We start from the raw sequence: 72,089 nt of genomic DNA, 5'->3' as shown, positions 1-72,089 counted from the left end.
GGATTCTAAGAGATTCTGTGAATTCCACGACAACCCGGGCCACAACACGGACGAGTGCCTGAACCTCAAGGATAAGGTGGAGGAACTGATCAGAGCAGGCAGGCTGTCCAGGTATGTGGCTCTGTCGTCGGGTGCTCTCCTGCGCCCGCGCACACCACCCCCGAGGCGGACACCAACCCCTCCAAGGCATCGTGCTCCGACCCCTCCAAGGCACCGTGCCCGAACTCCTCCCAGGCGCCGATCGCCTGATCGTCAAGACAGGACACCGCCCCGTCGCCGGAGCCCCGAGCGCCGCGGACGAAGCCGAGAACGTAGAAGAAGCCCCGACCGACACAGCCAGGATGAAGTTCGAAGACATCATGGGAGCAACCTAGTCAGCGTTGGTTCGATAGCCGGAGGATGGGCCGCAGGCGGGCCCACTAATAACAGTCGGAAAAGGAGTACCCGCGTCATCATGTCCGCTGCCGGAAGGCCCCGCCCAGGGTCCCTCCACCCCCCAAGGCAGAAGGTAGCCATCACCTTCACGGAAGGCGACTACAGCGAGGACACCGGCGAAGAAGATGATCACATCGTCATTGAAGCCCTGATCGGCAATGGTAAGATTTGAAGGACACTCATCGATACAGGTAGTTCCGCTGACATTATGTTTTATGACGCTTATAAAAGCTTAGGGCTATCGGTGAAGGACCTGCTCCCCTACGACCATGATTTGATCAGGTTCACAGGGGACAGGGTCCTACCCTTAGGATATTTTGATACTTGCCTTTCCCTGGGAGATCATAGGATTTGCAGGACCATAAAAGCTCGCTTTCTGGTGGTGGAATGTCCAACGGCGTACAACGCCATCCTTGGCAGGCCAAGCCTCAACACCTTCAAGGCGATCATATCCACCCACCACCTGATGCTTAAGTACCCCTGGGGGGGAAGGGCAGTACCAGTACGCGGCAATCTCGAAATGGCAAGGAGCTGCTACAACTCCAGCTGCAGGCTGGCCAGAGAAGAAAGAAAGAGAAAGAAGTCCAAAGCCCACGACCAGCACGACACCTTCCACGTTCAGCACGCCAGTTTCATGACCGACCTCGACCCCCGAGTGGACCAGTCCAGGGACGATCAGCGCCTCAAACCCGACGGGGAGTCCCGCCCTATCCAGGTCGGTCCCCTTCCGGAGAATACCACCAACATAGCGCGTGGCCTCCCCCGAGATCTCTCCAAACGGTTGGAAAATTTACTGCTTTCCAATGGGAAGCTGTTTGCTTGGTCGTCGGCAGATATGCCCGGCATCGACCCCGCATTCTGCAGCCACAAGCTATCTGTCGACCGGAAGTTTAAACCAGTTGCTCAGAAGAAAAGGCAAATGAGCGCCGAGAAGGAGCAGGTTATCCAGCAACAGACCTCAGAGTTGCTTCAGACCGGGATCATTCGGGAGGTCAAGTACACTACTTGGCTCTCCAATGTGGTCTTGGTCAAGAAAGCAAACGGGAAGTGGCGCATGTGCGTCGACTACACCGATCTCAACAAGGCATGCCCTAAGGACCCTTTCCCTCTACCGAGCATTGATGCACTTGTAGACAACTCCTCCGGGTACGAATACCTCTCACTTATGGATGCCTATTCAGGCTACAACCAAATCCCCATGCATAGGGACGACGAGGAGAAAACTGCTTTCATCATTGATCGGGGCACTTACTGCTACACCATGCTGCCTTTCGGCCTCAAGAACGCAATGGAAACCTACCAAAGGATGATGACTCGGATCTTCGGGGACTTGATGGGAAAATCGGTAGAGGTCTATATAGATGATATCATAGTCAAGACCCTGAAGGGAGGAGATCACGCAGCCGACCTTGCGGTCGTCTTCGAGCAGTTAAAGAAGCACAACATGGGCCTCAACCCCGACAAGTGTACTTTTGGCGTTCGAAGCGGGAAATTTCTGGGATATATGCTGACCAACCGTGGAATTGAATTGAACCCCGACAAATGTCAAGCGATCATGAATATGAAGAGCCCACACACCGTCAAAGAAGTCCAACAGCTAGCTGGTCGAATGGCCGCGATCGGCCGCTTTTTGCCAAAGGCCGCTCTCCGGGCACTACCTCTTTACACACTCCTAAAGAAGGGAGCCACCTTTGAATGGTCGGAGGAGGCCGACACGGCATTCACCCAGCTGAAGGAGATCCTTTCATCCCCCCTATTCTGACCAGCCCTAGATCAGGGGAGACGCTGTACCTATACTTGGCAGTACGGGAAAAGGCAGTAAGTTCAGTTCTGATCAGAGAAGAGGAGGGAGTCCAACTACCAGTCTATTTTGTCAGCCGCTCATTGAAAGGTGCAGAGCTCAGGTATAAGATGCTGGAGAAAGTAGCACTGACCTTACTAACCACGGCTCGGCGGCTGCAGAGGTACTTTCAGGCCCATCGCATCGTCGTACGCACAGATCAGCCGATCCGACAGGTCCTTCATAAACCCGACCTGGCTAGCCGAATGGTTAGCTGGTCCATCGAGCTCTCCGAGCACGACATCCGCTACGAACCCAGGAGAGCCATTAAAGCACAGGTCCTAGCCGACTTCTTGGTCGAACTCACAAATGAAGAAGAGCCCCCTGCCGAGACTACATGGGTGGTCAACGTAGACGGCTCGAGTAACAAAGAAGGTGGTGGGGCTGGAATTGTCTTGCAAAGCAGCACCGGGATGGTGGTCGAGCAGTCCCTCCGCTTTAACTTCCCAACCACAAACAACCAGGCCGAGTATGAGGCCTGCATTGCGGGACTGGTCACAGCTCGAGACCTGGGAGCGAAGGAGATCCTTGTCTGCTGCGACTCACTTCTGGTCGTCTCACAAGCAAATGGAGAAGCTCAAGCTAAGGATCCCATCCTAGAGTAGTACTTGACCCATTTGAAGCGACTGACTTCAACCTTCACCAAAGTAGAATTCCGCCACATCCCTAGAGCCCAGAATGATCGCGCGGACACTCTGGCCAAACTGGCCAGCACAGGAAAACCTGGCCTGAATGGAACGGTCATTCAAGGGACCCTAGCCCTCCCCTATGTCGCTGACCCCAATCGTCCATTGGGACAAGTGATGATGCCGGTCAGTACGGAGGAAGACTGGAGGTCCCCGATCCTCAAGTACCTCAGATCTGGATGGTTTTCAGAAGATAAGGTGAAGCCAAGAAGTTGGCAAGGTGCGCCTCCTGGTACACCATAGTTAACGACGACCTCTTCAAGCGGGGATTCTCCACCCCCCTTCTCAAGTGCTTGCCCAAGGACAGAGCAGCTAATGTCTTAGCGGAAATCCACGAAGGCAGCTGTGGTCACCATCGGGGTGGACGCTCCCTTGCCCGGAAAGTACTCCGAGCCGGCTACTACTGGCCCACCATGGAGAAAGATGTCGTAGATCATGTTAAGCAGTGTGACCCGTGCCAGAGGCACGCTGACCTGCACAACGCTCCCCCTGCACGTCTTTCCTCCCTAGTCAGTCCTTGGCCTTTCCACCAGTGGGGCATGGATCTATTGGGCCCGTTCGACACAGCCCCTGGTCAGCTCAAGTACTTGGTGGTAGCAGTGGATTACTTCACCAAGTGGATTGAGGCCGAGCCGCTAGCGACAATTACCTCAGCTCGAGTACAACGCTTCTTCTACAAGAACGTCATCAGTAGGTTCGGAGTCCCCAGGGTCCTGGTCACTGACAATGGGACCTAGTTTACCTCTAAAGGGTTTAAGGATTTCTTGGACGGGCTACACATCAAGCAGCGGTTTACCTCCGACGAGCACCCCCAGACAAACGGGCAGGCAGAGTCAGCCAACAGGGTCATCCTCCGAGGCCTCCGGAAGAGGTTAGGGAAGGCCAAAGGCGATTGGGCCGAGCAACTCGACCACGTCCTGTGGGCATACCGCACTACTCCGCACTCGACTACGGGGGAGAGCCCGTACCGCCTCACCTTTAGCACAGAAGCAGTGATTCCGGCCGAAATAGGGGAACCAAGCGCTCGAACGGCTGGGTTCGACCCCGACCAAAACGACCAACTCATAGAGGAGGACCTTGATCTCCTGGCTCAAAGGAGAGCAGTTGCCAACTGCAGAGAGCTGATCGCAAAGAAACATGCGGCTGTTCGCTACAAGAAGAAAGTAGTTCTCCGCTCCTTTGCCTCGGGGGACTTGGTCCTCCGGAACGCCAGCATTGGAGCACGATCAACCGAACGCGGAAAGCTAGCAGCCAACTGGGAAGGCCCTTATAGGGTGACAGAAGCAACCGGCACGGGAGCATACAAGCTGGAAACTCTAGCAGGAAAAGAGATCCCCCGTACCTAGAATGCAACCAATTTGAGAAGATACTACAGCTAAGGCACTACCGACCCGACACCCACTATCTGTCTTTACGTTTTCCTTTAACTTAGTCTTTTTTAATCAAGGGTACACACCCATCTCGTCCAAGTTTGTACACGGCTAGAACCGCGAACTCTAAGCGCAGAAATGAAGTAGTTTTTTTATGTTGAATTTGAATTATTTGAACCGACAAGACACGCGATCGTATTGACAAGCGACTAAGGAATTAAGACCCATAGGGCACCAAGACCCGCCGGGCACGAAGTAATTAAAGACCCTCCGGGCATTAAGACCCATAGGGCACCAAGACCCGCCGGGCACGAAATTATTAAAGACCCTCCAGGCACTGAATAATTAAGGCCCCCCGTTCGGGTAAACCGAGTAAAGAAGTAAGAACGCGACACTAAATTAAAAAACAATAAGTTCTTACAAACACAGGACGAGAAACAAGAACAACAAGTCTTTACAAACACGAAGCGGTAATTGGAAACAACAAGTTTATACAAGCACTAGAAAACGACTAAATAAGTTCAAACTACAATTAAAAGCAGAATCTCAAGGGGCTTGCTCGTCCGGGAAAGTTGGAGTGAACCTCTTCTGATCGTCCAGTGTGCCGATATTTCCCCTAGTACAACCTTCCTATAATGGAGAGGGCCCACGTCCAGCCCCGGATGGACCACCTCAAGCTGGGCCAGAGCATTGTGAAGGAGGCCTTGTGTATCTCCTTAAGATTTGCCCTCATCTTTTTTCTCTCAGCCCCCAGATCGGCAACCTTCTTCTTGAGCTCAGCGTTCTTCGCTTTCAAGTCCTCCATCTCCTTAAGTTCTCCCTCACGAGCAGCCTTCAAGTCTTTCAGCTCCTGCTCAGCTTTCTCGGCCCGGGCACGCAGCCAGTCATTGTCCTTCTCGCTCAACTCCAGCTTTTCCACAAACTGCCTGGCCTTGGCCGTCACATCATGCACTTCCCCTTGTAGTTTCACCTTGGCAGAAGTCAGCTCTTGAACCTCCTTCTTGGAACCGGCCAGCTCCTTCTCCACCTTAGCGGTCTTGCTCTCGGCTTCGCTCGCCCGCTCCTTGGCCTCTTCCACGTCGAGCACCACCCCCTGCTGCACATGACGAATGACAGAGGCAGTCTGAAGCACTGATTTCAGGGCATAGTTCATGAGGTTGAAAGGTTCCTTCTGGCCCAAGAACGACTGGTCTAGCTCGTTGTACACCAACGCGTCAACCTGGTCGTTATGCTCCGGAGTGTCCACTGCCTCACGGCTCCACATAGAAATCAGCCTCGGCGGGGGAACTTGAGCGATTGGAGTCGCCTGTTCGGGGGAACGACCCTCTCCGCCCGATGAGTGACGCCTTTTCTTACCCTGGCGCTCTGAGCGGCCTTCATCCCTCTCGGGGGAACCCTCCTGCTGACGGTTGGGACTCACCCGGCCACCCTGGGGCCCCAACCCCTTGTCAATCGTTTCTTCTTCACCGGCTGGAACACTCTGACCGTCCCCAACGGCATTGGTCCCAGTTACCTGCTGCCCCTGGTCGGCGAGCTCTTCTTCCTCACCACAAGGAACCCCGCTCTCATGTTCCCCCTCGCTGTCGGTCTCATTCTCGTCAACTGGCACCTGTAGGGAAGCGATCAAAGCAGCGTTAAGCTCCAACTTAGCACCTACATCAGAATGACAATAAAAACGGTTAGTCAAGCAAAGATTACGAGAGGGACGCACCTCACCTTGGACATAATAATAATAATAACAATTTACCTCTCGCGCGCAATAGGCACGCGTTCTTCCGAACACTAAAAGTGCAAAGCTCGTAACAACGCAACGACCGAATACAAAACTCTTTGGGTGGATTTCCCCTCACTTCCTTTCGTATGGCGGCCACCAAGAGATTCTTGAACGCCAAGTCTACCTCCGACAAGGCCCCGACCTCAAAACCGAAGGCACTAAGCTTCACGTCATAGTGCTTAGCATTCCAAGTCAGCAGGAACCGGGAACGGCTGGCTCCACTCGGGGCTCTCTCAAACCACCAGTAAGGAGGCTGAGTTGTAGGCGCCACCCGAAAGAATTGGTCTTTGAAATCCCGGGGTCCATCTTTGCCCTAGACAGGACAGCGCAACCGTGCGGCGGCGAAGACCCTCTGAAAGAATCTTCCCCGCCACAAAAGGGGGCCACAAGGGGAGTGGAAACTCCCCCAGGGGCAAGCCACCCGTTTTACTTGAAAAGGAAAAATAAAGAAAAAACTTAAAAGGAAAAGCAAGAGAGACAAGGACTTACGAGGAAAGACTGAAAGAGCTGTCAGACGACCACCGCGTGAAAAGGAGGACCACCGTGAAACGCCGGCAACTGGTAGAAAGGAAGGGGGACAGCTTTCGGGGGATTTAGGGACGCAAAAGTGCAAATGAATCCTCCACCTCCCTCTTTTATAGAAAACTAGGAGGAAGACGTGACGTTTCGTCAACCCTGGTTTTCCTAATCATGACGCTTGGGGAAACCCAGGGGAATCGTCCAATCAGGCCCTGCCACGTTAGAAGGGAGGCAGCGACGGCGAAGCGACGCACGCTTCCAAAAGCACGTGGGAGAGAGGTCACGAAGCGACGCGACTCGCCCGGAAACGACACGTACCCTCTCAAGCGTCAGGTGCATTAAATGCAGTGGACCCCAAAGTCTTACACCGTTCCCTATCCCCACGTCTTTTCAGCTATTCAAATTCAAACCGCGGAACCGTTACCCCCCCGGAGCGACCGGCTCGGTAAGAAACCTGGTCGCCCTAACACCAGACCACCACGGTCGGGATCGCCCCCGGTCGGTAGTGTCTGTAGATACAACCAAGGGAAGGCGGGCGTTGACCACCGGCCACCACATTTAATACCCTCTTCATTTTCCTAGAGAAACTCCTGGGAAAAGACTAATGGGCGTTACCTTCCAGGAACGTTTCGAATATAAATAATAACCACTCCCCCTTCGCATACTCCACACTCCCCTCAAACCAAAATGACCCCCACGGAAGCTTGCCTGAAGGCACTCAGGGCTGAGGCTCTAGACTGCAACCTGTACTACTCTTACCAGACGCAGGCCACCACCTCCGATAGGATCAGATCCCTGGTCAGCAGGCTTCTGGCAGAGAGTCCCCACCCCCAACTGAAGGCGGGACTGCTAACCTTCTTGGAGCTAGCGAAGGAAATGTGGGAGTTACACCGGCGCCGCTTGGAGATTAACATGCTAATTTGGGGACTGGAAGTCTCCGCCGCGGAACGCGAAGGGGAAGAAAAGGGAGCGGCGGACGAAATCAAAGCCGAGCTGGCCCCCCTCCTAGCCGCGAGAAGAAATCTCGACAGAGATCTAGGAACCGCTCACCTCCGCTACAACGCCATGCGAGTAACGCCCCCCTTCTAAGGATACTAAATGTAACGGCCGAACGACCCCCCACACTTAATGAATAAAGGTTTAAACTTTTGATCCTTAAGTTGCTATCCTGGGAACCTCCATAACGCCACGAGCATAGGACAAGTTAGCCCTCACTCCGCTGGAACAGCGGACCAGGGCTAGGGGGCTACTGTTCCGGGAACCCTGGCCAAGGACGGACAGGGCACCCGGGACGGGCCTGGACCCCACAGAACGTCCCTGTCGAGGGACGGTTTAGGGAGCCTGGGAGCACCCTGCTTATGGGCCCTACCACCAAGGGTAAGGACGAAACCCCGGGGCCCACTAAATAGGGGTTGACCTAGGCCAACCACCCTAGGGGGTAGGTTGGCTGGGTCAGATCCGTAGAGGCCCCCAAACCGTTGGATCACTGTTCCTTTGCAGGCACCGCAGGTAATCCAACGGCGGGCTGTGCCCCGCGTACGAGCCATGCATGACGTTGCATGGCTCCAACCCTAATTCTACCTCCCATATATAAAGGGAACACCTCTTCCATTGAAAGGTAACGTATTCTCTCCATACTCACCATTCTCACTACCTCCCTTACTGACTTTAGCATCGGAGTGTCTTGCAGGAGCCCCCTCCCCGGACTTAACCAGCTCAGGAATCCTTCAGCACGTCCAGATCCCCCTTCTCCTACCCCTTGTCAACGGGTAACTTGATCACTCCCTGATCACATACCTAACCACAATGAAAAAATTCATTCATTGCCAACCTACCTATAGACTTCAAGGAAAAGGTAGGCTTTGTATTGCCCGTTCCCAGCGGCTTTCCTTTGGGCTTATATTGTATTTTGGCTTTACAATTGTTTTTTTAGATTGGACTCTCAATATGTTCTTATCATTTCCTTTACTAATGTTGTGCTCAACAATTCTGAACATACTAAGCAATTTAGACAATGCATTCTCAATTTCATTCATGTTATAATTCATGACAAATTTATCCAAAATGGTTGGAGGAGAAGATCAATGGACAACTCTTGACCTAATGGGAATCCAAGTCTCTGTAACTACTCAATTTACCCAATCATCTTAAGTCATGAGCTCCAATAAGACTTCCCTCTATTAGTCTACATTTATAAAAAAATTTGGACACCTCAAACCTGTCATGTCTAACTGCCATTGATAGAGCTTCTTTAAGTGCTCGATCATATTGTGCACTTCCAATTTACATGTTCTTATGTTACATTTAGAGCTTAGAGTTCAAGAAAGCCAACATGAGACAACTAACATCTAGAACATTTTCACGCTTCTCACAAAAGTTATTGTTAACCCTTAAGGCATCCTCAGGTAGGGCTTATCATTTCATGTGTTGAGATTTGAGATAATTGTCTTCTGATTGCGTTGATGTCAACTCGAAAGCAAACATGCATTTGAAGGTGTGAAAAACGACTAGAAGGGGGGTTGAATAGCGTTTTCAATATAAAAACTTTCCCCTTAAAGATTTTAACAAATCTTTCGAGAATAAAGTGCTTAAGATAAGAGATAGAAAGAAGAGAGAAGCACACAAGTATTTTATCCTGGTTCACTTGATAAATCCCTCAAGCTAATCCAGTCCACCCGTTAAGGTGATTTCTTCCTTCTTAGAATGAAGACAATCCACTATTCAAAGTTTGTTACAACTGCACTAGCAACCTGCTCAGTGACTAACAATACAATGAACTAGTAAACACTAAGATTCACTCTCTTAGTCTTCTCAAGGATACTGACCTAACTGGTCCCTTAAGAAATCACCACTAAGATACACAGATCCTAGTCTTCTTAAGGATACTAACCTACCCGGTCCCTTAAGGAAAATCAAACAACTGTTTGAGGTTGGTGTTTACAAAGGTTTGCTTCTGAATAAGCTGAGTGTAAACTAAATAAGAACAGATGAAGAAAGTGGAGGCTTGAAATTTCTTGTATTGCAGCTCTTGGTTTCTCTCTCACGTCTTTCTTCTTTTCTTCAGCCTTAAATAGTCCATGGTGCAAAGGATATTTCTGTTGAGAGAATATGACCGTTGGAGGGCATTTCTGGAACTTCCAGAACCTGCTGTGGCTGAACCTTGGTAGGTAGGCTTGTCATAATAGTACACTGCTCTTGTACTTCTTGATAGTGACATTTGCCTTTAACCATTGACTTCTGATCTGACGACGCTTCAGAGCTTCTGGACCTTCAGAGCCTCTGGTCCTTCAGAGCTTCTGGTCTTCAGATCTTCAGATCTTCAGAACTTCTGATCTTCAGATCTTCTGGTCTTCAGATCTTCTGATCTTCAGAACTTCTGATCTTCAGATCTTCTGATCCTCAGATCTTCTGATCTTCTGATGAATATATCTTCTGGTGTCAGAATCAGAACCTGTTTATCAAAACACTCAAGACAAACGTTAGAGTATCATAATTGTTCATCCACAAATAAATACTTGTTATCATCAAAACATAGAGTTGTACCACATGACCAAATCTTGATCTTACAGCATTAGCAATGTAGTAAACAAAAAATCTCTTTGTTCCTATTTATAAAATACTTTTATGAATTTTTTTTTCCCGAATTATAAGCCATTTTACAATATTAATGAAACATTTAATATTTTTTCATAAATATAATCATATTTAATATGAAAAAGATAATGATATTTTGAAATATTGACCTAAAGAATTTTTTTTAAGAAAATAAAGAAGAGTAGGGTAGTAAAGTTCATTTTTTTTTATAAGCATGTAGTAAAGTTCGTAAATCATTTTATAAATATATTTTTGGTCCTTTGGCCACCAGTCTCCACGGGAAAGGGGTTTTACGTGACTAATCTGGCTTGAGATACGGTAGTGATGTCCACAAATGTTTTATTTTTGATCTCAGAGGGAATAGAACCGGGTTAGAAGTCTAGGCGAAATCCCTTCAGGAAACACACATTCACCCCTTGTGTCACCCATTTTGGTTCATTTTATAAATATATTTCTTTAACTACTCCTCATATTCTAAGAGAATTATAAATAGGAACTAGATGGAAATGGGAAATATCCAATTAATGAAGAAAAAAGAAATGAAGAATGAAACAAGTGTGGTTTTGATTATTACATAAAAAAACATTAGCATCAATAATGCCATGTTGAGCAGCCAGCACACTAGTTGACCAGACAAGAGCACAGCTAGGCCTTTCAGAACCTCAGGAAATCACAATCTGAACCACTTTCCTTCCTCTTTCAAAAGTCAAATCTCTCTGTGTTTGGGTTTTCACTCATTTCATCTTCTTCTTCTTCTTCTTCTTCTTCTTCCTTCCTCTGAGAAACGACGAAGATGGCAGTGATATTGTCGATGCATCGTTTGTGGCTTGTTCTTTGGTGATTCGGTATTACTGTTGATTCGTAAACATGGTTTGGAGAAATGGGTGCGAGGAAGTGGCTCATTCCAAACCCCTGTTTCTCACGATCTACACTGTTGTCATCATTGGCATCGTGGTTTCCTTCTTCTACGTCTTCTCTGCCATATATTCAACCAACACTCCTGCTTCTCAACCTTCTCAATGGCTCTCTTCTTCCATCTCGCTGCGTACACTCTCTTTTGCTATGCACTTGTTGTTGTTATTATAGCTAAATTTTGACATGCCAATTTGAATTTGAGGACTTTGCCATGGTTCTCATTCATAATCTTGTTATAGAAGATTAAGTTTGAAATGCCCTTTTGTTATTATAGCTTAATCTTGTTATTTTGAAATGTTCAAAGATGTTGTTGAGTTCTGGACTATGGAGTATTAGTTAAATCCTTGAACTGTGCTTCTAGTTCTAGGTCTGTTGGTTATCTAGTTCATCTGGTAGTGCTTGCTCAATTCTTGTTAGAAAAGGAAAGTTGGATTTTTTTTTCCTTATAACTATGTTAACTGTCTAATGGTACCTGCTCAAAACAGTTCATATTGCGGGGTTTCTATCTGTATCGGTATAAAAAAAAGAGTATACATGTTACAAAATACAATTAGCTAGGAATATCTGAGTGTCCTGAAATTCGGGCACATGTACACATCCAAAACTGGCTCGGCTACTGTTCTGGCTCATTCATAATCTTGTTATTGTTCATTATTTAGTGTCATGTTCCTTATGTAATGGCATCGGTGTTTTTGTTACAGAGAAGGGTTGGGGTTGTGGGAATGTTCAAAGATGTTGTTGCATTGTTGAGCATTAGTTTAAATCCTTAGTGCTTCTAGGTCTGTTGATTATCTAGTTCTTCTGGTAGAGCTTACTCTGTTTCTCAATACTTGTTAGAAAAGGAAAGTTGGAATTTTTTTTCTTTTACTTGAGATTTGAATTATGTCAACTGTCTAATGGTGTGCCTGTTCTAAACACATAATCTGTACTGGTATAAAAATTTAAAAAGAGTAAAAGTACTGCAAAATTCATCTACGAATATCCGAAGTGTCCATGAAATGCCATATCCATCAATCACTTGTTTTGAAGGATCCATGCTTCCTTGCTTTATATTCTTTAAGCTTTGGCCTTTTTCCATTATGTATGAGATTTTGAACCTTTATTGGACTTGCTTTTCCAGATGAGGATCCTCAGATTACAAATCAAACACTCAACATTTCTCAGTCAGTAACGGTGCCCAATCCTTCTCCAGGTCAGCAAAATGTAGGGGGGCCAAGTCCTATTTGGGATGTTCCACCATCCAATAAACAAATGCCACCCCTGAAGACTTTCCAACTTACCAAGGAACTGGTTCAGCAAAGGGTGAAAGATAACGTTGTAATAGTGACCTTTGGCAACTTTGCATTCATGGATTTTATTCTGAATTGGGTTAAACAATTAACAGATCTGGGAATGTCTAATCTTCTTGTTGGTGAGTGTCATCATTTCAGTATTCTATCTTGTTCTATCACGCATTTTGTGCCGTTGATTGGACTTTGTAAAATGTGTTTGAAATCTACGTTTTAGGAGCAATGGACACCAAATTATTGGAGGCATTGTATTGGAAAGGGGTGCCAGTTTTTGACATGGGTAGCCATATGAGTGCGGTAGATGTTGGCTGGGGGTCTCCAACATTTCATAAAATGGGGAGAGAAAAAGTTATTCTGATAGATTCAATACTTCCTTTTGGATACGAGCTGTTGATGTGTGATACTGACATGGTTTGGTTGAAGGTGATCTTCAATTTTACATATTTCTTTTCTTACATCAATCAGTTCTAATTATAAGGGTGAATCACACGTTTCCTTAGCTCTTGATGAATGTTCTTAAGAAGCAGTCAAATTCTTATTGACCAAGATGTTTTCTTTTTCTCAACCCTGGAAGCAATAAAGCTATCAGATTTTGTTCAGTTTCTAGTCCATCTTGCTGTAACATTTAAATTCACTAATCCTCTCTGGTCTCATATGTCTTTGTCATTTTCCTCTATGTTTTCCTGTGTAACATATGGTTTCTTATTTGTTACATTCATTGTGCACAATCATCACCTGGGATGTCTCCTATCCATCCAATAAGATGACCAATAATATGACCGATAATATGATTATTGTTAGATATTTGTTATTCCTAATACATATGTTCAATCATGTAATTGTAAAACAGAACCCACTTCCATATCTTGCTCGTTATCCAGGAGCAGATATTTTAACTTCAAGTGATCAGGTTATACCAACAGTTGTCGATGATAGTTTGGAAATTTGGCAAGAAGGTAAATATTATACAATGATGAGAACTTAATGTCATTGTTTTTATTGTGCTTATGTTGGTTCTTGTAGCCTATTTATTTTCATTATGGACTATTTGTAAGAATTTTATAGAACTTTTAACCCATCATTTGCAAGTCAAATGACATCTATGGACATGAAAATGATGTTTTTTTTAATGCAAGTCATCTTTTATGTCAATTAATAATTTTGAGGCATTACTTTAGACTGTCTTTTTACCCATCTAGCTTGGCCTTATAGATTTGAATCTGTTAGATATAAAACCAGTGATGTGCTTTTACCTACAAGTATAAGCTTTTGGTGTAATTAGTTCATGACATAATAATAGAGTCTCTATGAATGTTTGGTATAAAATTCAACTCTTAAATGTACGTTAAAATTCAACGTGAATTGTCCACGCATCAAGTCCAAATTGCTCTTGCATTAGGCGTTATGTTCGACATGTAAACATTCATGTGCTTTTACTTAATAATTTACGTTTTTGGGGTTGTTGGTTTTTTTTTATCGAAGCTAGCAAATATATTTTCATCATGCAACCTTTGACAACTTTGCATTTTTTTCCTACTATTGGTCCTTTCTGCACATTAAAGAAAAATTGATCTTACAGAAGTTCATATCCTGTAGCACATTCTTTGGCATAACAAACTCGTGAAAATAAATGGCCCAATCTGAAAGAAGTTTTTCTCTCCCTGGTTATATTGTTTTCAAATCCCAGCAACCAATTCATCATTCTTACTTATTACTTCATCACCTTTCATTTTATTGTGCATATTGTTTAATTTATTCAGGGGTTTCTTCATATTGTATATTAATGGTATTGTCTGTCACCTTGAATAGTTAGTGGTGCCCTCAACATTGGAATTTTCCATTGGAGACCTACAGAGGCTGCAAAAAAGTTGGCAAAGCAATGGAAAGAAATGCTTCTAGCTGATGATAAGATATGGGATCAGAATGGGTTTAATGATATTGTTCACAGACAGTTAGGACCATCTGTTGATGATGACCGTGGACTTGTTTTTGCTTTTGATGGAAATCTGAAGATGGGAATTTTGCCTGCAAGTATCTTCTGTAGTGGACATACATATTTTGTCCAGGTAGGACCTTTACAAATTTGAAATCACTTTTTTTTTGTAATATACATTTGCTTACTTTTCATGTAATTAACTGCCTGGAGGAATCTTGATTGGAAATGATTTTTATACCTGGTTGACGTAAGAATATTTTTATATTATGATTGCAGGCTATGTACCAGCAGCTAAGGTTGGAGCCATATGCAGTGCACACAACATTCCAATATGGAGGTACTGAAGGAAAGCGCCACCGACTACGAGAAGCCATACTCTTCCATGATCCACCAGAATACTATAATCCTCCTGGTAATTAGCTGTTGTTTCTCCCTTAATTTGAATGTGCAGATTATCCACTTAATTTTATTTTTAAGCACACTCATTTCACTGTTAACTTTACTTGTAAGATGTCCACTATATCCACACTGAAGCTAGCATCACACGATGATGCCAAAATCTTTAAGTTACACATCAATATGTCAATGGTTTGGTTACAGTTTTTCTTGTGGTTGATTAGTCAACACTGCTGCATGAAATTACTACAACCTAACTTGTAGATGAACTTTTGCAGGGGGTTTCTTGTCATTTAAGCCATATATTCCAAAAAGCTTGATGTTAAATGGGGAGCATTCAGTTGAATCACATTTTACTCTTGTTAATCACCAAGTATGTACGTGCCGACCTGATCCTGTTCATGTCTGCATTATTAGGAAAATTATGATGTTGCATTTTGTAATATTTGTGGCACATGGGTTTTCTTCAGATTAAACAGATTAGGACAGCACTTGCAATTGCTTCCCTCCTGAACAGAACTCTGGTAAGAACTATATTGCATGTTGAATTGCAGAGTGTGTCGTCATCAATTGCTATACTTGTGTCTGTGTGGTAAATGTCCAGTTTTAATCAAAATTTCTTATGAATATTATTAAGTGATGAAGTGATGGCAGTTATATGAAAGATTGACTGAACTTTTAGTTTATTTTATCTTTGGGTCAATACTACTTAAATATGTTCAAAAGTCTAATAGAATCCTTTATATTAGAATTTAGAAATAGTTAGTCACTCTAATTTTCGGTGCACTTGTGCAATGCCACCACACTGTTTACTTTTTTTTTTGAAATAGACCAATAGAATGTCTATATAAATATTTATTACTATTATTATTATCATTATTTTTTTTATCCACTTACACTCATAGTGACTACTCATAGTGACTCATGTTAAAATTACTTCGCTTAATAACTCTTTATGGAATAAGAATTTGACAAATCGAACCGTTGAATTAAAAGTTCTAGTTGAATCGAACCGTACAAAATTTCATAAAATTTTGAAATTGATTGATACTTTATCATCAGATCTTCAATTTAAGATATGATATACATTTGAAAACATAAGTAAAATTATAAGATCACATACCTGTGAACGCCTAATTTAACTGAAATTTGGCCTACAAGATCAACAGGTTAATAACACATAATTCAATGGTTGGATATGTTAATTCATATTGTATAAAAAGTTATTAATCTGAGTAACTAACCACAATAATTCTTCGAGTCTGTGGATTCCCCGCCTATTATTATTATGATTATAATTATTATTATTTTGAAACATTGACAGAAGTGAATTGGTTGTATGCTTCCATAAATTTATGTAGGGTTACATATTGAAGCCGCATAATCATGTCACGTATAATCATTATTGTCATAAGCACGGCTTTTTACTTAATTTTCCTACTTAACCAATGGAATCCTGAAATAAGTTTTATTTGTCATTATTTTTTTGGATTCAGATACATTATCAATTCAACTGATGTTCATAAATCTTCTACCATTTGTGATACACTGATCTTTGAATTCGTTGGTATTAGGGTTCTAAAACATGATTGTTTTACTGCATAATCTTTAGCTACAGTTTAGTTCAAGATCCACATTCTTTTTTCATCATAATCAGTAAATATTTATTATGAACTATATAGTAGTCATCAATTCTGCTTTAATAACTGGGATTTATTTTTCACTTTTCAGTTTTAGTTGAAATGTTTTTGCTGACACAGTTTCAATTAAAAATTACACCCCGGGCAAGTGATTTGGCTAGTGTGGTAGTGCTTAGTTATTGAATTTGATTCTTTTTGTAAGGTATTTTAACTTTCAAAATTCGATAAATTTATTTTTGGCCTTTATTTTTCCCTTAAAGTGGTTCTTTGTGTGTTTAGGTCATGCCTCCACTATGGTGCAGAATTGACCGGCTGTGGTACGGCCATCCTGGTATTTTGGAAGGGTCTATGACTAGACAACCTTTTCTCTGTCCTTTGGACCATGTATTTGAGGTATTTACTGTTTTAGTTGTTTTTTTACTGATTATTCATCATTTAGATTACCTGGAAGATTCAATATTTGTCTAGATACTTTGACGTCCAAATACTAAATACACAGCATAAGTTTCGAGCGCCAGTTTTATGCATCTCATTCACATAACGTCATAAACCAAACTAGAAAGGTCAATGGAAGGTGATGGTGCTTGCTCCAGCTGTATTCACTGTATACTTTAGCAATATGTTTCTTAATAATTGAGGCCTCCAACCATGGGGGATGGGGACAATTGGTCCTGTCATGAATCAACTATCCCAAAGGCTTAAGCTGTTGGGTGATGATACATAAATGGTTATATATTATACTTCTAACATGCCCCTCACGCAAGAGCCTATTGGGCTTGAAGCGTGGGCACACCTAGCATGTGCTGAAATTCAACATTTTTTATTAGAATAATTGGGGCTACAACTAGATCACTTGGTCTGATATCAAGTCAAGAACCAACTATCCCAAAAGCTTAAGCCGTTGGATGAAGACTCTTAATGTTCTAAAGCGTGAGTGTAAGTCTCTTAATGTTCTAAAGTACTCCTGTACTCCTCAAGACACACAAGTAACTTTTGCGAAGAATGGTTATACACTTTAATTATATTGTATCAGTTCATTGTGATATGGTAATAATTGTCCGTGTCTGCTGTGTGATGTTGAGTAAAAGTATAAAACTAGATAATGCTGAAGTTTATCCATGAGTTTTCATTTGAACTATATATCTCATCTTACCACTAGATAATGCTGTTACTTCAACAGTGTACTTTAAGTTAAGGTAATGCTGAGTTTTTCTCAAAACACTTCAATGCAGGTGAATGTCATGTTGAAAAAACTCCCAGAAGAAGATTTTGGCCCTGAAATAGATATTAGAGAGTACTCAATACTTGATAATCCCTCTGTGCCGTCAGAGGTGAATAAATGTCAATTATATCCAATTTTAAATCATGATTCTCATTTCTTGGTTTTTTTACTTTGTCTATAAATGTCTTATTTCTTGAGTTCAGGTGAAAAAGTCATGGCTTAATGTTCAGCTCTGCAAAGAAGGAACTCAAGATTGTGATGCATCAAATGATACAACTTTGGGGGGATTACTTAAATTTCCAAAGCATAGCAATGAAGAAACGGTATTTGATAAAAAAAATTCAAGCTTATATCTGTCTCTTCTTTTATTGTGAATTCAAGCTTTTATATATGTGCAGCATGTTTAATGCTTATTTCTGTTCACAGTTTCCTAAATTAACCCTATAAACTGCATCGGATAATCTGTTGATATCCCACAACCTTCTTGATCTCAGGTCTCAAACCATTCACAAACTTGTTACACTTAGATCTCTCAGCTTCGGCAGTATTGTAGTGGGGACAAAACTTAATCAATTCCACAAACTTTGTAGCATACTCCGCCACGGTTCCATTACCCTGCTTCAGTTCAAGAAACTCAATTTCCTTCTTTCCACACACATCTTCTGGATAGTACTTCTCCAGAAATGCACCCTTGAAAAGATCCCAAGTAATCTCCATCCCATCACCTTCAAACCTCTGAACAGTGTTGTCCCACCAATCTTCAGCTTCTTTCTCAAGCATATGGGTGCCAAACTGCACCTTCTGCGCGTCAGTACAATTCATGACTCGAAAGATCTTCTCAATTGCTTTCAGCCATGCCTGTGCTTTGTCAGGGTCGTATGCTCCTTCAAAGGTTGGCGGATTGTTCCTCTGAAACTTTCCCAAAGCACAAAATTCATCCTGATTATGGTTCCCAAGGTTCGCTTGCTGACCTTGCCCAATGGCGCTAGCCATCATTGCCAATGCCTCAGCGATAGCTTCATCATTCCTTCCGGCAACCATTTTCCTGAATCTCCAAACAACCAACAACTCTTATCAAACAACAGCTCGATAATGCTACTTACACATATCGAGTATCAGTAAGTATTAGAATATATATTATACTAAAAACTTGGTCACTGACCAACCATTGCTCTGATACCACTTATGTAACACCCCAATTCTAAACGGCATATGTATTGCAAATATCAGAGTGATAAAAATTTTAACACTCATGAGGCATTACATAATCACATAAAACATTAACATAATGCTCTTGTAACAGATACATAGCACATAAACTTTGAGATGAACTCATAAATAAACTTAAATGCTCTTGTGACAGTTAATTAGTCTTTGAACTAGTTCACTTTGACAAATAGTTATGCAGCGAATCCAATGTCTTTAAAACTTAAAGAAAACATAGTATCTTGCCCACAACTTAAAACAGAAACAACTTCTCAAATAACAACTTAATTCAAATTATAACAGAAGGAAAACAAGCGTCCATTTCCCCCCCGAGTGCTACGTATCAGAGCAAAGACTCCAACTCGAAATAAAGGCTATAGACTACTCCTCCTGATTACCTTTGGATTGAGTGCAGCTCCCCGTTCCCGATCGAATTCTCCGAAGCCGATCCCCTCTCCCTCTCTTCCTGCTATTTCACGCACAGCCTTCTTCTTCTTTTTTTCTCCTTCTTTCACGCGTCCTCTTCTTTCTTATTTTTTTTTCTTTAGCTGCTTCCCCATCCTTATTAAACCATCTAAACCTAATTCCTCAAGGGCTAAACTAAAAATCCTAAAATCTCTCCTAGTCCTTGTCTCTATTTTTAATCCTAACTTTCACCCCTAGCTCTCTTCCATTTCATAAAACACACCCAGCATCACAAAAAAAATATTTTATTTCATTAAAGTATTATTATATCACCTATTAAACCACCATACAATAGAATCTTAATTAAATTAAAATACCAACATTATTTTAATTAAAAACGGGGTGTTACACAAGGCCTTATAAACCCCACATTAGAATCCCATACTTCCATTGTGGGACTCAAGTCCCATACCTTGCAATGGGGTCCTAACCAGGGTTGTTAATGGCGGATAGCGTAGTGTAGCGGCAAGCCCAAAAAACGCTATTTCGAGCGCTATTGCGGCGCTATAGCGGAAAATAGCGCAAATAGCGGTGAATAGTGGAGTAGCGGTGAACCCCCAGGCCGCTACGCTATAGGCTATTGCGCCGCTATAGCGCGCTATTAACAAGCCTGGTCCTAACACTCAACTACACAACATAATGTATCATATATAATAGGTACAATAAATACTTATTGTCATGGTTTTCCTATTTACAATGATTACGTTACCTAATTATATTTGATGCAAGATATCCTACCTATTTACAATATCTAACACTCCTCATCAAGCAGAATCATATATGTCATATGCACCAAGCTTGTTAGAAATGTAATTAACTTGAGAACCTCTCATAGAATAGTAAAAACATCAGCCATCTGATCATTTGGATTGATGAATCTAGTGCGAATATCTTTAGATAAAATCTTCTCTCTAATAAAATGGTTATAGTTCTCAATTTGCTTGGTCCTCTCATGTAAACATTGAATTTGAGGCAATGTGTAAGGCTCCATGATTGTCACAAATAAGTGTCATCTATGAAACATCCCCAAATCACTAGTCTTGAAGCAACTGTTTGAGCCAATTCAGCTTCTTCACTTGATCTTGCCACTACACTTTATTTCGTACTCTTCCAGGAGATTAAGTTATCACCAAGGAAACACAATACCCAAAGGTGGATTTCCTATCAGAGGGAGAACCTGCCCAATCTGCATTTGAGTATCCTACAACTCGTGTGTGGCCCTTATCTTCTAATAATAAACCTTTTCCTGGAGTTTCTTTAGTATAGTTTAGTATGTGAATCACAACATAATGCCTTTCACAAGAAGAGTTGATGAATTGACTTACCGCACTAATAGAAAATGAAATATATGGGTGGGTGACCGTAAGGTACTAGTCTCCTATATTCAACAGGCTTGAAATGTGTTGATTTAATATGGTTGTTTATACATGTATTTGCAGTTCATGAAAGTATTCTCATCATTCAAGGATGTAAAAGTCATTAAGTTCTCTTCAGTGCTAGATGCTTTCACAGGTTTCGCTGACAAGGCAAGGCCATTTTGCTTTCTCCATTCGAAGTTTTACTTTTCGAAATTCGTATCAAATATACAAAGCAATTAATGTTCATTATCATGTGTTGATGCCTTGCAATTTTTATTTTTATCTTTTCTAAAGGAAAGGGAAGAGAGATTCAGAAATCGTGTTAAGCGGTATGTGGGCATATGGTGCTGTGTGCCAGATCAAGATCCTGGCCACATTTATTATGATATGTACTGGGATGAGAAACCTGGATGGAAAGCAATTCCGCCTCAATCTCCCGAGGAAGATCGTCCACCTTGGTGAGATCAAGCTCAGGTTTTTGTTTAAACACTAATAGCATGTTTGGATAAGCTTCTCTTTCCTCATAAATCAATTTTGAAAATCCAGAACCTATTTACAAAAACTTCTTCCCAAATTAATTATGGCTTTAGAATATTTCCAAACATGCACTAAGATGGATAGGGGAATAAGAGAGAAACCCAAAGGTGGATGAGTTTCCAACTCATTGTCAAGACCAAGATTGTATACTCACAGAAATGAAGAATCTGTATCCATATTGAGGATGTAAGATATTTATAGAGATGAGACAATTGATTATTGTGAAGCAATTAAGAAAAAAATTGTGTATTTTTTGTCCACTTTGTATTTGAAGTTACCAATATTGCAAACTAGAGAAATGAAAGTCCACAATTTCTTAGAGGAGGGGGCACTTTTTGGTCTTTTTGATATTTTAGTTGATTTTGGATCGCCTGAAATAACAATACTAGAAACATTCAATTGTATCACTCTTCCATAGTGATGTTTGCTATTCTAATATGGTTCAAGTTATCTAATTGGCTGCTGGAAATATAGCCTATGAAGCAGTTAGTACTTTTTTTCTTATCACCAGTTATTTATATTTTATTATTAATTTGTACTCTTCTAGTCAAGTTGTCATTAACTTCTTATTAAAGAAAACAGAGCAGAATATTTGAATCCACTATTGTCCGGGATTCAAGTTAACATTTAGCTACTACATATTTTTAAGATTCAAATACATTGACAAAGATATCTGTTATTCAATTACTTTCATTGATCAGTATGTCGATTTAGTTTTATTTGTTTGATTGTAGTGAACTCAATAAGCAACAAAGAAAGAGAAATGATTCATTTGAATAGTGGAAAGAAAGCTGTACTTAAAAGAGTTGTCGTCAGATTTGAGTTAACACTAGATTATTCAATAAGCTCTTACTACTTGATTATTGCATAGATTTGATATTGTGAGCTTTTTAATTTCAAAATTATTTAAACAATATTATTAAATTATTTTTCATTCTTTTTGAAACATCCATCACTAGTATCTGGGTAAGCAAAACATACAATAAATCTTTACTGACTGTGGTTAAAAGGATGGACATGGATAGATAGTTTGTTTTAATAGAAGGGGAGGGAAAATAAAAATAAATTACCAATATACCTAAACTAGAAAATATTTTTAAACTCTCAGTTATACATGATGTAGATCCATGCCTACTCCATGAATCTAGAGCTCTTCTACTTGGATCTAGCTTGCTTGATGAAGAGACCAAAAAGATGAAGAAACTTCAAGCATGGAAGGGAAAGGAATGGAGGATTATGTGCCACTTTCTTCTTGAGATTGAAGGAGAAGCATGGCGAGAAAAATCCACAAGTGAAGTGTTCACTTGATAATTTCCTAAGAGGTTCATAGAGAAAAATGAGGTAGGGAGAAAACTAAGCTCTCAAAAGATTTAATCTCATCAAAGGATCAAACGTTTAGTAAAACTTAAAGACATGACTCCATATATAGTGAGGACCCTCATATGGGGCGCCGAAGTGAAGATGGGCCAAGCCCAACTTGGTCCAAACCCTCTAAGTCTGTTATAACTCATTAATGGACCATTATACAAGTCCAAACCCCATTGGGCCGGAATACATGCCCTAAGTTCAATCTTAACTCTATGCAGGCCCAATATAAAAGTTCAATTACAAACAAAAAGACCCAACAAGTTAAATCCTACATGAGCCTAAATAAAGTAATACAAAAAAATCAGGAAAGTACAATATTAGCAATACAAGCTAAATTTCAAGTCAAGTATCTAACGATGATTCCAACAAGCTCTTAGTGAAAGACTTCATCCTGGGTCCTCCCTCTATATGCAAGCATGTATCATTCACAAACAACAACTAAATTAGTCTAGATATAGCTTGAAATTCAAATCTCATGAACATGAAAAATTGGCACCAAGATTAGAAAGACATGTATTCAATTTTTTAAGCCTTAAATACTCTTTTAGTCCTTTAAATTGTAAAGGGAATCAAACTTGACCCCTGTAAAATTTTCACATCAAATTGAGTCCCTAAATTTGTTTTTTTAATCTAATTAAGTCATTTCGCTCAATTTTGACCGGTCAACGGTCCAATGGCAATCCTAGTCAGCTGATGATGACTACGTAGACATTTTCACATCAATTTTAGTCCCTCGAAAAATATTTTAATTAATTTTAGTCCCTGTTTTTTCACATTCATCTTCTTCCTCTTCCACCTTCTTCCCCTTCCATCATAACTCGAATCCTTAAACCCAGAAATTCAAAACCCTAAAAAAACGGTATGTTCATCATATTCACCTTATTCTTCCAAAACCTAGAAAATCAGAGGCAACAAAAAAATATTTTTCAAGGTGGAAGAACAGGGACCAAAATTGATTATAATATTTTTAAGGGACTAAAATTGATGTCCACGTGGTCATCCTCAGCTGATTAGGCTTGCCACTAGACCGTTGACCGGTCAAAATTGAGTAAAATGACTTAATTTGATTAAAAAAATATTCTAGGGATCCAATTTGATGCGAAATTTTTTTAGGGACTCAATTTGATTCCCTTTACAATTTTAAGGACCAAAAGGTTATTTAAGCCATTTTTTAATCAATTAAACTTATATCTAACCATTTTTGACCGATTAAAATGCCTACAGATGAAGGATATAGGGCTGGAATGAGTAGATCATGAAGAATTCAACATAGAATGCATCAAAAATTGATTCTAGAAACTAAGAACAACTAGCTCCAAAAGTATAAGTTTAGACAGCAACGAATTCCAGCACTTTTTATAGATTTTGAGACATTTTCCCCGATTAAATTTTAGTATAATATAAGATCTATGAGGTTCTAGAATATATCGGCTACAAAGAAGCAAGAATTGAGCAAAAAAAATGAAGTGCACGTAGAGTGTTACTTAGGAGCATGAAGCTCTCAACCACGTCTAGACCACGGCCAAAGGAGGATGAACACACCTCAAATCTTCACTCCATAAGCAAGGATGAGGCTCAATGATAGAACATGGTTTAGATCCATGTGATCCAACTCCATGAATCTAGCTTTTCTACTTAGATCTAGCTTGCTTGATGAAGAAGACACCGAAAGGAATAAGAATCTAAAAAAATGGAAGAGGAAGAGAGGATGTTATGCACGACATACTGCATGAGGATGAAGAATGATATACATGGTGAGGGAAAACCACAAGTGAAGTATTTACTTGATAATTTTCTAAAGGGTTGCTACATAGATACTAGGTAGAGAGAAAACTATGCTCTAAAATGATATGCATCTCATAAAATGATCAAAGTTCCAACAAAATACAAAGTGAGGACTTCTTATCTAGTGAGAAGCCGCATATGGGGTGACCAAGTCCAACTTGGTCAAAGCCCTCTAAGTATGCTATAACTTCTAATGGACTACTATACAAGTACAAACCCTAGTGAGCCGAAATACATGTTAAGTCCAATCCTAACGTTATGTAGGCCCAATATAAAAGCCCAATTACAAATAACAAGGCTCAACCAACTAAATCCTACAAAAAGGGAGGAAGAAAAAAATGCCCACAAATGGCAAATGAAGAACCATGTAGCCACCATCTTCTTCTTAAAAGGCCCCTAAAATCACTCCACACCTTGGCATATTGAGAATCAACTTCTTCTCTATTCTCATCCTTTTCTTCATTGGATTCCCTTTGTCCTTAATCCAGTGATTCCAATACATAAGAGAAAAACCATAAACCTCTCCTCCTTCAACTAAAAAAAACCATAACCATACATCTCCATCTTCACTTATTCCCTTCCTCTAACACCCAACCGAGACTTGTCCTCTTTCTTGTAACACCATCCCGTAGCATGTATAAAAGAAGAGAAACAAAACAAATATCTTGGTCAACACCTGGCATCGTAGCAGCAAGAGATGAGAAAAATAATAACAAAATGAAGTTTTTATGTATCCAACGCATTTCATTCCAACATATTTGTTTCATTCAAGGAAAAATCATGTGCCCTCACACCACCATTGTTGTGGAGGAGAAGTCGAAGGTGCCAGAATCTTATGGAGGGAGTGGTTGTCGTTGTTGCAGAGACAGAGGGAGCAGTGACTTCAACCTATCCTGGAGTTGAAAAGTAGCGGTATTGGCTTCCAAGCAGAAGGATCTCAAAGGAAAGCGTTTTCTTTGACTCTATGTGATGCACATTTGGAAGAAGACGCATAGTACATTTCTTACAATTCTTGGACTACGATTAGACCCATCTTGTTTACGTTGTTGTTATTCTTGAGTGGAGAAGGAGGTGGTGGGAGGTGAGTGGGAAGGGTGGGGAAAGAGATGGGTGGGGGATTAAATCTTAACAATTCAACCTTTTAACAGAAGAATGGTTTTGGTTAGAGATGGTTGGGGAGGAGGGAGAGGAAGGTGGGGGAACAAGGAGGAGCAAGGTGGGGGAAGTGGGTGGGAATGATGGGAGAGCAGGGTAGGAGAGGTGGTGGGAAGGGTGAGGAGAGAGTGAAATGTACATAATGACTAAATTGAAAGGTGAAAGATTGGATGAAAGTGATAAATTGTCACATGGGATGCTATGCGACTTGTTCAAATGTTACTTAACATGTCATATTAGCAATTTTGTTAACATTCATTAACATTTCGGGAGTTGGGAACTAGCGTGATTAACATTTTGCACTTTTAAGAATTTATGAAGCCATCTCCTTTTTCTAAGGATCAACTCATGAGTGCCCTTAACTTTCAGGGGCTTTTTTTTTTTTGCCTATTTACTAATCAACTATTATCTAACAGATTTAACCATTTACCAATTTGAATTCTTAGAAGTTAATGACTTGATGACCTAGGCCTCCGTTTGTTTGTTTTTTCTCATTTATTTTAAGTTTTAAGATGTTTGTTTAGGCTTTAAAAAAATCCATTATTTCAAAATTAGGAATTTAGGAAGTCATTTCTTTCTTCGAGTGTACCACCTGTTCTGGTCGGCTCTTAAGTTATAAGATCTTATAGCGTCGCAGTTAACCCACAATGATTTGCTCTTAAGCAGACACCACAAGGGCGATTTGCATGACCAGATTCAGGAACATACCACTCCGATCCAATTGGAAAAGTGTCTGAGCAGCCTTACAAAAGACCGATGTGAAATACTTAAAGCACAATGACATTAAGGCAACCATAGCCCGAAAGCTCCACTTAACGATTTCTGTTACACTTGCAGAGACATTGAACACAAATAACGACCTTATAAATACATGTTCTATCGTTCATTTACATAACATGTTATTCATTCGTAGGAATAACAATTTTTCTAAGACTCATGGATTCTCTCATTGCCCATACACTGACTTGAGCGCCAGAGTCTCTTTTGCAGGTACTCTTCGACATTAAAGATAAGCACCGCCATTCTCAGGCGAATCACAGTTAAGCAGTGCCGCAAAGTCCAAGGAAAACGATAGTCCTTATTCTTGGAAGAACACCGGCTATTTACTCACCAACTATTATCTTACATATATAATCATTTACCGGTTTAAATGCTTAAACAAACAGACTCTTAGAGCATCTCCAATGCTAGTTCTTATTTATTAGTTTTTAGCATTATTTATGTGGGCCCGTATTGCCACATGTGTTTAAGCAACTCTCAAGCAATTTTGCTTCAACCATGAGTTCTTAGTTCTTAGTTTTTACCACTATTCATTTGGTCCCACCAACCACATTATTTACACTTTTTATTTTCATAAAGTAATAAAACAAAACTCATAAAGTAATAAAGTAATTTGGATGAGAGAAATAATTAATATTTTAAGCTAAGAACTCAAAAAACAAAACTCCTTATATAAGACCTGAGTTCTTATTTTTAAGAACTAAGGAGTCCATGTCAGCACCTCCAATGGTAAAGTTCTTAGTTCTTAACTCAAAAATAAGAACTAAGAACCTTGCATTGAAGATGCTCTTAGAAAGAGTCCCTCATTATTTTATTTGTTAGGTTACAAAGTTAGGTTACAAAGGTATCCGCACAGCCAAGCCAGCTACCATGATATAAATTATACAGATAATCAAACGAAGAACTACTCTCACCTTTAATATATACTTTCACTTAATATAGTTATATATTAAAAGGGACTATAAATTCATGGTTAACTGTATGTGGTCAATCGAGATCGACAATTTGTTCAATGTATGTCCTTGACAATACTTGTGCACGACATAATATGGTTTTCATTTTTCAATTGTCAACTTGAAAACAATATGCTTATCAACTGATGCTTCAAATTAAGAAAAATATAAAAAATTAACTGAGGTCAAATGCACATACTATTATTTATAGTTCAAACCAGACTAATGTATTTTGGTTCTCAGCAATATAACTACAGACTTGCTCAATCTAAACTGAATCGTTTATCTTTGTCAATGCCAAAAAGGTATCAAATCAAGCATAAGTTAAGAAAACAAATACAGGGGCCAAGTATGATGGACTGACTTCATACAAAGTATGGTTTATTTATAAAGTAATAAGCACAAAGCAGCTGCATTTAAAATAGTCATAGCAGCATATATTCCTCACTTCCACTTCTTGAACCCACCATGCTTTCCAAACTTTCCATGCTTATGCTTGCCAAACTTTCCATGCTTTCCATGCTTGAACTTCCCATGCTGCTTAAATTTTCCATGCCCCATGTGACCACCCTGTGCATAGCCACCATGTGCATAACCCCCATGGGCGCCATGAGCGGCATGAGCGCCATGAGCGCCATAAGCAGCAGCTGCAGCAGCAGCACCCCCAGCAAGCATTGCACCCATGCCGCCATGTCCTTGATGCCCACCTGGTGATAACAGCAAATAACTTAGTAGCTTCAAAGGAACACATCATAGAAAAGCAGAGAAAAATTTCAACCAGCAAACATTTCAATTAAGGATCAACTAAGGGGGGAAGAAACCAATACAACAAGCACAAGTCTCAAAATACAGTATGAACAGCCAAATCAATGTAAGGAAGTGCTCAGAATATTAAAAACAGGGCAAAAATGTCGCTAGAAGACACGAATGTAATTACCACCATCAAAGCCAATCAGTCTCACCTCATGAAATGGGATTGGCATTTTAGGAAAACAATCAGCACACCAGTATTCTGATATGTGACTTGCAATATACATAGTATATAAGATTTGCAGACACCTAAACACTACAAACACCTCACATACACCAAAATTTTCTCTCTATCTCTATCTTCTTATCATATCACATCATATATCACATTCATCATTTATATCTTTTCTCACTCCTGGTGTCTATACTCATGATGTATCTACCCAACATTTTCCTAGTATATATGGTGGATTATGTAGTTTTAAAAGAAACCACTTTTTCATCAAAGTTAATTAGCACTTCTAACTTCTAAGTAGGCAGCTTCACAAATTTTACAACTAGGATGGAATTCAGAATTCAAACATCAGCTTAAGGGACAGACCTGGGGTAAAATAGGCTGGTCTCCCCATAGAAAATATTTCCATTGATAGAACAGTATTCTAATGTTGTTTTAACCCCCCACAAATTTTCACCCTTTTCATTTTTTTTACAATCAGTGACTTCAATGTGACAACGGAAAAAGTACTATCAGACAAGTGATTGGCATAATCAATGACTATAATGTGATAATGGAAGAACAATTCAAAAGAAATACTCCACCATTAGCAAGGTGATTCTCATAATCAGTGACTTAAAACATTGAATGAAAATATACCATGACCATGTGCACCAGATGGACCAGGATAACCAGCTGGGGGATACCCTTGTTGTGGGGGATACCCAGCTGGGGGATACCCTTGTTGTGGGGGGTACCCTTGTTGTGGGGGATACCCTTGCTGAGGAGGATACCCATGCTGGGGAGGGTATGCCCCAGGTGGGTACCCATGACCACCATGTGCAGCATTAGCTACCCCATGAGCAAGGCTTGAAAAAACTCCTTTGTCAGATTCATCATGCTTGTCCTTACCACCTCCCATCTTTCAAAACCAGAAACCTGATCAATAATGATTCACAATTAGGAATTGTTTAAACAGAAAAGAAACACAAAATAGGAAATCCCTAATCCAATTCAATTTGACCCACAGGCCATTCAGTGATAAAGTTGCAAACTATGCTAAATTCATGTCAATGATGATGAAATTAATGGTGCATGAAAGAAGAAAACTACAGTTAAAATTCAGTGTTCAATAGTGAATTGAAGGATCGATCAGAAAAACGCTAATCATGTCCAAATTCAGAAATCCATTCAAATCAAATGAATTATATGAAATAAAGAACAAATTGATGAAGAAGAAAGGGGACTAACCGAATTGAATTTGCAGAATGAGATGAAGAAATTGAGAAATCGCTGAGAAAATTGAGAATGATGAAGAGAGAATGAGGGATCTACTAAATAGCTTTGTGTTTTTGTGTCGATGATAATGACTCGGCGCGTATATGAGAATCGAAGCAACGCGTTAAGCAGACGCACGCGTCATCGACGCGTGTTTTTGTGTCTGATGCCACGTGGAAGATGCTAATTTGTTTGATGCTCCTAGTCTTCTTGATTAAGTCAATTGAGATATTTTCTGAGGATAGGATAGGAGGAAGCTCTCACTTCTTGTTTACAAGTTCTCACTCAATGAAGTATTCTTACCATCTCCCAATTTCTAAAACCCCTAAAATACCCTTAATCAAAACATTTTCACCATCCCTTACTTTTATCAAATGGGTCCGATTTCTCTAAAGTGAGACTCACTTTCTAAAGTAAAGTAAATCATCACACAATTTTCACCATACCACTTATCATTTCTTCAAATTTGACTTCATTTCCAAATCATTGTTTCACTGAGTTGTAATATCCTTCTAACATTATTAACCCTTCTTCTAGTGATTTCACATCTTTACCATATGTCCCCTGCTTCAGATTTAGCCACACTACCATCTTCTCCTAATCTCACAAAATTTTCCCACTTTTGTGCCTCCAAAAAGCTCTAGAATTACTAAACCACCAGTATCTGACTATAGATAAACTATCTTCCACTGCTCATTCTATATCTTTTCATCGCTCTGACCCCTTTTGTTTAATACCACAAAACCTACTACTTATTTTGACGTTTGTGAACATTCTTGTTGGAAACATGCCATAAAAGAAGAAATCAAGGTACTCGAGGTTGTATGTCTTCCTACATAGTGATCTATAGAGGATGTGTATATAACCTAACCACAAGGAGTTATCTCTTCTTGACCAAATCAAGTTTGTAAATCGGTAAAGTCTTTGTGTGGCTTAAAGCAAGCAAGCTGCAAATAGCATGAAAAACTCTTCACCATGTTACTTGGTCTTGGCTACACACCTTTTGACCATTCTTTGTTTACCAAATTCAATGGTACTTCATTTACTACTCTTTCGGTCTATGTAGATGATGTTATTTGTGTAACAAAATTGTTACCTTAATTTTCCTTCATCAAGAATACTTTTCATAAGAATTTTGTCGTTACATATTTGGTCATCTCAAGTATTTTCTCGGCCTTGAACTTGCTCAATCTAAAAAGAAAATTTCACTTTCTCAAAGAAAGTATTGCCTTGATTTATTAGCACATGATGGATTAGAAGGTTGCAAACCTGTCTCCAAGCCTATGGACCATGCTATTTGGATTCATCAGGATACAAGTGAGCCTTATTGTAATGTTTTTTCTTATAGAAGGCTTGTGGGTTGCCTCTTGTACCTTGGTAGTACTCATCCATATATTGGTTTTGTTGTTGAACAACTTAGCTAGTTTATGTTCACACCTATTATTTGTCATCGCAAGCTAACTTTACATGTTTCACGAGATATATATATATATATATATATATATATATATATAAAGTATCTTCATGGGTTTGGTCTTTACTTTCCTCACGCATAACCTATTCAACTCCAGGGGAACCATGATATGGATTGGGGAGGATGCCCATATAAGAGATCAATAGCTAGATATTATTTCTACATAGAATACTCACTTGTTTCCTAGAAATCCAAGAAGTAGCCCAATGTAGCTCGCTCTTCATCAGAGGAAGAATGTCATGCTTTGGATTCTACCCCTTGTGAGCTTAAGTGGTTATCATTCTTACTTCAAGATTGTCAAGCTCATTGCCTTCGCCAAGTTGTTATCTAGTGGTATAACCAGAGTTCTCTTCATATAGTGGCTAATCCACTCTTTCATGAACATATCAAATATGTAGATATTGATTGCCATGTTGTCCGAAAACACCTTCAAAGTGGTCCCATACGTCTCCTTACTTTATCTTCTCGTGATCAGCTTGCTGACATCTTCACTAAGTCTCTTCCTCCCCATTCTTTTAGTATTTTGATTTGCAAGCTGATGATGCTGGACATTTATATCACTCTCCTCCAACTTGAGGGGAGTATTAGAGAATGAAATAGTAGGAAGAGGACGCTAGTTGTTTCTTAGTGAAAGTTAGTTGTTTATTACAAAAGTTAGTAGTTAGTTATAAAGCTTACTATTAGTAACTAGAGTTAGTTTTTCAATGTTAGTGTAGAAACTTATATGATATACTATACAATCATGTATCAAGTGTAAGTTCTCATTAATTCAAAATAATGAACTTAATCAATTCAGTTATACTCTAAATCAAATTCTTCATCCTATCATTCTATCGATGTATAAGTTTCACGTTCTAGCGTAATGAGTATAAGTATGGAGATATGGGCACCATAGGATATAAAGATAGACGTTCAAGTTGCTACTCACATGGGTATGAGAACAAACACAGGTAATATAGGAATATGCACTATAGAGCTCTTCCCATATGATTCCCATTTTCATCCCAATTCATGCATGATATAGAGAGATGCACACTTCGTGAATGAATGTTGGGCTGAAATATATTATTTTCAATACGGTTGTCCATCAGCTGGTTACTGATGGTTTAGGATCGTCGATGTCAGTTTCGTTGAATGAAAATCACCAAAACCTCAGGCTTGCCACCATCCGTGTAAAGCGTCAGTTTGGTCAGATCTTGGACGTTGCAGCCTTGTGGGTGCGAGTTAATCTGGTCGGTTAAATGGTAACCGATGAGAAAAAATAGTGAAGAGGAAGAAATTTGTTGCTATCCAGTGATGAATATAGAAAAATTCAAAAAAATAAAATAAAGAAGAGCAGTTCATAAATTATACATGCCATTGATCTAGAAAATTCTCACAAACAAGAAAATAACACAAAAAATAAAATAAAAGGAGGCACCATCTCAGATCTGCAACAGGTCCCAGGAGCAAGCAACAGAGCACATATATTGGCGGATCGACAATGTAGAACTGTAGATTCCTCGAAACAATGGTCGAAGGAGAGGAGAGCAAGAGATGATGGCGGTGGAGCATGGACTTTGAGCATGATGTCTTTGTTGTGATGTTTGGCAATGATAAGAAGGTTGAGGTGGATGAAGCTTCTTAGAGGATGTTGTTGGGAAATGCCAAGGCTTTCTTTTCCCTCCCCACTGTCTGTGGCTTCTGCCTTCTAGGATGAGAAGGAGAATTAGGGATGGTGGTGGTTCTTAGTTCGGTGGTTAATGGAGGAGTTGGAGATGGCTATGTCATGGAGGAGAGAGGTGAGAATAGAAGGTTGTAGTAGTGGTTGGTGCGGTTACGGTTTGCTTGGAAGGGTAGGGTTTGGGAAGCACATGGTTGTGGGGTTGGCGGCGACTACGTTTGTTGTGGGTGCTGGGGTTGACGACGATTATGTTTGTTGTGGGTGGTGGGGCGGCGATTGCTAGGGTTAGGGTAAGGGATCAGGATAATATTTATAAACTAGAGTTGTGGGTAGTTGGGATGGATGGAGATTGGGTTTGGGCTAGTCTTATATTTTTAAACTAGTTAGGTCGATTCGGTCGGTCTGGAGGTCGAACCGACCAGCCTAAACCACTTGAAATAGGGTTTTTCATCTGTAGAACCCATTTTCCGGCCCGACTTGTTCAATTTTATGAAAACTAGCTCAATTTTGTCGGATTCGGTTCGATTCGGTTCACCTCGAACAACCCTAATTTTTAAGATGCACTATATGTTGATCTTATGAAAAATTTGTGCCATGATAATTATTAATTGAAAAATTGAAAGTTGAACTTATAATATAATATAATAGAGTTTAATAATCACACACTCATAGCGCAAAATAAATTTACACTATTATCGAATTAAAATTCATCAATTTTTCATGTCATAATTTCAAATTTAGAAATATTTAAATTGCATTGTTTGCGTAATTGTTTTTACACAAACATCAAATTATTTTCTGCCAAATCAGAAAATAAGTTATTATTTTAATAAAACATACATAAATGAAACTGTTTAGTCATATGTGAGGGTATGAATTGATCCATTTTGAGAGAAAAATTCACCCGCTCCAATCATTTGGGGTCTGTCACTTTATCATTCGTGTTTTTTTTCTTTCCTTTTTTTAGATCCGAACCAATATGATCCAGTTTTTATCGGTTTTGATTCGATTGGATTTCAATTTTTGAAAGTTGCTGTAAATATCAAAATCAATGAAGAAATATAAATCAATTTGAATCGTATAAAACCACATTACAAGTCTAAAAGATATCAGTTTGAAATAAAATAAAAAAGTAAAAAAATCACTAAAGTCTCCAATAAGTTACCACATTTACCATTCTTGACTGTGTACCTCTATAATAAGATGAAGAAAAATATTTAATCCTCCAAGTAGATGACATATTTTTCAAATATATGTTTGCTTTGATGCATATTCAGGTTGATTGGTTCGGCTTTGAAAATTAAATCTGAAATCCGATCGAATCCAATAAAAATATTATGTTTTCTCAATTTTGTATCCATTCGATTTTCAGATTGATTGAATTTATGTTTTTTGTCAACTTTTCTTTTTTTTATTGGATAAGATTAACCACTAACACCCTTATGTGATGTGATATAATTAGATGTTAGTGTAAAACAATTTTACTACACCGACAATGCATAAAAATCAAATCAATACAGAGAGTTATCGAGGCAAGTGCGCTCCCACACTTTAAAACCCTATTGCAAAAAAACAAAATTACGAAAGTCAAAACCCAAGTGTGCAAGATTGTTGCAAACATAGGTTTTGGAAACCGGCAGCAAATTTCAGATGTGATAGAAGAGGGAATTATTGCGGAAATCATCAAACAAGTGAAGTATACTACATTTACAAAAAGGATGAAAGCAGATGATTTTGATTTAAAATGGTGGGCATCTCAAGCAATAACCACTTTTGTACTTAATGCAAGTACCAGAATCGTAATGGCACTGGTGGAACATGGATGCACAGAATCTCTGATTCATTTTCTTCAGAGGAAGAAAAAAAAATAGATGAAGAAAGCATTTTGTTGAGTTTGAAGAAGATATTAAAAGAAGGCAGTGGCAGCAGGTGAATAGGCAAATTAATAGTTGAGAATGATGGTAGGGAAGTAATAAAAAATATAATGGGCAATGGCATTAAAGAGGAACATAGGGAGATTGATAGCCATATTTTGGAAGGGCTCCCATCCGCATACCCTAAATCAGAAATGAAGAAGGCTTTACTCATTGCGATTGCGGAAGAATTAAAATAAATTCCAAAAGAGATAATTGCCATGAAAGAAGTTTTAATTGAAAACTTGGGCTTTGTAAAAAAAATGTGGTTACACTTGCTGATTTTGATGATTACAGAAGACCCAGCAAAACAGTGATTCGAAATACAGTTAAACAACTTATAAGATCGAAGGATAAGGAGAGACTGCTCCTCTACTTGAGTGGACACGCGGGAGAGTACTAGACTAAACTAACAAAAATATTGGCAATCTGGCCAACTGAGAAGAAAAAGGGGCCGAAGAAAGGGGTTGTCATCACAGACCTATTATGGGAACACATGATGACAGACCTAGATAAGAAGGAAAAGGCAACGCTGACGGTTTTTATGGATACATTTTCATCCGATGCTTTTTTCAGAGGAGTTAAGAGAAGGAGAGGTGTGGTTTTTTATGGAGCATGCAATGAGCCTCAGTTTACTTATGATGGAAACTTCATGAATTCACTTGGACCTATTCTTCGAACACTCACAGGCAAAATCACTCACCAGGAACTCTATGAAAGAATCAAATAAAGGTATCATGATTTGAACATAGGGGAAAAAGCGGTCATGTAGTGCAGAGAAGATACTTGGATGAAGTACTTCGTAGGATAGGGTTGTAGTGTTTGTGGCTCCTATGACAACATTTACCATTTAGACAAGGATTCATTTTGATTTTGAAGAATTCATTTTATTTTGAAGACTACTGTAAAAGGGTTTCTTTCGATTTTGAAGACTATTGTAAGAGGTTTTCTAGAAATTTCTTCAAGCATGTACTATTTTAGTAGCTAAAAAAAAACTAATTTACAATAGTCATGCATATATCATTTTCTCAAGTGGTAAAAATCTCAAGATTTTTTTTTTTGTTTTTCTAGTCATGCAAATATCATGTTCTCAAGTGGTAAATCCCATGATGTTTTTTGTTTTTCGCCCTCTCTTTCTTTCATTGTTTATTTCGCTTATTTAATTATTTTTCTCTACCATGTTCTTTATTCATTTAAAAAATAATTATTATTAATTGAAAAATTGAAAGTTGAACTTATAATATAATATAATAGAGTTTAATAATCACACACTCATAGCGCAAAATAAATTTACACTATTATCTAATTAAAATTCATCAAATTTTCATGTCATAATTTCAAATTTTGAAATATTTAAAGGACTTAAAGTTCATCCAACATGCATTGTTTGCGTAATTGTTTTTACACAAACATCAAATTATTTTATGCCAAATCAGAAAATAAGTTATTATTTTAAGAAAACATACATAAATTAAACTGTTTTGTTATATGTGAGGGTTTGAATTGATTCATTTTGAGAGGAAAATTCATCCGCTCCAATCATTTGGGGTTGGTCACTTTATCATCCGTATTTTTTTTTTCCTTTTTTTAGATCCGAACCAATATGATCCAGTTTTTATCGGTTTTGATTCGATTGGATTTCAAATTTTGAAAGTTGTTGTAAATATCAAAATCAATGAAGAAATATAAATCAATTTGAATAGTATAAAACCACATTACAAGTCTAAAAGATGTCAGTTTAAAATAAAATAAAAAAGTAAAAACAATCACTAAAGTCTCCAATAAGTTACCACATTTACCATTCTTGATTATGTACCTCTATAATAAGATGAAGAAAAATATTTAATCCTCCAAGTAGATGACATATTTTTCAAATATATGTTCGCTTTGATGCATATTCAGTTTGATTGGTTCGGCTTTGAAAATTAAATATGAAATCCGATTGAATCCAATAAAAATATTATGTTTTCTCAATTTTGTATCCATTCGGTTTTCAGATTAATTAAATCTATGTTTTTTATCAACTTTTCTGTTTCTATTGGATTAGATTAACCACTAACACCCTTATGTGATGTGATATAATTAGATGCTAGGGTAAAACAATTTTACTACACCGATGATGCATAAAAATCAAATAATTTTTTTTTTGGAAAAACCAAATCAATAGATAAAAGAGGCACCAAGCCAGGGGTTCAAACAAAGAAAAAAGAGAAGAACACTAAAAATACAGCCAAAGAAGATAAGAAAGCAGTAAAGAAAAAGCACAAAAAACATCCAACAAGGAGAACAAAGACAGCAACATGCTTCAAAACAAGCAACCGGAGAGGCAAAGAGCGAGAGGACCATCAAGACCTCAGCCAACAAAGGGAGGTTCAAAACAGACCCAGAGATTATCAACCCGAGAGGATCCTTCCTTTGCGAGCTTGTCTGCCTTCTCATTACCTTCGCGAAAAGTATGTTGTATACCCGCACATCCAACGACAGTCATAAGGTAGTCAATGTGGTTAAGGTCATTTAGAAGCGTTGATGGCCTCCGGAACGGGGACATAACCCAGCCGATAGCAAGAGATGAGTCGCTCTCTAGCAGAACATTGTGAAGCATGAATTGTTGGCAGAACTGGAGAGCATTGAGTATAGCTTTGACCTCCGCTTCAAAAGCCGAGGCAAACCCAATACTCTTAGAGAAATAGCCAATCAGGACATGGGCATGATTGTGGATGACACCACCAATGCCACTAGGACCCGGATTTCCTGGAGAAGCGCCATCAAATAAATACAGAGAGTTATCGAGGCAAGTGCGCTCCCACACTTTAAAACCCTACTGCAAAAAACAAAATTACAAAAGTCAAAACACAAGTGTGCAGATTGTTGCAAACATAGGTTTTGAAAACCAGCAACAAATTTCAGATGTGATAGAAGAGGGAATTATTATGGAAATCATTAAACAAGTGAAGAATACTACATTTACAAAACGGATGAAAGCAGCTGATTTTGATTTAAAATGGTGGGCATCTCAAGCAATAATCGCTTTTGTACTTAATGCAAGTACTAGAATCTTAATGGCATTGGTGGAACATGGATGCACAGAATCTCTGATTCATTTTCTTCAGAGGAAAGAAAAAAGAAGAAGAAATAGATGCAGAAAGCATTTTGTTGAGTTTGAAAAAGATATTAAAAGAAGGCAGGGACACCAAGTTAATAGGAAAATTAATAGTTGAGAATGATGGTAGGGAAATAATAAAAAAAATAATGGGCAGTGACATTAAAGAGGAAGATAGGGAGATTGCTAGCCATATTTGGGAAGGGCTCCCATCAACATACCTAAATCAGAAAAGAAGTAGGCTTTGCTCATTGCGATTGCGAAAGAATTGAAATGCATTCGAAAAGAGATAATTGCCATGAAAGAAGTTTTAATTGAAAACTTGGGCTTTGTAAAAATAAATGTGGTTACACTTGCTGATTTTGATGGTTACAGAAGACCCAGCAAAACAGTGATTCGAAATACAGTTAAACAGCTTATAAGATCGAAGGATAAGGAGAGACTGCTCCTCTACTTGACTCGACACGCGGGAGAGTACTAGACTAAACGAACAAAAATATGGGATATATGGCCAACTGAGAAGAAAAAGGGGCTGAACGTCACAGACCTATTATGGTAACACATGATGACAGACTTAGATAAGAAGGAAAAGGCAACACTGACGGTTTTTATGGATACATGTTCATCCGGTGCCTTTTTCAGAGGAGCTAAGAGAAGGAGGGGTGTGGTTTTTTATGGAGCATGCAATGAGCCGCAGTTTACTGATTTTGATGATTACAGAAGACCCATCAAAACAGTGAAATATAGTTAAACAACTTATAAGATCGAAGGATAAGGAGAGATTAATCCTCTACTTGACACGCGGGAGAGTACTAGACTAAACCAACAAAATTATGGGCAATCTGGCCAACTCAGAAGAAAAAGGGGCCGAAGAAAGGGGTTGTCATCACAAACCTATTTTGGGAACACATGATGAAGGACCTAGATAAGAAGGAAAAGGCAACGATGACGATTTTTATGGATACTTGTTCATCCGGTGCCTTTTTCAGAGGAGGTAAGAGAAGGAGATGTGTGGTTTTTTAAGGAGCATGCAATGAGCCGCAGTTTACTGATTTTGATGATTACAGAAGACCCAGCAAAACAGTGATTCGAAATACAGTTAAACAACTTATAAGATCGAAGGATAAGGAGAGACTGCTCCTTTACTTGACTTGACACGCGGGAGAGTACTAGACTAAACCTACAAAAGTATGGGCAATCTGGCCAAGTGAGAAGTAGGTGCCGAAGATAGGGGTTATCATCACAGACCTATTCCGGGAACACATGATGACAGACCTAGATAAGAAGGAAAAGGCAACGCTGACGGTTTTTATGGATACATGTTTATCCGATGTCTTTTTCAGAGGAGCTATGAGAAGGAGAGGTGTGGATTTTTTGGAGCATGCAATGAGCCGCAATTTACTAATTTTGATGATTACAGAAGACCCAGCAAAACAGTGATTCGGAATACAGTTAAACAGCTTATAAGATCGAAGGATAAGGAGAGGCTGCTCCTCTACTTGACCAGACACGCGGGACAGTACCAGACTAAACCAACAAAAATATGGGCAATCTGGCCAAGTTAGAAGAAAAAGGTTCCGAAGATAGGGGTTGTCATCACAGACCAGTTCTAGGAACACATGATGACAGACCTAGATAAGAAGGAAAAAGGCAACCTTGACGGTTTTTAAGGATACATGTCCATCCGGTGCCTTTTTCAGAGGCGCTAGGAGAAGGAGGGGTGTGAATTTTTATGGAGCATGCAATGAGCCGCAGTTAACTGATTTTGATGATTATAGAATACCTAACAAAACAGTGATTCAAAATACAGTAAAACAGCTTATAAGATCGAAGGATAAAGAGAGACTGCTCCTCTACTTGACTGGACACGCGGGAGAGTACTAGACTAAACCAACAAAAATATGCGCAATTTGACCAACTGAGAAGAAAAATGGGCTGAAGAAAGAGGTAGTCATCACAGACCTATTCTGGGAACACATGATGACAGACCTAGATAAGAAGGAAAAGGCAATGCTGACTGTTTTTATGGATACATGTTCATCCGGTGCCTTTTTCAGAGGAGCTAAGAGAATGAGAGGTGTGGTTTTTTGTGGAGCATGCTGTAACCCCCCGATTTCCAGGTGTCACTTTAGTAACCAAAAATAATCTTTACGCGGAAAACAGGTAATTTTTTTTTTCCGTTTTCTTTCCTTTAAATCAAAACGATAAGGAAGTAAAGACAAAACCCAACTACTAAACTAACCAACATACATCAAATATAAACATGTACAGCCTCAGCTGCACTCCCACGTCACGCGCACTCGCAGTGACTCCAAAGCAGTGTGCCCGTAGGCAAATATCTACAGACCCAGAAGTGTAAGTGAGAAAATTAAAATTACAAACCACTAGGAGAAAGTCGGCCTCAATATGGCCTAAGCAAAGACCCCTATGGTCCAACTGACTCACTGTGATCCCTCAGTAAGAGAACCACACGAAAAGTCATGCGTCGGAACCTACCCGATCCCAAAAGCAAAACGAATCAGAGCTCTACACAAAACATGACGCCTGCCCAAACCTAACCTCCCAGTGCCAAACCCACAACGATCTGAAGTCGGCAAGTTGAAGCTCAACTCTATGCGCCATAGAACTCCTTTCGTCAGACGTCCACGCTCGTCAGTCCGGTCCTCCATGACCCTTCCCCGATACGTCGCCCGGTGACCCGCTACATCGATCACCCAAGCGGTGGGGGCATCCCGATCCAGCAGCTCGTATCTGATCTCCCCCGAGGGAGAGACCGTCGAGAACCAGTCGACCATCGACATCTGGCAGCAGGCCGACCGCCCAAACACAAACATACAAACAAAGCCAAGGCGCTAGGGTCAACTCACAGCAATAAGTACATATACACTCAACATGTGACGGGGTATATATATAAGTTGTTATATAAGCATATAAGTAATCCTAGCATGTTATGGCTCTAACATTGCTTCAATAAACAAACAGCACATAGTCTCAGTCAGCATGAATGTATGCGTGAAATGCACAATATGAATCCGGATTTGTGACGCGTTCCCGTTCGCCACAAGTGAAGCATTTTCACTATGGATGGACCATTCCCGTTATCCATCCTGGATGAAATCCATCCTGGATGAACCATTCCCGTTATTCATCCTTGGTGAACCATTCCCGTTATTCACCGAATGATGAACCATTCCCGTTATTCATCATTAATGCAAGGTGAACCATTCCCGTTATTCACCATGATATGCACAGGTGAACCATTCCCGTTATTCACCCGATTGAATGCAACGTGGTTAGCCAAACAACGAATCGTCCTTACCACGAAAGTGTCTAGCTCACAACCCAATCTCAACAAACCCATGAGTTAGTGTCGGTCAATACAACACAACTCGGAGTAAGTGTCGGTCAATACAACACAACTCCAACAAGAAAACACAAGGGTCTAGTGTCGGTCAATACAACACAGCCCAAACAACAAGAGCGCTAGGTGTCGGTCAATACAACACCGCTCCAACAACAAGAGAACCCAAGGGATTAGTGTCGGTCAATACAACACAACCCCATCAACAAGAGTACGTAAAGTACTCGGTGACTTTCAATCATCACCATAGCTCACCTTAGTGGCTTTCCCCAATTCCGATAACTCTCCAAACCCACAACAAAGGTCGACTTTTCCCCGTCTTTCGTAAATGTTTTCCCCTTTAGTTCTCCTATAACTATTCATTTAGTAAAAACGTTTCGAATTGAATTAGTCAGGTTATGAGTTTATTTCTCAAAGTCTAGGTTTCCCAAGTCTTTAGTTTACAAAATTCTATTCATTCTAGGTTTTCCGAAAACCAACCACCCAAAAGAAGTTTCCCGGGGAAAGTCTAAGTAAACCAACGAATCCCAACAAATGGCTAAGTCCCAAACCCCTCGTTTGAACTTGCCTAGGGTTGCTCATCCAACCCGAAACATCAAAGATCACCAGATCAATGAATCTCCACTCCGAAGTCGCGTCAAAACGCACAATCCAACAAAGCACAACATCACAACATCAGTTCATCAACATAATCAACATCAAAGTAAAGCATAAGTCGAATTGATCGACGCCTATCATGCATTCATAGCTAATATATAGTAAGTTGCCCTAACCTTCGGCGCTTTCCTTACTAAGTTGCGACTCAAATCAAATCCAGTCATATCTTTGCTTTCCCGTGTTGGCTCACTTCCGTTTGTTCTTTGGCTTCGTCGTCAAGCGCTTCCGTCCTTCTTACCCTTCACATGTTCACATACTAAACCTTAGCCTCTAAAGTCACATCTAAAGTTCCAGAACAAACTTAGCCAATCTTTCTAGCTCACTTAGGCTAAATGCACAAACTTTATGTTTCAGGGACTAAAGTCCAAAGATAAAATATTTGTGAGTTTTAAAGAAAGGTCCTTAAAAAAACCCATTTTGCAAACCAGTCCTCAACTTTTAAGTAATTCAACCATAGTCCCTTGATAAGCACATAATCACGAAAAGGTCCTCATATAAAGGTAAGTTATCTTTCAACCCTCAATCTTTAATAAATTTATCAAACAGACCCCAATACTTTTAAAACTCCAGTTTAACCCAAAACTTCTCAGCCTCTTGTGTTTAAGCCCAAAGTTTTGTCACCATAAACTTAACTTATGATTTTCACTAAATAAAAACAAGTTTCAGATTTGATTTTCCACACCCAAAACACATGTCATAGGCTCGGCCACGACTACATAAATATGTATAAATTTTCCTTTTTCCCCAAATCACTTCCAAAGCCATTTTTAACATTTAAAAATAACTAATCAAGGCTTAAATTAAAATCATTAAAATCCCAAAATCACTTAACTAAAAAAAACAACTTTTTAGAAAACTAATCAGTGAAATCTATAGATCCGGTGATAGGGAACAACAATTGTAAAAGCACTTTGGATGAAAGTCATTTTTGAAAAAGCATAACAAATCAAAACTCAATCTTTACCCATTAAAAACATGATAAAAAGGAGAAGAGGTTTTACCATGAAAATGCCTTAGAGGTGGTGGTGGTTTGTGCCTTGCGTGGGTGAAGAGAGAACCAAGGTGGTGGCTTGATCATGAAGGAAAAAGGCACAGTTGTGTGTGGGCGCTGCCACAAAGAAAATGAACGAGATGAGATTGGTGATGAGAACAAGATGAAAGGAACAAGGATTATAAATTGCTGCAGAAACCAATTGAAAATGAGAGTAAAGAGAGTGGTGAGGAAAAGAAGACGTGAATAAGAGAAAAAGAGGGACTACGGTGTGCGCATTCTGCCAGGGAAAGAAATTTGGAATGAACAAAGTAGAAACATGTGGTAAAATGAATGGATTGGCCAACATGAAAGACGTGGAGCAAGAAAGGCCAAGTAAAAAGATGAGATATTTATTAATCGGTACAGATTGATTTAGACACTGAATGATTTAACTCATAGAGTTAAGATAAAAATATAAGGGTGATATATTATTATCCCAAAAATTATGAGGAACTCTATGAAACGATAAAATATAAATTTGAATCACTTTGAGCAAAATAAACTGATCCATGAATCAAGAAATGAGTAGAAACTAAGCTAAAGAATAATTGTGAGACAATTAGAACAAATATGACGTTGTCATATTATGCAATTAATCTAAGTATCGATCCAAGAAAGGGCGATACTTGCATCGGGTTCATTTAAGTGAGAAAATGGCTTGAACGTAGTATGAGTTGAAATATGTCGCAAAACTACTTTTTGCGTTTGACGTCGGATGAAGAAACTTCCTTCTGAAGAAAGGTTGGAAACGTCGAAAGAAATCGGGCTGCGCGGATGTAAACTTCGTTAGAAGTCCCGAATAGAAAAAGTCTTCATCCATTGCTCGAAAATAGGGTTTCGAAGCAAAGAAATTAGCGTCGGCGGACATCCGAAAAGTGAAACCTATCGTGCGTACAGTCCAGAGTTCCGAAATGAAACGCTGGTCGATGGAAAAATAAAGAGAATCTTTACATTTTCCGAGAGTTCGAAATCTCACTCAAAACGTTGCTTTAAGAGCGAAATAGCCTATTCTGGACACGCTCGCCCTAAGGCAAGTGTGCGGACGACTCGCACTAACTCCGAAAACGACCACGCAACATTCCTCAAGCATTTCCTGAACTTCCCTCTTCATTAATCTTTCTCAAATACCAAACTCCTGTCACGCTTACACTGATTCTACGCGTGAGTCGGAAACTTAACTTGTTCTGAAAATCCAGGTCTTACACATGCAATGAGCCGCAATTTACTGATTTTGATTATTATAGAAGACCCAGCAAAACAGTGATTCGAAATACAATTAAACAGCTTATAGGATCGAAGGATAAGGAGAGACTGCTCCTCTACTTGATTGGCCACGCGGGAGAGTACTAGACTAAACCAACAAAAATATGGGCAATCTAGCCAACTGAGAAGAAAAAGGGGCCGAAGAAAGAGGTTTTCATCATAGACCTATTATGGTAACACGTGATGACAGACCTAGATAAGAAGGAAAAGGCAACGCTGACGGTTTTTGTAATTCAGGTTCCCTCTGAAACGATTGTCCTACACGATGCTGGGACAAGAGGTTCGACAATCGCTTAACAATAAACAAAACTTAACAACAAAACAATAACACTCAGAAGTTGTTAACCCAGTTCAGTGAAAACTTTCACCTACGTCTGGAGGGTTTGCACCCAAAGAAAGGAAATCCACTATCTCAAGATTCAGGAATTACAGACACTCATGAACACCTCAGTTCATAGTTCACTTCCTAATCTACCCAGTGTATTTCTACTTAGAATCTCAACCTAAGTATGAGAGCCCCTCTCACTTTCTCTCAATCACTGCCACAGTGATTGGTAAACACAATGAACAATCAGAGTTTGAATGTCATCAAACAACACAGAACCCTTCTTTGCTTTATAGAATCAGTGAGCAAAGAGGATTCACAAATAACAAAGAACGAAGCACACTAACAAATCCTAAAACACACGATCTCTCTCTATCAGCTTCCGTTCCCTTCACGTTTTAGGTCTTCATCCTTTTATAGACTTCAGCAGCGGTAGCATGGGCTTTAGGGTTAGCACAGGCTGAAGAAACAGATTCCAATAACAGCAATTTGAAAACGCAATCTTGATAGATTCGGTTTCTTATTGCACAAGTAAAGATAGAAATCAATCTTTTAACAAAGATTGTTTCAACAAATAACAACCCAACAACTAAAACCCTTCTGAGATAGTTACTTGCTCCTCAAGTAACTCAAAACATATCTTCAACAAATCTTCAGAAGGCCCATAACAGAAACACAAGCTGAGGACTGATGTCCTAGCCTCACGAGGTCAGATGCCACGACATCTGCTTCGACAATCAGTTGTTTTGACAAAATGCAAGGCAACATGTTCCAACAATCTCCCCCTTTGTCAAATTTTGTCTAAAACAACTCACAATCAGAGAGGATAAAAAACTAGAGAGACAATTCTCCCCCTTAGTCAGAGCTCCCCCTCAAACTGATGCATCTACACAACCAACTACCATACTTCAGAAGACATAGTCGGAACAACCACTTAGCAGCACAAACACAAAACCAAAGGTACAATCAGCCTTAGCACATGATGACACCAAAATAGATTAGCTTGAACATCATCGTATCAGAAATACTACCATCAGAAGCTGGCAGCACATACCCAGAAGAACAACTAACAGAAATACTGCTCATCAGAAGCACCATCAGAAATACTGCTCATCAGAAGAAAATACTGCTCATCAGAAGTAACATTTCAGAAAACAAACATAGCCATCGTCTTGAAACTTGTCTTCAGACCAGAGCTAACACTATCAGAACACACATAGCACAGTAGAAACAGAAGCAACTTCACCTAACTTCTGAGAACATGAACATCTGAACCAAAACAAACTTCTGATCTGCGAACATCTGAACAGAACCAACTTCTGAACCACTAACTTCTGAACATAAACAACTTCTGAAACACAAGCTTCTGAACATAAACAACTTCTGAAACACAAGCTTCTGAACATAAACAACTTCTGAAACACAAGCTTCTGAACATAAACAACTTCTGAAACTTCAAAACATCAGAAAAACACTGTTCACAAACATCTGAAAACACTGTTCACAAACTTCTGAAACTTCAATCTGAAAACACTGTTCACAAACTTATCCGAACATCTGAACATAAATCTTCACTTAAACACATACTACTGAAAACACATACTACTCCCCCTTTTTAGCACAAATTTGCAAAGGGTGCACGGATACATCAAAAATAAAACGAACTAGCCTTCAGAACTGCAGTCCTTTCCCGATCCTTCTGCACTTTCCTCTGCACACTCTTCAGATCCTTCCTCCTCTGCATTACACACATTCGGAGCAGCAGCACTTTGGTCACCTTCTCGACGTTCTTCTTCTTGTAACTTGAGTAGCAACGCATCAACTTTGAGCTTCCTGGCAGTGCTCACCCTGATTGTCTCCTGCAAAGCCTTGGAAACTTCCTGTAATTCAGCAATTATGGCCTGAGTGCCAGATTCAGTCACAGGAGAAGCAGATGTTCTGCTAGTTGGTAAGGCAATGTCTAGAACATGTGGCTCCATAAACAAACGTTGATCCAAAGTGATTGGAACGCCACAAGACATAGCCACATCATCAGCCCTGAGAATCTGAGGATGTTGCTTCAGAATGATCTCAGTCAGAAGCGAAGGAAATGAAACAGGCAGCTTCACAACACAAGTATCAGCATGCTTCAATGTCTGCTCAAACACAAAAGTTCCAAAGTCAAAAACCATAGACTTGCCAATCCTATAGATCAATTTGGCAAGCGTTGCAGAAACACCAGAAGTATGTTGAGTAGGAACCCAATTCACAGCACCAATCCGGTTAAGAATAGCATACTTCACACTCAGATTTCCAGTAGACAACAACTTTTTGCTGGGCCACTTCTTCACATGACCTGCAGTAAGCTCCTTGGCAACATCATCCATGGACACTTCTTCATCAACAAATTCAATAGCACTTCTTCCAAGTGCTTGATTGATCACAGCAGGTGAAAACAATACACATTCAGCCCATACATAGACTTTTCTGAAATCTGCACTATCAGGAAGTCCCACATCAACAGAGAGATTCACCAGGAACTCTCTCACAAGCTTCTCATAGCACCTTCCAACATTCTGAACAGTCTTCATCAGACCTGCTTTCTCAATAAGTGCAATAACATCTCTGCATTCAAGAACATCAGAATCAACATCCCTTTCCTTGGCCATTCTTCTCTTGCAAACAAACTTCCACTTCTGAACATTCTCTTCTAAGTGGAAGGACACTCTATCAATAGGGACAGCTGGAACATTCTGAGGAACACGCTTACCAAAAAACTTCCTTTTATCAGAAGATCGAATGTCCTGAACACCGACTTCAACATCTGACTCAGAGTCTTCAACTTCAACTGGAATCTTCCTCTGCTTCTTCTCAGTGGGAGCCTTTGCTTCCTTTTGCTTCCCCTTACTCTTCACACTGGCCTGTCTGGATTTCTTTGATGGAGTAGGTGTGATCTCAGGAGAAGAAATCCTTCTTTTCTTCTTCATTCTCGCAGCAACACTATCAGCAAAAGTCTCAGTCAGAGGAACATCATCAGAAGCATCATCAGAGATGTTCTGAACAGAGGCTGGATTAGCATCCTTCGACGAGGATGAAACAGAGATATTAGGCGTGGTAGCATCGCCTGAATTTTCATGAGAAGTGGAATCCTTTCCAGGAGTTTCTTGAGCAGAACTTCCCTTAGACCCAGTTGTCTCAACATCAGCCACAACATCAGGCACAACATCAGGAGGCGATTTCACTGGAGAATCTTCATCATTGATTTCTTCTTCGTCAGGAACATCCTCAAGGATAGGAACATTCGGAGCTTTGCTATTCTTGACCTGTGATTTGTAGACCTTACACGTTGGGTTTCTTGATCGCATCTTCTTGGAGGCTTTCTTGGACACAGAAGACGGTTGAGAAGGATCACTCTTCAAACCCATACACTTGACTCCTTTAGCAGTTCTTTCAATCTTGGCCTTGATAGATTCCTTCTTTCCTGAACTTTGAGACATGACGAATCGAGAGGAAATACAAGCAAAGTACAGAACAATGAAACAGATTTGCAAATCAGAGATGATGAGTCTTGAAGAAGATAGATGCACAAGCGGTTGAGAGAACACAATTTGCCCGTTGGAGGTAGTTATAGGAAATGTGAACCATGAAGTAACTTTCTCTCTGCTGATGTCACAACGGCTGTTAATGATGACCAAGAATAAACTAGCCGTTGACACACTAGGGCACGCTAATTGCTATGCATCAGAAAGACAAATCCCTAGACTTCCTCTTAATTTTTCAAAAGTGATAGCATCAAGGGGTTTTGTGAAAATATCAGCCAACTGCTTGTCAGTTGTCACATGCTCCAAGTTGACAATTTTATCCTCCACCAAGTCTCTAATGAAATGATGTCTAATATCAATATGCTTGGTCCTGCTATGCTGTATGGGATTCTTGGAAATATTGATTGCACTGAGATTGTCGCAGTACAATGTCATGACATCCTGTTCAACATCATACTCTTTCAACATTTGCTTCATCCACATGAGTTGAGTACAACTACTTCCGGCTGCAATATACTCTGCTTCAGCTGTAGACAATGAGACACAGTTCTGCTTCTTGCTAAACCATGAAATCAAATTATTCCCTAGGAAGAAACATCCACCAGATGTGCTCTTTCTATCATCTGCACTACCGGCCCAATCTGCATCACAGAAACCAACTAAAGAAGAATTTGTATCATGAGTATAGAGAATACCATAGTCACTCGTGCCATTGATGTACTTGATAATTCTCTTGACTTGTAGCAGATGACTAGCCTTAGGAGCTGCTTGAAATCTTGCACATACACCAACTGCAAAGGTGATATCTGGTCTGCTAGCAGTGAGATACAACAAGCTTCCAATCATGCTTCTATAGAGACTTTGATCAACATCTTCTCCTTGCTCATCTTTGGACATCTTGATGTGTGTAGCAGCAGGAGTTCTCTTGTGACCAGCCTTTTCAAGACCAAATTTCTTGACTAGGCCTTTAGCATACTTACTCTGAGATATGAACATAGAATCCTCCATTTGTTTGACTTGTAGTCCTAGAAAATAGTTCAATTCACCAACTAGGCTCATCTCAAATTCAGATTTCATTTGTCGGACGAAATGCTCCACCATTGAGTTTGACATTCCTCCAAAGACAATGTCATCCACATAAATCTGTGCTATCAAGAGCTTACCTCTGTCATTCTTCACAAACAGAGTTTTATCAATTCCACCCTTGTTGTACCCATTGCTTACAAGAAATTCAGTTAACCTTTCATACCAAGCCCTAGGTGCTTGCTTCAAACCATACAAGGCCTTCCTCAACTTGTACACATGATCTGGATGATGCGGATCTGTAAATCCTTTAGGTTGTTCAACATAGACTTCTTCATTCAAATAACCATTCAGAAAAGCACTCTTCACATCCATCTGATAAAGTCTGAACTTCAAAAGACAAGCAACACCTAACAAGAGTCTTATAGATTCCAGTCTAGCTACTGGAGCAAAGGTCTCATCAAAATCAACTCCTTCTATCTGAGTATATCCTTGAGCAACAAGCCTTGCTTTATTCCTTGTGACTGTTCCAGCTTCATCTGATTTGTTCTTGAAGATCCACTTAGTGCCAATGATGTTTACTTCTTCAGGTCTAGGCACTAACTCCCACACTTCATTTCTTCTGAACTGCTCTAGCTCTTCTTGCATAGCATTTATCCAGTATTCATCAGTGAGAGCTTCATTAACATTCTTGGGTTCTATCTTAGAGATGAAACAACTGTGAGCAATTATACTTCTGGATCTGGTAGTCACCCCTTCTTGAAGATTACCAATAATGTTTTCTTGAGGATGATTCTTCTGAACCCTGATTGATGGAGCTTTGTTTGTTGTGATATCTTTGTCTTCCTTTTCATCAACACTTGTTTCTGACTCATTGTCGAGGGCGGTTGCTGGAGCATTAGCTGGAACATCAGCACCATCATCATCTTCATTCAGAACTGCTTCTTCCTTCTTGCTTGGTTCATCATCCACAGTCACATTCACAGATTCCATCATGGTCCTTGTGCGAGAGTTAAAAACTCTATAAGCTTTGCTGTTCATAGAATACCCCATGAAAATTCCTTCATCACTTCTAGGATCAAGCTTCCTCTTAGGATCACGATCTGCAAGAATATAACATTTACTTCCAAATATGTGAAAGTATTTTACAGACGGCTTTCTACCTTTCCATAGCTCATACTGTGTAGAGGATGTCCCTGCCCTGATGGTGACTCTATTATGTATGTAACAAGCAGTACTCATGGCTTCAGCCCAGAATTGGTGTGGAATCTTCTTAGCATGTAACATTACTCTAGCTGATTCCTGGAGAGTTCTATTTTTCCTTTCAACAATTCCATTCTGCTGTGGAGTGATGGGGGCAGAAAATTCATGGCTAATACCTTCAGTTCCACAGAACTCCAAGAATTTTGAATTCTCAAACTCTCTTCCATGATCACTTCTGATTCTTACAATCACACAGTCCTTCTCATTCTGAAGTCTCAAACATAAATTCTTGCATATTTCAAAAGTCTCTGATTTTTCTCTCATAAATTCAACCCATGTATACCTTGAAAAATCATCTACACAGACAAACACATACCTTTTTCCTCCCAAGCTTTCAACCTGCATGGGACCCATGAGATCCATGTGAAGCAATTCCAGAACCTTCGTCGTGGTCTGATGCTGGAGCATCTTGTGTGGCACCTTGGTTTGCTTACCAATCTGACATTCTCCACATAGCTTTCCTTCTCCCAAGCTCAAATTGGGCAATCCCCTTATTGCTTCATCAGCAATGATCTTTTGCATGCTCCTGTAGTTGAGATGTCCTAGTCTTTGATGCCATACATTCACCTCATCTTCTTTAGTTAACAAACATCTGGAAACATGAGCTTTTTCTTCTGATGTCCACATGTAACAGTTGTCCTTTGATCTGACTCCTCTCATCACAACTCTCTCATCGTCAGTGGTCACAACACATTCTATCTTATTGAACTTCACATCATACCCTTGATCACACAGTTGACTTATGCTGATTAGGTTGGCAGTTAAGCCATTTACAAGTAACACATTGTTCAAGTTAGGAGATTCTGTGCTAACAAGCTTTCCTACTCCCTTGATCTTTCCTTTAGCTCCATCTCCAAAAGTGACATAGTTGGTGGAGTGACTTCTGATATCTTGCAAGAAGCTCTTGTTTCCTGTCATGTGCTTTGAGCAGCCACTATCAAAATACCAATCTTCCTTTGATGATGCTCTGAAGGACGTGTAAGCTACCTGACATCTGACTTCACCCTTGGGCTTCCATTCCTTCCTCATCTGAACAGGTTTTTTATCGTGCATCTGAGGATAACCATATAACCTGTAACAGTAGGGCTTTATGTGACCATTCTTACCACAGTAGTGACACTTCCAAGGTACAATCTTCTCAAGCTTGAGCTGGGATTTCACATGTTGAGGTACATGTCTGAGCAATGAATCTGACAACTGATAATTTCTAGGCTTCTTGAATTCAGTTTGTTTCGCAGCAGACACAAATTTCTTTGAACCTTTCTGATTTTCTTTGTTTGCAGTTCTATAGTCAAAGCCAATTCCCTTCAAACTCCCTCCTTGCTTGCTAGTTTCCTTCAGAATTTCATCAAGCATATCAGAACCACTGTTCAACATTCTAACAGATTTGTGAGTAGCTTCAAGCTTTCTTGTCAGAGTTGCCACTTCCTCTTGAAGTCCTGCATTAATCAACACTAGATTAGCCTTTTCCATAACATCAGCATTATTAAACTTACTTTGCCATTCCTCCAGATCTTCCTTCATCTTTGTGCTGAGCTCTTTCAGCCTTTCATTCTGAGAGACAAGTTGTTCTATCTCACTTTGCTTTTCTCTCACAAGTTTACATGCTTCTTCCCACTTGATGTGTAGCAGCTTGTAAGTCTCAGCCAGTTCCTCATCTGTAATGTCCTCATCACTTGTATCAGACTCATAGACAGTTCCAGAGAAAGCATTGACTTTGTTTGCAGATATCTCCTCCTCATCTTCAGTGTCTTCATCTGACCAAGTTACCATCATACCTTTCTTCTGCTTCTTTAGATAAGTGGCGCATTCAGATCTGATGTGACCATATCCTTCACATTCATGACACTGCACTCCTTTATTCTGACCAGATTTTTCGTCTTCTTTGGTCTTCCTCTGTGAATTAGTAAATTTGGGTTTGTTATCGAACTTCATGTCCTGGACATTAGGCCTGGTTCTTTTATCAATCTTTCTCAATGCTCTGTTGAATTTTCTTGCTAGCATGGCCAGAGCCTCAGTCAGATTTTCACCCTCACAATCTTCATCATCACCTTCATCAGTGTTTGACACAAAAGCAATACTCTTATTCTTCTTCTCAGATTTTCCACTCAGTTTCAACTCAAATGTCTGCAAAGAGCCAATAAGTTCATCAACCTTCATGTTCTCAATGTCTTGAGCCTCCTCAATTGCAGTGACTTTCATAGCAAACTTCTGAGGAAGAGATCTCAGGATCTTCCTTACAAGCTTCTCATCTGACATAGGTTCTCCCAAAGCAAATGAAGCATTAGACAAGTCACGGACACGCATGTGGAATTATGAAATAGTCTCTTCTTCAGTCATCATCAGATTTTCAAATTGAGTAGTAAGCATCTGAAGCCTTGACATCCTCACTCGAGTAGTTCCTTCATGTGCAGTTTTCAGAATTTCCCAAGCATCCTTTGCCACAGTACACGTATTGATCAGCCTAAACATATTCTTGTCAACTCCATTAAAAATAGCATTCAGAGCCTTTGAATTTCCAAGTGCAGCTTCATCTTCAACACTGGTCCATTCTTCTTCAGGTTTTTCAACAACAGTAGTAGAGATGCCTTCAACCTCAGCCTTAGTGGGGTGCTTCCAACCCTTGACAATAGCTTTCCAAGTCTTGTTGTCAATCGATTTGAGAAAGGTTGTCATGCGAACCTTCCAGTAGTCATAGTTAGTACCATCCAGAATGGGTGGCCTATTGACTGATCCTCCCTCCTTGTTATCCATGAGAACTTGAATAAACTCCCTGGAGCTCACCCAACCAGAACAGGGTGCCTGCTCTGATGCCAATTGTAATTCAGGTTCCCTCTGAAACGATTGTCCTACACGATGCTGGGACAAGAGGTTCGACAATCGCTTAACAATAAACAAAACTTAACAACAAAACAATAACACTCAGAAGTTGTTAACCCAGTTCAGTGAAAACTTTCACCTACGTCTGGAGGGTTTGCACCCAAAGAAAGGAAATCCACTATCTCAAGATTCAGGAATTACAGACACTCATGAACACCTCAGTTCATAGTTCACTTCCTAATCTACCCAGTGTATTTCTACTTAGAATCTCAACCTAAGTATGAGAGCCCCTCTCACTTTCTCTCAATCACTGCCACAGTGATTGGTAAACACAATGAACAATCAGAGTTTGAATGTTATCAAACAACACAGAACCCTTCTTTGCTTTATAGAATCAGTGAGCAAAGAGGATTCACAAATAACAAAGAACGAAGCACACTAACAAATCCTAAAACACACGATCTCTCTCTATCAGCTTCCGTTCCCTTCACGTTTTAGGTCTTCATCCTTTTATAGACTTCAGCAGCGGTAGCATGGGCTTTAGGGTTAGCACAGGCTGAAGAAACAGATTCCAATAACAGCAATTTGAAAACGCAATCTTGATAGATTCGGTTTCTTATTGCACAAGTAAAGATAGAAATCAATCTTTTAACAAAGATTGTTTCAACAAATAACAACCCAACAACTAAAACCCTTCTGAGATAGTTACTTGCTCCTCAAGTAACTCAAAACATATCTTCAACAAATCTTCAGAAGGCCCATAACAGAAACACAAGCTGAGGACTGATGTCCTAGCCTCACGAGGTCAGATGCCACGACATCTGCTTCGACAATCAGTTGTTTTGACAAAATGCAAGGCAACATGTTCCAACAATCTCCCCCTTTGTCAAATTTTGTCTAAAACAACTCACAATCAGAGAGGATAAAAAACTAGAGAGACAATTCTCCCCCTTAGTCAGAGCTCCCCCTCAAACTGATGCATCTACACAACCAACTACCATACTTCAGAAGACATAGTCGGAACAACCACTTAGCAGCACAAACACAAAACCAAAGGTACAATCAGCCTTAGCACATGATGACACCAAAATAGATTAGCTTGAACATCATCGTATCAGAAATACTACCATCAGAAGCTGGCAGCACATACCCAGAAGAACAACTAACAGAAATACTGCTCATCAGAAGCACCATCAGAAATACTGCTCATCAGAAGAAAATACTGCTCATCACAGACCTATTATGGTAACACATGATGACAGACCTAGATAATTATGAAAAGGCAACACTGACGGTTTTTATGGATACATGTTCATCCGGTGCCTTTTTCAGAGGAGCTAGGAGTAGGAGGGCTGTGGTTTTTTATGGAGCATGCAATGAGCCGCATTTTACTGATTTTGATGATTACAGAAGACCCATCAAAACAGTGAAATATACTTAAACAACTTACAAGATCAAAGGATAAGGAGAGACTAATCCTCTACTTGACTGGACACCCGGGAGAGTACTAGACTAAACCAACAAAAATATGGGCAATCTGGCCAACTGAGAAGAAAAAGGGGCCGAAGAAAGGGGTTGTCATCACAAACCTATTATGGGAACACATGATGACGGACCTAGATAAGAAGGAAAAGGCAACGATGACGATTTTTATGGATACTTGTTTATCCGGTGCCTTTTTCAGAGGAGCTAACAGAAGGAGATGTGTGGTTTTTTATGGAGCATGCAATGAGTCGCAATTTACTGATTTTGATGATTACAGATGACCCAGGAAAACAGTGATTCGAAATACAGTTAAACAACTTATAAGATCGAAGGATAAGGAGAGATTGCTCCTTTACTTGACTGGACACGCGGGAGAGTACTAGACTAAACCAACAAAAATATGGGCAATCTGGCCAAGTGAGAAGTAAAAGGTGCCGAAGATAGGGGTTGTCATCACAGACCTATTATGGGAACACATGATGACATAACTAGATAAGAAGGAAAAGGCAACGCTGACGGTTTTTATGGATACATGTTTATCCGATGCCTTTTTCAGAGGAGCTAAGAGAAAGAGAGGTGTGGTTTTTTTGGAGCATGCAATGAGCCGTAATTTACTAATTTTGATGATTACAGAAGACTCAGCAAAACAGTGATTCCGAATACAATTAAACAGCTTATAATACCGAAGGATAAGGAGAGGCTGCTCATCTTCTTGACCAGACACGCGAGAGAGGACCATACTAAACCAACAAAAATATGGGCAATCTGGCCAAGTGAGAAGAAAAAGGTGCCGAAGATAGGTGTTGTCATAACAGACGTATTCCGGGAACACATGATGACAGACCTAGATAAGAAGGAAAAGGCAACGCTAACGGTTTTTATGGATACATGTTTATCCGATGCCTTTTTCAGAGGAGCTAAGAGGAGGAGATGTGTGGTTTTTTTGGAGCATGCAATGAGCCGCAATTTACTAATTTTGATGATTACAGAAGACCCAGCAAAATAGTGATTCGGAATACATTTAAACAGCTTATAATATCGAAGGATAAGGAGAGGCTGCTCCTCTTCTTGACGAGACACGCAGGAGAGGACCATACTAAACCAACAAAAATATGGGCAATCTGGCCAAGTGAGAAGAAAAAGGTGCCGAAGATAGGGGTTGTCATCACAGACCTGTTCTAGGAACACATTATGACAGACCTAGATAAGAAGGAAAAAGGCAACCTTGACGGTTTTTAAGGATACATGTTCATCCGGTGCCTTTTTCAGAGGCGCCAGGAGAAGGAGGGGTGTGGTTTTTTATGGAGCATGCAATGAGCCGCAGTTAACTGATTTTGATGATTACAGAAGACCTAACAAAACATTGATTCGAAATACCGTAAATTAGCTTATAAGATCGAATTATAAAGAGAGACTTCTCCTCTACTTGACTGGACATGCGGGAGTGTACTAGACTAAACCAACAAAAATATGCGCAATCTGACCAACTGAGAAGAAAAATGGGCTGAAGAAAGGGGTAGTCATCACAGGCCTATTCTGGGAACACATGATGACAGACCTAGATAAGAAGGAAAAGGCAATGCTGACTGTTTTTATGGATACATGTTCATCCGGTGCCTTTTTCAGAGGAGCTAAGAGAAGGAGAGGTGTGGTTTTTTGTGGAGCATGCAATGAGCCGCAATTTACTGATTTTGATGATTATAGAAGACCCAGCAAAACAGTGATTCGAAATACAATTAAACAGCTTATAAGATCGAAGGATAAGGAGAGACTGCTCCTCTACTTGACTGGACACGCGGGAGAGTACTAGACTAAACCAACAAAAATATGGGCAATCTAGCCAACTGAGAAGAAAAAGCGGCCGAAGAAAGGGGTTTTCATCATAGACCTATTATGGTAACACGTGATGACAGACCTAGATAAGAAGGAAAAGACAACGCTGACGGTTTTTTTGGATACATGTTCATCCGATGCCTTTTTTAAGAGGAGATAAAAGAAGAAGGGGTGTGGCTTTTTATGGAGCATGCAATGAGCCGTAGTTTACTGATTTTGATGATTACAGAAGACCCAGCAAAACAGTGATTCGAAATACAGTTAAACAGCTTATAAGATCGAAGGATAAGGAGAGACTGCTGCTCTACTAGACTGGACACGCGGGAGAGTACTAGACTAAACGAACAAAAATATGGGCAATATGGCCAACTGAGAAGAAAAAGGGGCTGAACATCACAGACCTATTATGGTAATACATGATGACAGACCTAGATAAGAAGGAAAAGGCAACACTGACGGTTTTTATGGATACATGTTCATCCGGTGCCTTTTTCAGAGGAGCTAGGAGTAGGAGGGGTGTGGTTTTTTTTGGAGCATGCAATGAGCCGCAGTTTACTGATTTTGATGATTACAGAAGACCCATCAAAGCAGTGAAATATAGTTAAACAAGTTACAAGATCGAAGGATAAGAAGAGACTAATCCTCTACTTGACTGGACACGCGGGAGAGTACTAGACTAAACCAACAAAAATATGGGCAATCTGGCCAACTGAGAAGAAAAAGGGGCCGAAGAAAGGGGTTGTCATCACAAACCTATTATGGGAACACATGATGACGGACCTAGATAAGAAGGAAAAGGCAACGATGACGATTTTTATGTATACTTGTTTATCCGGTGCCTTTTTCAGAGGAGCTAAGAGAAGGAGATGTGTGGTTTTTTATGGAGCATGCAATGAGCAGCAATTTACTGATTTAGATGATTACAGAAGACCCAGCAAAACAGTGATTCGAAATACAGTTCAACAGCTTATAAGATCGAAGGATAAGGAGAGACTGCTCCTCTACTAGACTGGACACACGGGAGAGTACTAGACTAAACGAATAAAAATATGGGCAATATGGCGAACTGAGAAGAAAAAGGGGCTGAACATCACAGACCTATTATGGTAACACATGATGACAGACCTAGATAAGAAGGAAAAGGCAACACTGACGGTTTTTATGGATACATGTTCATCCGGTGCCTTTTTCAGAGGAGCTAGGAGTAGGAGGGGTGTGGTTTTTAATGGAGCATGCAATGAGCCGCAGTTTACTTATTTTGATGATTACAGAAGACCCATCAAAACAGTGAAATATAGTTAAACAACTTACAAGATCGAAGGATAAGGAGAGACTAATCCTCTACTTGACTGGACACGCGGGAGAGTACTAGACTAAACCAACAAAAATATGGGCAAACTAGCCAACTGAGAAGAAAAAGGGGCCGAAGAAAGGGGTTGTCATCACAAACCTATTATGGGAACACATGATGACGGACCTAGATAAGAAGGAAAAGGCAACGATGACGATTTTTATGGATACTTGTTTATCCGGTGCCTTTTTCAGAGGAGCTAACAGAAGGAGATGTGTGGTTTTTTATGGAGCATGCGATGAGCCGCAATTTATTGATTTTGATGATTACAGAAGACCCAGGAAAACAGTGATTCGAAATACAGTTAAACAACTTATAAGATCGAAGGATAAGGAGAGACTGCTCCTTTACTTGACTGGACACGCGGGAGAGTACTAGACTAAACCAACAAAAATATGGGCAATCTGGCCAAGTGAGAAGTAAAAGGTGCCGAAGATAGGGGTTGTCATCACAGACCTATTCTGGGAACACATGATGACATACCTAGATAAGAAGGAAAAGGCAACGCTGACGGTTTTTATGGATACATGTTTATCCGATGCCTTATTCAGAGGAGCTAAGAGAAGGAGAGGTGTGGTTTTTTTGGAGCATGCAATGAGCCGTAATTTACTAATTTTGATGATTACAGAAGACTCAGCAAAACAGTGATTCCGAATACAATTAAACAGCTTATAATACCGAAGGATAAGGAGAGGCTGCATATCTTCTTGACCAGACACGCGAGAGAGGACCATACTAAACCAACAAAAATATGGGCAATCTGGCCAAGTGAGAAGAAAAAGGTGCCGAAGATAGGTGTTGTCATCACAGACGTATTCCGGGAACACATGATGACAGACCTAGATAAGAAGGAAAAGGCAACGCTAACGGTTTTTATGGATACATGTTTATCCGATGCCTTTTTCAGAGGAGCTAAGAGGAGGAGATGTGTGGTTTTTTTGGAGCATGCAATGAGCCGCAATTTACTAATTTTGATGATTACAGAAGACCCAGCAAAATAGTGATTCGGAATACATTTAAACAGCTTATAATATCGAAGGATAAGGAGAGGCTGCTCCTCTTCTTGACCAGACACGCAGGAGAGGACCATACTAAACCAACAAAAATATGGGCAATCTGGCCAAGTGAGAAGAAAAAGGTGCCGAAGATAGGGGTTGTCATCACAGACCTGTTCTAGGAACACATTATGACAGACCTAGATAAGAAGGAAAAAGGCAACCTTGACGGTTTTTAAGGATACATGTTCATCCGGTGCCTTTTTCAGAGGCGCCAGGAGAAGGAGGGGTGTGGTTTTTTATGGAGCATGCAATGAGCCGCAGTTAATTGATTTTGATGATTACAGAAGACCTAACAAAACATTGATTCGAAATACAGTAAATTAGCTTATAAGATCGAATTATAAAGAGAGACTTCTCCTCTACTTGACTGGACATGCGGGAGTGTACTAGACTAAACCAACAAAAATATGCGCAATCTGACCAACTGAGAAGAAAAATGGGCTGAAGAAAGGGGTAGTCATCACAGGCCTATTCTGGGAACACATGATGACAGACCTAGATAAGAAGGAAAAGGCAATGCTGACTGTTTTTATGGATACATGTTCATCCGGTGCCTTTTTCAGAGGAGCTAAGAGAAGGAGAGGTGTGGTTTTTTGTGGAGCATGCAATGAGCCGCAATTTACTGATTTTGATGATTATAGAAGACCCAGCAAAACAGTGATTCGAAATACAATTAAACAGCTTATAAGATCGAAGGATAAGGAGAGACTGCTCCTCTACTTGACTGGACACGCGGGAGAGTACTAGACTAAACCAACAAAAATATGGGCAATCTAGCCAACTGAGAAGAAAAAGCGGCCGAAGAAAGGGGTTTTCATCATAGACCTATTATGGTAACACGTGATGACAGACCTAGATAAGAAGGAAAAGACAACGCTGACGGTTTTTATGGATACATGTTCATCCGATGCCTTTTTTAAGAGGAGATAAAAGAAGAAGGGGTGTGGTTTTTTATGGAGCATGCAATGAGCCGTAGTTTACTGATTTTGATGATTACAGAAGACCCAGCAAAACAGTGATTCGAAATACAGTTAAACAGCTTATAAGATCGAAGGATAAGGAGAGACTGCTGCTCTACTAGACTGGACACGCGGGAGAGTACTAGACTAAACGAACAAAAATATGGGCAATATGGCCAACTGAGAAGAAAAAGGGGCTGAACATCACAGACCTATTATGGTAATACATGATGACAGACCTAGATAAGAAGGAAAAGGCAACACTGACGGTTTTTATGGATACATGTTCATCCGGTGCCTTTTTCAGAGGAGCTAGGAGTAGGAGGGGTGTGGTTTTTTTTGGAGCATGCAATGAGCCGCAGTTTACTGATTTTGATGATTACAGAAGACCCATCAAAGCAGTGAAATATAGTTAAACAAGTTACAAGATCGAAGGATAAGAAGAGACTAATCCTCTACTTGACTGGACACGCGGGAGAGTACTAGACTAAACCAACAAAAATATGGGCAATCTGGCCAACTGAGAAGAAAAAGGGGCCGAAGAAAGGGGTTGTCATCACAAACCTATTATGGGAACACATGATGACGGACCTAGATAAGAAGGAAAAGGCAACGATGACGATTTTTATGTATACTTGTTTATCCGGTGCCTTTTTCAGAGGAGCTAAGAGAAGGAGATGTGTGGTTTTTTTTGGAGCATGCAATGAGCAGCAATTTACTGATTTAGATGATTACAGAAGACCCAGCAAAACAGTGATTCGAAATACAGTTCAACAGCTTATAAGATCGAAGGATAAGGAGAGACTGCTCCTCTACTAGACTGGACACACGGGAGAGTACTAGACTAAACGAATAAAAATATGGGCAATATGGCGAACTGAGAAGAAAAAGGGGCTGAACATCACAGACCTATTATGGTAACACATGATGACAGACCTAGATAAGAAGGAAAAGGCAACACTGACGGTTTTTATGGATACATGTTCATCCGGTGCCTTTTTCAGAGGAGCTAGGAGTAGGAAGGGTGTGGTTTTTAATGGAGCATGCAATGAGCCGCAGTTTACTTATTTTGATGATTACAGAAGACCCATCAAAACAGTGAAATATAGTTAAACAACTTACAAGATCGAAGGATAAGGAGAGACTAATCCTCTACTTGACTGGACACGCGGGAGAGTACTAGACTAAACCAACAAAAATATGGGCAAACTAGCCAACTGAGAAGAAAAAGGGGCCGAAGAAAGGGGTTGTCATCACAAACCTATTATGGGAACACATGATGACGGACCTAGATAAGAAGGAAAAGGCAACGATGACGATTTTTATGGATACTTGTTTATCCGGTGCCTTTTTCAGAGGAGCTAACAGAAGGAGATGTGTGGTTTTTTATGGAGCATGCGATGAGCCGCAATTTACTGATTTTGATGATTACAGAAGACCCAGCAAAACAGTGATTCGAAATACAGTTAAACAACTTATAAGATCGAAGGATAAGTAGAAACTGCTCCTTTACTTGACTGGACACGCGGGAGAGTACTAGACTAAACCAACAAAAATATGGGCAATCTGGCCAAATGAGAAGTAAAAGTTGCCGAAGATAGGGGTTGTCATCACAGACCTATTCTAGGAACACATGATGACAGACCTAGATAAGAAGGAAAAGGCAACGCTGACGGTTTTTATGGATACATGTTTATCCGATGCCTTTTTCAGAGGAGCTAAGAGAAGGAGAGGTGTGGTTTTTTTGGAGCATGCAATGAGCCGCAATTTACTAATTTTGATGATTACAGAGGACTCAGCAAAACAGTGATTCAGAATACAATTAAACAACTTATAATACCGAAGGATAAGGAGAAGCTGCTCCTCGTCTTGACCAGACACCCGGGAGAGGACCATTCTAAATCAACAAAAATATGGGCAATCTGGCCAAGTGAGAAGAAAAAGGTGCCGAAGATAGGGGTTGTCATCACAGACCTGTTCTAGGAACACATGATGACAGACCTAGATAAGAAGGAAAAAGGCAACCTTGACGGTTTTTAAGGATACATGTTCATCCGGTGCCTTTTTCAAAGGCTAGGAGAAGGAGGGGTGTGGTTTTTTATGGAGCATGTAATGAGCCGCAGTTTACTGATTTTGATGATTACAGAAGACCCAGCAAAACAGTAATTCGAAATACAGTTAAACAGCTTATAAGATCGAAGGATAAGGAGAGACTGCTCCTCTACTAGACTGGACACGCGGGAGAGTACTAGACTAAACGAATAAAAATATGGGCAATATGGCCAATTGAGAAGAAAAAGGGGCTGAAAATCACAGACCTATTGTGGTAACACATGATGACAGACCTAGATAAGAAGGAAAAGGCAACACTGACGGTTTCTATGGATACATGTTCATCCGGTGCCTTTTTCAGAGGAGCTAGGAGTAGGAGGGGAGTGGTTTTTTATGGAGCATGCAATGAGCCGCAGTTTACTGATTTTGATGATTACAGAAGACCCATCAAAACATTGAAATATAGTTAAATAACTTACAAGATCGAAGGATAAGGAGAGACTAATCCTCTACTTGACTGGACACGCGGGAGAGTACTAGACTAAACCAACCAAAATATGGGCAATCTGGCCAACTGAGAAGAAAAAGGGGCCGAAGAAACGGGTTGTCATCACAAACCTATTATGGGAACACATGATGCCGGACCTAGATAAGAAGGAAAAGGCAACGATGATGATTTTTATGGATACTTGTTTATCCGGTGCCTTTTTCAGAGGAGCTAACAGAAGGAGATGTGTGGTTTTTTATGGAGCATGCAATGAGCCGCAATTTACTGATTTTGATGATTACAGAAGACCCAACAAAACAGTGATTCGAAATACAGTTAAACAACTTATAAGATCGAAGGATAAGGAGAGACTGCTCCTTTACTTGACTGGACACGCGGGAGAGTACTAGACTAAACCAACAAAAATATGGGCAATCTGGCCCAGTGAGAAGTAAAAGGTGCCGAAGATAGGGGTTGTCATCACAGACCTATTCTGGGAACACATGATGACAGACCTAGATAAGAAGGAAAAGGCAACGCTGACGGTTTTTATGGATACATGTTCATCCGGGGCCTTTTTCAGAGGAGCTAAGAGAAGGACGGGTGTGGTTTTTTATGGAGCATGCAATGAGCTGTAGTTTACTGATTTTGATGATTACAGAAGACCTTGCAAAACTGTGATTCGAAATACAGTTAAACAACTTATAAGATCGAAGAATAATGAGAGACTGCTCCTCTACTTGACTGGACACGCGGGAGAGTACTAGACTAAACCAACAAAAATATGGGCAGTCTGGCTAACTGAGAAGAAAAAGGGTCCGAAGAAAGGGGTTGTCATCACAGACCTATTATGGGAACACATGATGACAGACCTAGATAAGAAGGAAAAGACAACGCTGACGGTTTTTATGGATACATGTTCATTCGGTGCCTTTTTCAGAGGAGCTAAGAGAATGAGAGGTGTGATTTTTTATGGAGCATGCAATGGGCCGCAGTTTACTTATGATGATGGCAACTTCATGAATTCACTTGGACCTATTCTTCGAACACTCACAGACAAAATCACTCACCTGAAACTCTGTGAAAGAATCAAATAAAGGTATCACTGTATCAGGATTTGAACATAGGGGCAAAAGCGGTTATGCACTGTAGAAAATTTATTTTGAAGACTACTGTAAAAGAGTTTCTTTTGATTTTGAAGACTACTGTAAGAGGGTTTCTAGATATTCCTTCAAGCATGTACTATTTTGATTGCTAAAAAAAAACTAATTTACCATAGTCATGCAGATATCATTTTCTCAAATGGTAAAAATCCCATGATTTTTTTTTTTGTTTTTCTCGTCATGCATATATCATGTTCTGGTAAACCCCATGATGTTTTTTGTTTGTCGCCCCCTCTTTCCTTCATTGTTTATTTAGCTTATTTAATTATTTTTCTCCACAATGTTCTTTATTCATTATCCCGATTAGGTATTCTTCCGTTTTCCAGGAAAAATATAATTAAGAAAACGGCATCTTGATCAAACATTGGAGAGCCATATTTGATTTTTCTATTCACTTTGACAAATAAAAAAACAAAAAAACAAAAAATTGCCGTCACTTCTCTCTGCTTCGACTTAGACTTTAAAAATTCCATTCCATTCCTCTTGGCAACGAACCATTGGATTTCCATTTCCTCATTGTTTCTTCACCAAACGGCTTCCACGATCCAATCAACAAGAGCGAGAGAGTGAAAGAGAGAGAGTGTTTGTGAATTGTGATCGATTCGATTCGATTCGATTCGATCTATTGAGTTTTCAATGGGAGCAGTTTCTTCCGGTGGTGATAACATATGGAAGGCTCACACGGCGATGGCGGTGGTGCAGCTTTTCACCGGAGGCTACCATGTCATCACAAAGCTTGCTCTCAATGTTGGCGTCAACCAAATCGTCTTCTGCGTCTTCCGTGATCTCCTTGCTCTCTCCATTCTCGCTCCACTCGCTTATTTCCGTGAAAAGTATCTCCTCTTCCCTTCAGATTGTCCTCAATCTCATCACCCATTTCGTGATTTTTTGTTTTTTATTCTCTGTTTTGCTTATATGATACATCAAAATAGAAAGGTTTTTTTTCCTCTTTTTTATTAGCTTAATTTTTAGTGTTACTGTTAAATGGTTTGAATTTTCTCTGATTTTTTTTGAAAGTAGAATTTTCTCTGATTAGTGGTTGAGGTTGTTCTTAAAGTGCACTCTTACATAACGTGTGTGTGTGTGTGTGATCGGTTATGTGTTACACCTACCCACCGTTTCTGCGTCTATGAATTCTTGCATGCTTTGATTCCTGTCAAACAACTAATTATCCCAAAAGCTTAAACTGTTAGGTAAAGGACACAAGAATGATTATATTTCTTACACGCCCCCTCATGCAAGAGTCCACTTGGGCTTACAGCGGGGACGATGCACATAGTCATCTACCATGTGCTGAAATTCAACATTTTATTAGAAGAATTGGTGATGGCAAGGATCGACCCAGGCTTGTTAATAGCGCGCTATAGCGTAGCGCCCTGGGGGTTCACCGCTACTCCACTATTCACTGCTATTTGCCGCAATAGCGCTCGAAATAACGTTTTTTGGGCTTGCCGCTACACTACGCTATCCACCATTAATAACCCTGGATCGACCTCTAGACCACTTAGTCATAGAGGCTCTGATATCGTGTCAAACAACCAATTAACCCAAAAGCTTAAGTTGTTAGGTGAAGGACCCATGAATGATTATATTTCTAACAATTACTAATTGTTCTCTTGAAAGTTAAAACTAATTTAGCAGTTAACCTTTGCTGCCCGTGTCACAGTGTAATTGGTGTAGGAGTAATACTCTGTATATTAGAACCTCCTTCTTCTGGAAAGACTTTTTGACACACATTGGTGCCTGATTGTGTGGAATTATACACTTATGTTTGCTGATATGTAGAGCTTTGTTCCTGCTAATTTAGAGCATGTTCAATGTATGGCTTCTCCTGTTTAAGGTTTACTCTTGTTATCTCAAGTCAGTTTCCAGAATTGCTCTTCTTATGGTGGATTATGGCCTGTAGTTATGGTTGTTGTTTATGAAAATGGCTGCTAATTTTCTTTCTGATAGTTTAGATTATACTTGCTGTGCAAACATTTAACTGTGTGCTACTGCTATGCCTACATGTTCAAATTTTAGAAGTGTTATTTTTACTTGTAACTCTTCTAGTTCATAATATCTTCGTCATCCTTTTATCCTATTGCATGAGTATCCTAATAATTCCTTGTTGTCTGTAGACGTACAAGGCCACCCCTAACCAAGCGCATCATGATGTCATTCTTCTTTCTTGGATTAACTGGGTGAGGTTCTTCACATATCCCCTAAGTTCTTTTGTGTTTGAAGGATACAATGTTTTATTGATGGAATGGTATTATTTCTTCTCTATTTATGCTCAGGATATTTGGCAACCATCTTTTGTTTCTTATTGGTTTAAGCTATACTAATCCAACTTATGCTGCTGCAATTCAGCCAGCCACTCCAGTCTTTACATTTCTGTTGGCTGTAATGATGGGGTCAGTTTCTCTCTTTTTGTTTTCTGTATATTGTGTGTGTTTTTGTTAAGGCATCTACTTGTGGAACACAAACATGATGGTAATAATGTTGCACAGAATTCTGTACATTAATTAAATTCAGATTCAGCAGGACATTTGGTAATGTGTACCTTAATAAACTTATTCATGCAGTACAGAAAGAGTGAACATGCTAAGATATGAAGGTCTGGCCAAGGTTGGAGGAATTTTTACCTGTGTTTTGGGTGCCATATTTATGGTTTTGTATCGTGGTCCGGCATTGATTGGATATACAGAAATAGACCTTGAATCACACAGTGAAGTAAGTGCGAGAGGTCAACCAGAGCCTTCTGGATGGTTAATTAGTGGTTTAATGGGTCTTGGATTAGACCATTTTCATATCGGGGTTTTGTGCTTCATTGGGAACTGCATGTGCATGGCTACTTTTCTAGCCATTCAGGTACATATCTTTTTATACCCTTTAAATGATTGTCGATTACAGCATAGGAAAAAAGTAGTGATCACTGCAATTATCTCTATTACTCATTTGTTAAACCCCAATTCCCATGTATTTTTATTATACACATTTGATGACTCTACTAGTCATAGTTGTATGGACCGGACCAAATGGCTCGGGTTTAAAACCTTGTATTGACCTCCAAGCTAGTCTGGTTAGAGCTCTTTCCAGTTTTCACATCAAGTCAGTCATATCTGCTTGAATTGAAACCACTTGACCCGTTTTGATATTTTAAAAATGTTTTCAGCAAGACCATGGCTTTTGCGAGGACTGGTGACGAGGAGACACTCCTATTTTGAGAGCTTTGAAAGGGTCATGAAAGTTGAGTTTAAAGGAATAGAGCAAAAATGATTAATTACTCAAATAGTGGTTTGAGAGAGAAGAAGGAATAAAACAAAGTTACAAGTGTTTTGAATTGCTGATGGAACAAAAACTTGAAGTCTAGAATGCAATACTGAAATGGTAGTGGACTGTATTGATAAGAATTGGTTCAGATTAGGTACTCAAATGGATTTACTAATGAGTAGACTTTCCAAATTCTATACCACTGGCGTGACCAAGAAGGACGCAGAAGTTAAAAGAACTCAGTGGTATTCGAGAGACCCACACTTTTCTATCATGACCTGCCTTGAATCAAAGAAGAGAGAGAGAGAGAGAGAGAGAGAGAGAGAGAGAGAGAGAGAGAGAGAGAGAGCATTGAATACCAGGATAATATATATGATAAGAATCATGAATACAAGGATTTATGGTTGTCGTGATTACAATAATATACAACACCTGATCATCCCATAATTACTCTATTTACATTATTCCTTACATCGCCCCAACGCTAGAGCATATAAATCATAGCACCAAGTTTGTTACAGATGTAACTAATTTGAGCAGACATCTTCTGGTTGATCATTGGAATTGATGAAGCTAGTAGTGATGTCTCCAGATTAGTTCTTCTCCTTGATGAAATGACAATATGTTTAGACTTGTTTGACTATCTCATGGAACACTGAATTTGAGGCAATATATAAGGAAACTTGATTCACAAATGACTGTTATTTGTGTGACTTCCCTAAATCTCTCATTTATTTAAGCAACGGTTTGAGTCAGATGAGTTCATAAGTGTTTGAAGTCGTTGTTTGATATTAGGCTTCTATTTTGGATTCAGAGGCAACATTTCGTTTCAGGCTTTTGTAGGAAATCAAATTATCACCAATAAAAATGCAAAATGCAGAAGTGGTTATCCTTGTAGTAGGTATGCCCTCTTTGTCTTCATACAAGAGACATTTTCCTGGATCTCCTTTAATATAATTTAGGATTTAGGATGCGAATAATTGCATCTCAATGTCATTCTCATAGAGAATGAAGAAATGGCCTTACCACAATGGTTGTGAAGGAGATATCTAGGTAAGTGTTGGCAAGATAATTTAGTTTCCCAACCAATCTTCTATGTCTTTTGATCTTAAAGCGGCTCCCTCTAACTTTGTAGAAGTTTAGCGTTCAGATCCATAGGAGTACGAACAAACTTGCATTCATCAGCCCTGTTTCCTTAAATGCACTTTGTTATTGGGCTAATCCCTCTTGTGCTATGCTTTGATTTCTTGGTGCAAAGAGACAGGAAAACTAATAACACTCTGTCATTTCGATTCTTAATTTTCTCTAACATTGTCAATAAATTCCTTTCCTCCCTGATCTCCTCCAAACACTTCATGAAGTCACACAATATTGATTTGTTATTGGATGACTTCCAAAAGTCATCATGTTTGTTTGTTAAATGATTTACACAATTACCACTCTTAAAATTAGGTTTCAAAATTTCTTCATTGATCAAATTAGCTTTGCATAAACCTAAACTTTTTTGTTCTAAAACATTTAAGGTATTAGAATCTTTTATGAGTGAAATGTTTGTTATGAGCAAATTTTTCATGAAATTTTTTCAGGCTCCATTATTAAAAAAGTATCCTGCAAACCTAACAGTCACGGCCTATTCATACTTCTTTGGAGCTTTACTGATGGTAACCACATCGTACTTTGTGACTGATGAGTCAACTGACTGGAGTTTGACACAATCTGAAACAATTGCTGTTTTTTATGCTGTGAGTACCTAGAATTTTAAATCAACCTTAAGCATATGATTATCTATGTTTATTGTTTGATTATTGCCGATCATTTTGGTCCTTGTTCCTTTTATATTGTTTATGCTTTTGTTCTGAAATTAATCAAATGTAAGTGTTTGTGTTTTTGTAAGGGAAACCATTTTCACTTCAGGAAGTATGTATGAGACTATGAGTCCAGGTTGTAGTACTGCTACTTTTTTTAATGAAGGTCCTTCGACTTATGCTAGTGAAGAAAATAAAAAGATATTATGGCATGCTGTTTTATAATTTTAGCTTTTAACATTAGATTCAATTTCGATCTACTGTTATTTTACTTTATTTGCTAACCATATGGTTCCACTTCCATAGTTCCAATTCCAAAAAGGTTTACTAGAAGTGAAAAAAATTGAAAGTCTCAATTATTTAAATGGTGTAGGACTTCATTGTTTACTACTAGTGTGAAAAGTTTTATACCACCACTTCGTTAAATTAAAACTCTTGATCTGATGCTGAACCTGTTTCTTTTGTTTGTTCAGGGAATTATTGCATCTGCCCTTAATTATGGAATCATTACATGGTGTAACAAGATCTTGGGGCCGGCCATGGTTGCCCTTTATATTCCACTTCAACCTGGGGCTTCTGCTCTCTTGTCCAGAATTTTTCTTGGAAGTTCAATTTACATGGGAAGGTACATCTCGTATTACCTCCCAGTTATTCGTGCATTATTGATTGTTAATTTGTGAGTGGCTAACTGGCTATAAGCCAACTCTCACCTTGTTAATGCTGATGCGAAAAACAACAATAGACTTCATTACTGAATCCTCGCCACCCTCCTTTTTAGTGAGATTCTTATCATAGTCTATGCAAGTTTTCTACATTACACCAATAAATAAGCAAGAGTATCAAGCCGAGAAATTACAAATCATTATTTCCAATACAAAAATTGTTATTGTGAAACTGAATATTGGAACATGTATTTATCAACTTAGACTATATAACTCGTGTAAACTATGTTTATGCAAGATATTCTCCTATTGGCATTCTGAAGCAATGAAGTTTCTTATTTTTTCCTAATTTGTTATCCATGATAACAGCGTTGTTGGTGGATCATTGATCATTACTGGTTTATATGCGGTTACTTGGGCATCTTATAGAGAAAGGAAGGCAGCTGCTGGAGTTATTCCTCTTGGCTCTTGGGTCCCTGAATCACCTATTCATGACAAGAAGAGTCCATACCATAGAGCACTTCACATTTTCTCAGGCCTCCCCGGCTTTTCCACAAAGCCTTCGGATTAACGAAATTAACTATGGAATGCCGTGTAAAAAGTTGTGCCATAATTCTTTGTTCCCTTACTGGTATCTTATATACATAGCTGTTCTGAAGAAATACAATGTGACATTGAAATTTTGTAGAACTTGTTTAGCATTCGACAAGGTTACCTGTTATCTTGAAAAAGGTTTTTCTAGACTTTTGCTCTGAGACACTAATTAAAAAACACGTTCAGATGTGAAGTTATAAGAATATCGGTATAAAAGTTAATAATGTAAAAGGAATAATAGTAGTGAATTTCAGATAAAATGGTAAATTCAACTTTTATTAAAGTAATTTTTATTAATGAAAATGAATTTTGGACCCAAATGAGACATTAATTTTTTTTTTCAGAGTAAAGAATTGAGTGTTTTTGTTATTGGTGAATATTACAAGGGTGAACCTAATATGCACCAATTTTAGGTGGTGTAATTTTACACCATCTACTTTGACTGGGTATAGCAGGTCAGCACATTATTTTTTTAAAGAAAAAATATTATTAAAAATTTGTTATGTATTAAATTTCTTTAAAAAAAGATGTGTTGACCTATTATAGCAGGTTAAAAAAAGTGGTCTAAAATTAGACCACTTTAAAAGTGGTCCACATTAGGGGTCACCATATTACAAAGGCTAGCTGGTTTTTTGGGTCTTAGGAGGCTTCTGTTTAGCCCCTAGGGTTTTGCATCATGTTTTTCTACTAGTTATGTCAGCTTAATTATGCATGTTTTTTCTTTCATTTCCTCATGTATTTGTGCATTGAAGTTGCACTCTTAGAGATTTATTTGCGCATGTAAGTGTAGTTTGGAAACCCTTGGGGTTTTATTTCATACATCTTTGACCAATAAAAATGTATAATCCATTATGAAGGTTAGACCACATGGAGACAAGGGAGGTTTGAATTGTGTAGGTGTAGTGGAAAAACTTCCCTCAATGCCATTACTATTCGATCTTGCAAACTATCTTCCACCGTTCCTTTAGTCTGCACCCACTAGTATAAGCGACATAGTTTCTAATAAACCAGCAGCAGCAAAGCAAGCTGTTGAGACACACCCTCTTAACAAATCCACTGTTGCGGCCTACTTTTGCAATATGTTTGGTCCCTGCTTCTGCAATATGTCTAGCACCTGCTTTTGTGTTCTTGAAGCATGAGACACTCCACCGCTTGTGAGCCCATGTTGCCCAAGGCCTTCCTCAACAGATCTGATCCACTGAATCACAACATGAGACAAGTACATGTTTTGCGTGCGTGTCCAGCAAGTGTTCCTGACTTCTATATGTTCTCTTTTAGTTTGATAGTTTAAGCCTTTAGTCTCTAGTAGTAAGTAGTTTTTTTGCACTGTTCTTATATTTCTTACTAGTATTTTTACCCGTGCGATGCACAGAATTATTCATTTTTGTTTATTGTGTGTATTTTTTCTTTCTAAATTTGTGTTTTTTTTAATGTTTTATATAAAGGAAAGTTATTATAAATTAAAATAACAAAATTAATTTTAGATATAAACAAACATAAATTTGCATTCTATTTCAAGTGATGAATGTATTTGTTTTTATTTTGCAGAAACGCTAAATTATTATTTTTTTGTATGGGTTTTGTCCCTACCTTTTTTATGAGTTTTGAATAAAAATGTATTCACCGCTGCATTACATAAGAAGTCTTTGTCTATGTTTACCATCACTTACATATTCTCAAGTTTTTTCCATACTAATTATGCCCTTAAAAGCTGATATGATAATAGTAAAGTAGAAAAAAGTCTTCTCAGATTGTTAGCACTACTGCAATGCAAAACTTCTATTACTTCACCAATGTATTCTTTATCATCTTCAAGTACGCTCATCGTATAACACACGTCATTAATGTGTCATATGTAACTTCATATACTTTTTATAGCCTCAAATAATATTCACTTTTTATAGCCTTTTATTTCTCAAAATATGTGTTGTTTTTGTTACATTTATCAAAAGAAATTTTATGAATTAAAAGTATATAACTAAATTTAGATAAATAAATCATAAACTTGAAAGTTTTTTTACTGTGAAAAAACATGAAAAGAAAAACTCTATTTGTAAACCATGAAAAATTAGGAAGACTCAATTATACATGGAACCTGTCTAATATAAAGCAGGATGGAACCAAGGGGAATCATTACAAAATCAAAGAGCAAGTTATAGCACATTTAGACATTCTAAGCTAAAACATCAGTATCTAATCTTTGGGTATATGTACATGCAAAATGATTAAAAGTTCGAACCTTTATTCAATGTAAATACGTCAACACAAACTATACAAAGTGCGCATTTTGAATGAGTGGTGTTACTAATATATATAGTTGTAGGGAAATGGTTAGTAAAAAAATTATTTTTTAAAGTGATATCATATTTAGTATTAAAACAACCACCTGTATTAGTATTATTATTAATTAAAAATAATTAATAATTCTCTAGATCAAAACATATTCATTGTGTTCTATGGAATTCTCTAACTTATATGAACTAAGTAATAATAAACTCATCTAC

General features: G+C 39.5%; 3 protein-coding genes and 1 long non-coding RNA gene across 7 annotated transcripts; 2 read left to right on the top strand and 2 right to left on the bottom strand.

The window, feature by feature from the left end:
- The first annotated feature begins 10,828 nt into the window (after positions 1-10,828).
- Positions 10,829-21,637, top strand: LOC130710323 (arabinosyltransferase XEG113-like). Of its 2 annotated transcripts, none has more exons than XM_057559545.1 (13): positions 10,829-11,258; positions 12,254-12,544; positions 12,640-12,845; positions 13,273-13,378; positions 14,232-14,488; positions 14,635-14,770; positions 15,033-15,127; positions 15,225-15,278; positions 16,674-16,787; positions 17,627-17,725; positions 17,820-17,939; positions 20,727-20,813; positions 20,940-21,637. In XM_057559545.1, the coding sequence occupies exons 1-13, from the start codon at positions 11,099-11,101 to the stop codon at positions 21,105-21,107; spliced, it is 1,893 nt and encodes a 630-aa protein (XP_057415528.1). In that variant the 5' UTR covers positions 10,829-11,098; the 3' UTR covers positions 21,108-21,637. The 2 variants fall into 2 exon arrangements, with proteins under 2 accessions (XP_057415528.1, XP_057415527.1); XM_057559544.1 differs by having other exon boundaries at positions 10,830-11,263.
- A 5,766-nt stretch (positions 21,638-27,403) lies between these two features.
- LOC130711413 (glycine-rich protein A3-like) lies at positions 27,404-29,594 on the bottom strand. Its single transcript, XM_057561011.1, has 3 exons — positions 29,439-29,594; positions 28,848-29,126; positions 27,404-27,930 (listed from the first exon to the last, which is right to left on the bottom strand). The coding sequence occupies exons 2-3, from the start codon at positions 29,107-29,109 to the stop codon at positions 27,668-27,670; spliced, it is 525 nt and encodes a 174-aa protein (XP_057416994.1). The 5' UTR covers positions 29,110-29,126; positions 29,439-29,594; the 3' UTR covers positions 27,404-27,667.
- Positions 29,595-39,845: 10,251 nt separating this feature from the next.
- LOC130715359 (uncharacterized) lies at positions 39,846-42,986 on the bottom strand. Of its 2 annotated transcripts, XR_009011633.1 has the most exons (4): positions 42,893-42,986; positions 42,635-42,741; positions 41,750-41,872; positions 39,846-40,416 (listed from the first exon to the last, which is right to left on the bottom strand). It is a non-coding gene; the product is annotated as an uncharacterized LOC130715359 (long non-coding RNA). The 2 variants fall into 2 exon arrangements; XR_009011632.1 differs by lacking the exon at positions 42,893-42,986 and having other exon boundaries at positions 42,635-42,886.
- Positions 42,987-63,600: 20,614 nt separating this feature from the next.
- Positions 63,601-69,732, top strand: LOC130711869 (WAT1-related protein At4g19185-like). 2 transcript variants are annotated; one of them, XM_057561643.1, is made up of 7 exons: positions 63,613-64,102; positions 65,390-65,452; positions 65,549-65,665; positions 65,837-66,122; positions 68,111-68,266; positions 68,803-68,954; positions 69,361-69,732. In XM_057561643.1, exons 1-7 carry the CDS (start codon positions 63,906-63,908, stop codon positions 69,560-69,562), a joined length of 1,173 nt encoding a protein of 390 aa, XP_057417626.1. In that variant the 5' UTR covers positions 63,613-63,905; the 3' UTR covers positions 69,563-69,732. The 2 variants fall into 2 exon arrangements, with proteins under 2 accessions (XP_057417627.1, XP_057417626.1); XM_057561644.1 differs by lacking the exon at positions 68,111-68,266 and having other exon boundaries at positions 63,601-64,102.
- Positions 69,733-72,089: the final 2,357 nt, after the last annotated feature.

The sequence above is a fragment of the Lotus japonicus genome, chromosome 4, assembly GCF_012489685.1.
Source record: "Lotus japonicus ecotype B-129 chromosome 4, LjGifu_v1.2".
NCBI classification, from domain to species: Eukaryota; Viridiplantae; Streptophyta; class Magnoliopsida; order Fabales; family Fabaceae; genus Lotus; species Lotus japonicus.
Note: the sequence above shows the minus strand (reverse complement) of the source record. Positions and strands in the feature narration are given on the sequence as shown.

Excerpts from the sequence above, each read along its gene's own strand:
- LOC130710323 (XM_057559544.1), top strand. The coding sequence starts at position 11,086 with ATGGTTTGGAGAAATGGGTGCGAGGAAGTGGCTCATTCCAAACCCCTG. Across the intron at positions 13,379-14,231 it reads TTTGGAAATTTGGCAAGAAG|TTAGTGGTGCCCTCAACATT; the intron begins GTAAATATTATA and ends CACCTTGAATAG. Across the intron at positions 16,788-17,626 it reads CTTTGGACCATGTATTTGAG|GTGAATGTCATGTTGAAAAA; the intron begins GTATTTACTGTT and ends ACTTCAATGCAG.
- LOC130711413 (XM_057561011.1), bottom strand. The coding sequence starts at position 29,109 with ATGGGAGGTGGTAAGGACAAGCATGATGAATCTGACAAAGGAGTTTTT. Across the intron at positions 27,931-28,847 it reads ATCTGGTGCACATGGTCATG|GTGGGCATCAAGGACATGGC; the intron begins GTATATTTTCAT and ends TGTTATCACCAG.
- LOC130711869 (XM_057561643.1), top strand. The coding sequence starts at position 63,906 with ATGGGAGCAGTTTCTTCCGGTGGTGATAACATATGGAAGGCTCACACG. Across the intron at positions 65,453-65,548 it reads TTCTTTCTTGGATTAACTGG|GATATTTGGCAACCATCTTT; the intron begins GTGAGGTTCTTC and ends ATTTATGCTCAG. Across the intron at positions 68,267-68,802 it reads CAATTGCTGTTTTTTATGCT|GGAATTATTGCATCTGCCCT; the intron begins GTGAGTACCTAG and ends TTGTTTGTTCAG.